Raw genomic sequence first — 62060 nt, forward strand, 5'->3', positions numbered from 1 at the left:
TTTAGTTCGTTTTTGGAATTGGCGGTGGTGAAGGCGTCAGGTTGTGAATCCATTATTCACTACCTGGACGATTTTCTGTGTATGGGCCCTCCGGAGTCACGGGTTTGTGCACTGTGGTTGCATACCTTGGGTATGTTGTTTGAGTCGTTTGGGGTTCCATTGGCGACAGAAAATACAATGGGGTCGGCCACGGAATTGAGTTTCTTGGGGATAGTGCTTGATATGATTAGGATGGAATGTAGATTGCCTAGGGACAAGTTGGAAGACTTGAAGAAGGAAGTAGCAAGGGCATAGCCGTTAAAGAAGATACAATTGTGTGAACTTCAATCACTGTTAGGTAGACTCAATTTTGCATGCCGGATTATGCCCATGGGGAGGGTTTTTAGCAGGAGATTAGCAGGAGTGACGGCGGGCGCAGTTGTACCACACCACTACATACGTTTGGGTAAGAAATTGCAGGTGGACTTGAAAGTTTGGAGCTCCTTTTTGGAGATGTATAACGATCGCTCGTTATTCATGGGGGAGGTGGTGGACTGTTTTGAGTTTTTTTGCGGGGGCCAATGGTGTTCTGGAAGTTGGCCAGCTAGTTGGGTCGAAAAGTGCTGGGTGAAGAATTTGGCATTGTTGGAACTCTTTCCTATAGTAGTGGCGGTTATGTTGTGGGGGGAGGTTTTTCGGGATAGGAAGGTTCGCTTCCACTGTGATAATTTGGTGGTAGTTCAGGCAATAAACGGATTGTCGGCCTCGTCGCCATTAGTGGTACAGCTGCTACAGCGGCTGGTATTAGAGTGTTTGTCGCTCAATACCTGGGTGGTGGCAGTGCATGCGCAGGGGGGCGATAATTGTATTGCCGATGCTCTCTCTCGTTTGCAGTGGGCGCGTTTTCGGCAGCTGGCCCCGGAGGCGGAGGAGTTTGGGCGGAGGACTTTATTAAGCATAGTGTGATACAATACATGAACAGAATATATAAACATCCCCTAATGGGTTGGCGGTCTATGCCTAGGGTGCCTCCCCCTCTCCCATTATGAGTTGACCCATATGTCCTGCAAAGATGTCATCACCAACATGTAATGCTGACAAAACAAAAACCAATGTTAAACATATAATTCACTTACTCAGGGCTGAAGGAGATCGTACAGAGGCTTACTGGAGGGCGATGTATGGCCGCACTAGTCGGCGTCTCCCCTCCACGTGCATCAACGTGGTAGGAGTTTCCGGCAACAGCGGTAGAGTGGCTTCCGGCCAAAGCGCTGGAAGACTTCCGGTCACATGACCCGCAAAGCATTCTGTTGCTACCCAACCACACTACTCACATATGCAATAATGTATTGGCGAACTGGAGATAATGTAGCAACTGGACTGAAGTCACAATTTCACTTGTGCATTCCATGGTACTAACACCCCACTTATAGATATATGTAAAATGTAATATAGGACTCACTCATTAATATCAAAATGATTGATACAACAAGGGAATAAGGCATACCACTGTATGAAGTAAAAACAGTATTATAAGAGGGACATATGGAATAACAATTAGCGTGACTGTACGTGGGTAGGTCAGGAGACTGCTGAGGGGCAATGGATATACCGTGGCAAATAGTTAAAGTAGCAACTAGCCCAACCATTCATACTAAGGGACCGTACATATAAGCCCCATCATCCAGTGACCTCCGTCCAGGATGGTGGGGCTATCAGTCGATATATTACCATTCACTCTAGGGTAGTGTGGGTCGGGATAGCCTCCATCCCCATCCCTGGAGAGAGGTCCATCCCCATCCCTGGAGAGAGGTCCATCCCAATCCATGGAGAGAGGTCCATCCCCATTCACACACCTGTTTATAATAGGTCCATATTTCGGCCCTTAGTTGGTTCATGGGTGTTACCAAATATATCTAGATATACCACGTCAGATGGGTCTTTAAAATATATCTCAGCTTAATCCAACACCGAACCCTACTAGGCCAAAACATGGCCATTAATCTAAAGAGTATCAAAATACCAGTTCCAGCCCTTTATATTGGTAGCTAGAAAACAATTATATCCAACCTTATGTTGTATTCATACAGTTGTCAAACAATGAAAAAGGATCTAAAATTTGATCATTGGTGTGGGTATCCAAATCTTGGGGATAACAACATGGTTAAAATCACAAGAATTGTCTGGCAACTACATCTTAGGTTACAATATGTCAAAACATATCCTGTATGGGGCAAAGATAATCAGAAGAGAGAACCCACTTTAAATGCTCGAGTCAGTCCCTTGGGTTCCAAAGTGTCCAGCTCAAAAATCCATCTGAGTTCCAATCTCTTTAAGACCCGCTCCCGATTGCCACTTCTCTTCAAAGGGGGGACACCATCTATGACCCTAAACTTTGAGTTGGACACTTTGGAACCCAAGGGACTGAATCGAGCATTTAAAGTGGGTTCTCTCTTCTGATTATCTTTGCCCCATACAGGATATGTTTTGAAACTTTGTAACCTAAGATGTAGTTGCCCGACAATTGTTGTGATTTTAACCATGTTTTTATCATAATTTTTTCACAGTTCACGCAAAAGGGAGCACACGGGCTGAGGGAGATACATACAAGGACCTTCTTTTTTTTGTTTTACTGCCCCCAGCTTTAATAATACCCCCTATTTTGGCCCCAGCTAAAATAATGTTTTCCAAGGTGTAAATAACTTTTTTATAGTGCCCCCAGCTTTAATAATGTACCCATGTAGGCCCCCTGGTAAAATAATGTCCCCCATAGTGTATGATTTTTTTTCACCCCATAGACTTTCATTGGTACTAAAAATGGACGTGTGACGGCCGTTACTTAGACGCCATCATACGGCCATTATTCACTGTCATGTGCATGAGGCTTAACTCCCAGACATTGGGACTTGTGGAGAAATAAAAAGGCCTGCTCCGAAGCTGTCTTCACTAGATTTCTGGTGCCAACTGTCAGGGTTAGACTGGGGTTCGTTGGGCCCACCAGAGGGAATTGTTCTGGGGCCCAACTCAATAATCAATCATGTCTAATAAGTTTTGATTTAAAGAAATAGACCCTAGATACAAGTTATTGGCTTTATAGGCAGCTCCAAATACATTGTATTTCTGGACCTTTGGTGCCTACTATGGTTTCAGACCCTAGGCCCACCGAAGGATCCTCTGGAACTCTAGTGGGCCAGTCTAACCCTGAAACTGTCAATTTGTGCAAAGCTGTGCTCACATCTGAGACTGTAGTCAATGACACGTCTCAAAGTTGATTTGTCCCCAAGCAAACATCACTGCTGGATCACGTGTCACTTGTTTTTCCCTCCCCACCTTCAAAAGATTGAAGTTTTCTGTTGACATCTGAGGATTTGCTTTTTGCAGGACAAGTTGTACTTTAAAATGGAGCCATTTAATGGTTTATATAATGTCTTGAGAAACTGTAAAAAGTATGGGGGTCATTTATTAAGACCCGCGATTTATACGCAGGTCTTAATCCCCATGCTCTGGCGCGGGATGTGCCAAAGTTATGTAGAAGCACAGGCCGTAACCATCACCTCCATAAATCCTACACCAATCCTCATGCCCTTAGCCTTCTCTTACTTATCTACAGTGGAAGGAACTTCCAAATACAAAGTTTTGTTGAGGTAACAATAAAAATAACTTTATTTAACAAAATCCAACATCCCCGTAATTCTTCTTGATGTCCATTCCTTGAGCTATGTTATCTTCTCTTCCATTGATCTAAGATATCTTTGACCCGGGGCAGGTTCTTTTTCCACGCCTGATGCCCAATACACATTTTCACTTCTTTTTCATTTGGTCTGTCGTCCTGAAGCAATCCTATTGAATATAGATCATAGAGTGTATTAATATGTCGCCATGATATACACATGAAAAACCCTTAAATAAACATGTGAAGAGCTTACCGATGATGTAGTCCACTCTCATCTTGTTCTGTAGTTTTCTGCACCGATCATATAAATATCGTCCATGGACTGTGGACTCTGCAAAGCATGCCTTTATTTGTGGTGGATTGGAGTCCACAGCGAGGGGATATTTCTCTGTTAACATTTGAAATTCCTCCTCTTTGGACCTTATCACGGGAGGAGTAGACTTGTTTTCTTTTTCTTTCTTTAGCTCTTCTTCCTTTTCCATTGAAGCTCTATAGAAAAAACTGATATTTTATTAAGATGATTGATGGAAAGTAGGAAATAGAAAAAGACATTTGGAAGTATTCAAGACCTTTACAACACATGTCGAACTAATACAAACCTGGGAACCAAGGGATTATTATAGATTCCACGATCTCTAAGGAACCCAAGGATGTTGTCCAAGCATCTTCCATGAGAGACCAGCTCTGCAATCTGATGGTACTCAATAGCAATTCCGTGTGAAGCGAGGTTGTCCAGCCTCTTCCTGGCTGTGGCGACTGCAGCTTTGATATCATCGTCGCTTCTGTCTCTCATACAAATTCTTCGCAAATGTTTCTCCAGGAGGCTGTCTGTCTGGAAACAGATGGGGCAGGTCAATGGCAAATCGCTGGGCCTGTGTGGGAAAGAAATATCGATTCCAGTTAGATTTATTGCAGTGGAAGAGGATTTCTGCCGGACATTATGACTACGAAGTAAAAAAATCACAACGCAAAAGCTCTCTGCAAACACAAATCACGCACAATAATGCCATAGTTATAGAAAATATTCTGATGCTAATGCTGCACTTATTTTGTAAATTTGAGATTCTTAGGAAATACATTTTGTACAAAATTATTTGGGCCCGTCTTCCAAACGTCAATCTGTATAAGACGGGAACCTAACACTAAACACTACCTGTTATGTGCCATAATGGCCACCGTAAAATTGAGGGAGTGCAGGTTCCACATGCATGCTGGGTCCACTCTGCCTTTTACCATTTTTGGTGCCATAACGGCCTCCATGTAATCCAGGGAATGCATGTACCAACATGTACCTTTATACTTCTCCTGGCGCCAGACTGCTTCCAATGAATGCAATGAGAGCAGCTACAGCTTTATACTTATTACTAATTACAATCAGCCTATGGGGCAGACAGGCTGGTCAGGGGTGCAAGACCAAGCGGAGTCAGCCACACCTCCAGCTCAGTACAACTGCAAAAAAAGGGGGTCGGTCAGCACATCCCAATCTGGCATGCCGCCATGGCTAAAAACACGAAGAAAAAAACACAATGCAACAGCACTCTGCAAACACAAATGGCACATAACAGGTAGTATTTAGTGTCAGGTTCCCGTCTTACAGAGATTCGCCTTGACGCCGACAGACGGGCCCAAAAAATGTTGTACAAAATGTATTTACCAAGAATCTCTAATTTACAAAATAAGCTCAGCATTAGCACCAGGATATTTTCTATAACTATTGCATTATTGTACATTATTTGTGTTTTCAGAGTGCTGTTGCATTTTTTGCACCTGCGCACTGGGATGTGCTAACTGACCCCCGTCTTATTTGCAGACATTATGACCGGTGACAAACTACAAATAGGAAGAATGAAGATACTTACCCGTCAGGTTCCATATTTATCTTTAAGAAGAAGACCAGAAAAAATAATATGGAAACTTTTAAAACAAGAGTCAACAAGTGACAGAATGGAAAAAGTTTTCAAAAAGTCTGTAACTGAAAAAGTAGAATTCAAAATGGGAGCAAATCGGAGTCCTGTAGATGAGTTCTCTGGATGACTTCTGTAGGTGATTCCTATAGATGAGTCCTGTAGGTGATTCCTGTAGATGAGTCCTCTGGATGACTTCTGTAGGTGATTCCTATAGATGAGTCCTGTAAGTGAGTCCTGTGGATGAGTCCTCTGGATGACTTCTGTAGGTGATTCCTATAGATGAGCCATGTAAGTGATTCCTGTAGATGAGTTCTCTAGATTACTTCTGTAGGCGATTCCTATAGATGAGTCATGTAAGTGATTCCTGTAGATAAGTCCTCTGGATGACTTCTGTAGGTGATTCCTATAGATGAGCCATGTAAGTGATTCCTGTAGATGAGTTCTCTAGATGACTTCTGTAGGTGATTCCTATAGATGAGCCATGTAAGTGAGTCCTGCAAATCAGTTCTGTAAAAAGACTGGTTTCCAGTAGATGTGGAAAGAAAGTGGTCTGAGGAACTTGACCCAGAACTGCCACTTTATACAGAAATATTGGTAACAATTGGACCACTCCTTTAATTAGACTTTTGTGCCCCAGCTGTCCAATAAGACAGTGTATAAGAAATCCTTTTGTTATAACTCCAGGTTAAAATTAGCATTTTTAGAAGGTGTGAAGATTAGGTTCCATAGATGTGGCTGATACCCAGAGAGAAACCAGTGAACATGATCAAAGGCTCCTCACAACCTGTGAATGGTATTTCAGAGACATTACTGAAAGGATATATATATACAGTATACACCATTAATATCATAAGCTGCTGATTTTGGGAAGGTGTCGTTGTTTTGGAGACACCACTATTGGATTAAGTTTATTAGGCAGAGGTCTCGTATAACTCGACCCTAATGATAACCAGGTCTTCACCCTTATATTTTTGGGGATCGTATTTTTCCACTCAGAAACTTTTTGAATATATGGATAAGTTTGCAGAAGAATAAAATGATGGAGAACGTTGCAGTCATATTTCACAATATGCCGGGTTGTTCATATGAGCAGAACCTTAAAGGATATGCACACCTTTGGGGGGAATATTTTTTTTTTGCAAGTGCATTTTACTCATTTTGGGCTAAAACTCATTTTTTCAATTGGTCTTTATTAACAATATTCAGCAGCTTTGTCATGGAGAGTTAACTTTTGCCTAGCTGTTAGTATCGTACATTCACTGGGAGCTGGTCATCTAATAAACCTCATCTCTAATTTACTACTAGCTCAAAGTCAGTTAGGCTGGGTCATATCTGCGCTGTGAACGCCGGCAGTCTGTTCATCCACCGACTGCCGGAGTTCACCGTATCTGGCATAGCCGTCAACCGCTGGATCCCCATTCACAGTAATGGGATCTGGTGGTAATCTGGCCGCTTTCCGGAGTAGACTAACTTTTGTAAACTGGATACAGTGAGCGAATTACAGTCCCGGAGTTCACAACGCAGATGTGAACCCGGCCTTATTTAAGCCACATTCTTATCCATAAAAAAATAAAAAATATGTAATGAGTGTTTATAAGATCGGAGATAAGGAGCCATCAGCTGAACTGCTTGACGGCAAACACAAAGCATGCTACTAGAGAACCTCGAACGATAAATGGGCTCAACATTTTTAATAAATACAAATTGAAGAAATAATTTTTAGTTCAAAATGAGTACAATACAATAATAAAAAGAACTTGCCCCCAAAGGTGTCCAAACCCTTAAAGATCATAAAAATGTCCAGTGGTGTATTCTGATTTAAGCTGATGGAGCTTTAACCCCTTAATGATGCAGCAATGCTCTGTTTGTTCATTTCTGTTTTTTACTTTTCCCGGAGCCATCATTTTTTACTTTTCTATCCACAGCCATATGAAGGCCTGTTTTTTGCAAAACACCTTGTACTTTCTAATTCTGCTATAGTTTTATGGGTTTTGTCTTGAATCTGTATGAGGGCTCATTATTTTGCCAGGCGATGTCATGTTTATTAATACCATTTTGGGGTGTGTGTGGCTTTATCATCACTTTAAAAAAAAAAATTGGTGTGGAAGTGAATAGGGATGAGCAAAGCGACTTTGGATGAAACATCCGAAGTCGATTTGCAGGAGCTCCGTACAGTATTAGTATGTATTGTCTCTGATGAGCCAAAGTTATTGCTTCGTGAAGTTTCGCGAGACTTTGCACAATAACTTCATAAATTAATTTGTACTGTAAAAAAACATTTCCTGAACTCGGGTTCAGTCCAAGGATTTGATTGATTATATTTTCGAAGACTTTTTTTTTCATTTATTTCCTATCCTCCTGGGGAACATACGATCATCTCATCACTTCTTCCTGCATTAATTTACCATGCGATCTACGGGGGAAACTGTGTCATAGGCAGGAGTTGATGGGAACTTCGATCTGACAGGCCTCAGAGTCTTCAGAAGGCCTGAAGCTGCCATCGCAATCAAACAGCTCCCGCAATCTTGTTGTGAGGGAGCCATTTGGTCACCAGATGCGCAGAGCTCCTAGTAATTGGCTGTTCAGGTCCTGTGGTCACAATAGAGCATGGCATCTGGGGGTTCAAAGTCTGTGATCGGAGTTATCGCTGATCATAGACTTTTCCACCGACTGTCTGCTGTGTAAAGCAGGTGCCATCTTTGAAGGCTCGACATACATGTACGGGAGATATTGGGAAGCGATTTTTGCTGTTTAAAAAGAATATTTTGCCACAATCAGAAGCCACCGGCAGCTCTGAGATGTTTTCACTGAAGCCAGAGACCCGAATAATAAATCATCTAATGTTACTGTAGTGTTTATAGGAATAACCCCCTGCAGAAATAGATAAAACCTTGGACTGGAGAATCAAGAGTGCATTTCGGGCACTTTCTTGGATTTCTAAAGACGAAAACCTGTAATAGCGATACATCCCCTCTCATGCAGGTCGCCCCAAGCAATGGGTGCTGCTCCAGTCCCCTTGTAGGATGCTCATCTCAGCATCAGCTCCCCAACGCTCTCTGTCTTCCAGACTCTATCCAGGAACTCTCTCTCTTTGGGGTCTCTCGCTCCAGTCTTTTAACCTCGTTTTCCATTTCTGTGATCCGTCAAAAGAACATAAAAAACGGATCCTTTATTTTGAGCATCCGCTGGGGATGGGAGCTCAACCAGGTACGAAGACTACATTATGAGAAAACCTCCAATTTATAGAAGGCAAATAACAGATCTTCCGCTACTGTATGTCCACGAGCCAGGATTTACCATCAGTAGTTCTGTGTAGTCCATGAGAGGACCGAAGGTACAGAAGAAATTATCAGGTATAGTCTGTAGTCCTGTAAATATCAGTTCTGGAGTTTTCCAAGTTTTCAAAATGTTAACGTTCAGAAGGCGTCATTGTTTTGGAGGCGCCATTGTTGGCTGAATCCAGACCAAGGTATCCAGTCTGGGTCACATTATGGAGATTACACTCTTCTATTGTCAGGAAGGTGTCGGGGTTTGGTCGGTGCCGTGTTTGGGTGACTGTAAAGCTAGGTGTCAAGGCTGGGCCACGTTATGGGATTAATACATTAAGGTTGTTCTATTGTCCGATCCTTCAATGGCTGCCGTTCTGGGGTCATAAATCCGGGTGACACGTAATTGTTCAGTGATGAAATCTCTTGAGAAATTTCCTTAGACGACCTCTTTGGATTTGTCTGGTAAAGGCTATACTGTTTAAACCTTTGCCCCTCTAATTTAAAACTCTGTCCTCTTGTAGCAGTTTTTATTCTTTTAAATATTCTCTCCTCTTTTAGGCTCCATTCACACGTCCGCAACGTGTTTTGAGGCTCCACGGATCCGCAAAACACGGACAGCGGCGGTGTGTTCTGCATTTTGCGGATCGCACATTGCCGACACCAATAGAATATGCCTGTTCTTGTCCGCAATTGCAGACAAGAATAGGACATGTTCTATTTTTTTGGGAAACGGAATTGCGGACCCGGAAGTGCGGGTCCGCAATTCCGTGTCCGGGCAGCATGATGTGCTGCCTCATAGAAGTGAATTGCGGAACGAAATTGCGGACGTATGAATGGACCCTTACCTTGTTAATTCCCTTTATGTATTTAGCAGTCTCTCTCATCTCCGCTCTGTCTCGTCTTTCTTCCAAGCTCTACATGTTAAGGTCCTTTAATCTTTCCTGGTAAGTTTTATCCTGCAATCCATGTACTAGTTTAGTAGCTCTTCTCTGAACTCTCTCCAAAGTATCAGTATCCTTCTGGAGATATGGTCTCCAGTACTGAGCACAATACTCCAGATGAGGTCTCACTAGTTCTCTGTAGAGCGGCATGAGCGCCCCCCTCTGTCTACTGGTAATGCCTCTCCCTATACACCCCAGCATTCTGCTAGCATTTCCTGCTGCTCTATGACATTGTCTGCCTACCTTTAAGTCTTCTGAAATAATGACCCCTAAATCCCTTTCCTCAGATACTGGTTTGGTAGGGTTGATCCTGCTGACCTATGCTCTTTTGGTCAGCTAGGTACCAGTGTAGTCTCGTCTACTTCTTCAGCCTCCACAGGAACCTATGCTATCTTCACTTCTTCTTCAGGCTTCACAGGGACTAGTGCGATCTCCTCTTCTTCTCCAGGCTCCACAGGGACCAGTGTGATCTCTTCTTCAGGCTTCACAAGGACCAGTGCGATCTCCTCTTTTTCAGGCTTCACAGTGAGCAGTGTGATCTCCACTTCTTCTTCAGGCTCTACAGGGACAGTGTAGTCTCCTCTTCTTCTTCAGGTTCCACAGGGACAAGTGTGATCTCCTCTTCTTCAGGCTCTACAGGCGGCAGTGTAGTCTCATCTTCGTCTTTGGGTTCCACAGGGACCAGTGTGATCTGCATTTCTTCTTCAGGCTCCACAGGGACCAGCATGATCTCCTTTTCTTCTCCATGCTCCACAGGGACCAGTGTGATCTCCTCTTCTTCTTTACGCTCTACAAAGGCCAGTGTAGTCTCCTCTTCTTCTTCAGGGTCCACAGGGACCAGCGTGATCTCCTTTTCTTCTCCAGGCTCCACAAGGACCAGTGTAATCTCCCCTTCTTTGGGCTTCAGAGGGACCAGTGTGATCTTCTCTTTTTCAGGCTTCACAGGGACCAGTGTGATCTCCCCTTCTTCAGGCTTCACAGGGACCAGTGTGATCTCCCTTCTTCAGGCTCCACAGGGACCAGTGTAGTCTCCTGTTTTCTTCAGGCTCCACAGGGACAAGTGTGATCTCCACTTCTTCTTCAGGCTCTACAGGGGCCAGTGTAGTCTCCTCTTCTTCTTCAGGTTCCACAGGGACCAGTGTTATCTGCACTTCTCCAGGCTCCACAGGGACCAGTGTGATCTCCTCTTCTTCTTTACGCTCTACAAAGGCCAGTGTAGTCTCCTCTTCTTCTTCAGGGTCCACAGGGACCAGCGTGATCTCCTTTTCTTCTCCAGGCTCCACAAGGACCAGTGTGATCTCCCCTTCTTCAGGCTTCACAGGGACCAGTGTGATCTCCCCTTCTTCAGGCTTCACAGGGACCAGTGTAGTCTCCTGTTTTCTTCAGGCTCCACAGGGACAAGTGTGATCTCCACTTCTTCTTCAGGCTCTACAGGGGCCAGTGTAGTCTCCTCTTCTTCTTCAGGTTCCACAGGGACCAGTGTTATCTGCACTTCTCCAGGCTGCTCTGGGACTGCTATGTCCACAATATTTTCTTCAAGCCACTTTGCTTAAGCAACTGCTTATATCACATGCTACACCTTGTATCACACATTACATGTTTTATGCTTATAGCATGTACTACAGTTTATACCACACAATACACCTTTCCTCACACTACACAGTAAATCACACACTATATAATACACCTGACACTACACAGTAAATCACACACTATATAATACACCTCTCACTACACAATACACCACACAATAAACCACACACTACACGTCATCTTACACTTCCTTATGCGTTACCCTTATAAACACCCTATTTGCCTGCAGTAATATATGACTGCTCGTCTTCCCCCTCAGGATGTCTGTGGTTTCACTGAAGATGATTTTAGATGTCTCTTGCCCACACATCACATAAATGTCCCGTAAATGCACAATCTGCATAATTATTCTGTTTAGAAGTTTCCCATGTGTTTTCTTTAACCTCATTGATTATACCATTTGTGAATTCTGTTGGAGAAGCACCATACAACATAGACCCCAAGCAGTTGTTAGCTTCTATACACCTTCAAAAATTGTTGGTACAATTCTGAGGGCAACAGCTATCCTTCATGATTGTCCCAAAGGCATGTATGCTTAGTTTTTCAATCTGTGTTCTCAAGGGAGAGGGGAGAATATGCCACTGCCAGACTCTTCTTTTTCTCCAGAAACCTCTGTCCTCTCCAGTCCCTCTCTTCTCTTAAGACTCCTCTACCACTTCTCAGAAGGATATAGACTCCTCTGGCCTCTCCACACTCCATTGTTTCCCCCAGAATGTCTGTCTCCTCCAGACATCTCTGTCTCCTCCACACCCCACTGTTCTCCTTCAGACACATATGCCCCACTAGATCCCTTTGTCTTCTCTAGAATACTCTGTCCCATAAACATCTTTCTGTCCTCATCTAGACTGCTCTGCCCTCCTCTAGACCCTGTTGTCCTCTTAAGTCACCCCCTGTCCCTTCCAGACTTCTCTGTCCTCTCATTTGGCCCAATCCAGATTTTTCTGTTCTTTCCAGGCCACTCTGGAAACGTGGGGGATAACGAGTTTAGACACCTGTCAGTATATACCAAGTCTTTGCGAGGTGGGGGAGAACAAGTAAAGACACCCATCATCGAGGGCTGAATAGGCAAACCTGAAAGCCTGCATTACGTAGTGGACATCTACAGTCATAGGAGCCAGCTTATAGCCGTAGTAAGGAAGAATCAGGAGAGAGAGACTAATTCAGCTAACATATTTCTGAGTGGCATCTAACCAGCCACCATACCTCATAATCTGGTGACAGAGACTGCACCTTGTACTTAATACTGCTGGATGTGCCACAAGTTACCATTTGCCCATAGAAAAGAAAGCTGATCTCTTACATCTGCCTGATCCCATCAACCCACCATTTCACTGCACCAAACTCCAGGGAGTGACAGCCTGAGGGAGCAAACCATGACACAACATCTGATCAGGGCCACTACCACTCCCATCCTCTGCACCAGCTCCTCAGGGGCTCACTGCATCTTCTCTTGACAACTCTATCATCTCTATATCTTTCTGTCCCTTCCAGTCTCCTGTGTCATGGTTTCTGTCTCCCTTAAGATCACTCGGTCCTCTCCATACTTCTATGCCACACTCCAAACTCCCCAATGACCCTTCTCTACCCCCTTTCAGATTATTCTGTCTCCTTCAGACCCATATATCCCCTTTAGACAAGTTTGTTACCTCCAGACAGCTTTGTCCATTCCAGACCCTACTGCCCCTTTTTAGACTCCTCTCTCCAACCATAGACCTTTCTGTCCTATCTAGTCCCATATGTCTGCTCCAGACTCCACTGTCCCGTCCACATGTTTCTCACTATCTCCCTCATATAACTCAGTCCTCTCCAGACTTCCCTGTCCCACTCCAAACCTTCTATGACACTTTCAGGCCTCTCTGTCCCCTTCCAAAGCTGTGTGTTACATTCAGATCCATCGGTCTATCTTCAGAAAACTTTGTCAACGTCAGACTCTTTTGTCCCCTCCAGACCCCTCTGCCCCTCATACTTTTCTGTCTCACACTAGACCCCCCCCCCCTCAAATTCATCTGCCACTTTTCCAGAACTCTCTGTCCCTCTCCAGACTCCTTTGTCCTTCTTCACACCCTTCTGTCACCTCCACAGTATTATTTTGTTTCCAAATCCTTCTGCTTCCAGACTCCTTCGTCATCTCTATACCGTTCTGTCTCCTCCAGACCTCCCTGTCCTACCTAGATGTCTGTGTCTCCCTGCAGAAACCACTGTTTCCTCCAGACTTGTCTGTACTATCCAGATGTGTATGTCTCTTCTTTACTTTTCAGTCATTTCTATACCCTTCTGTCCCTTTCATCCTCATGTGTCACCTCCAGAATGCTGTCTATTGCAGACTTCTCTGTCTCCTTCAGACCCTTTCTCTTTCCTCAGACAACTTTGCCCCCTACAGTCTCCTCTATCCCTTCCATACTCCTCTGTCTCCCTCCAGAATACTCACCTCCTCCAGATGTCCCCCTGCAATTCCCTCTTTCCCCTCCACATTGTTCAATTTCCCCCAGACTTTGCTGTTCTCTCTATACCCTTCTGTCTCTTTGAAACTCCTCTGTCCCTTTCAGACTACTCAGCTTCCCTTCAGACCTTTCTGTCATTCTTTCGATTCCTCAGTCCCATCCAAACTTCTCTGTCTCCTGTAAACCATTATGTCTTCACTAGAGTTGAGCGGACACCTGGATGTTCGGGTTCGACGAGTTCGGCCGAACTTTAAAAAAAAGTTCGGGTTCGGGACCCGAACTTGACCCGAACTTGACCCCGAACCCCATTGAAGTCAATGGGGACCCAAACTTTTGGGCACTAAAATGGCTCTAAAATAGTCCTGGAAAGGGCTAGAGGGCTGCAAAAGGCATCAAAATGTGCTAAAGAGCACGGCAACTGTTCTGCAAACAAATGTGGATAGGGAAATGACTTAAAATAACCTAAGATACAGAAAAATTAAAAATAACAATCTGGATCTAGGAGGTTGAGGAGGCGGTGGATGGGTGGACGTGGCAGTGTAGGTTGACGTGGCGGTGGAGGTGGAAGCGGCGGTGAAGGAGGAATAGGTAGCCAACACTGATTTGTGTTATTTTTTATTTTTAAATTGGGGTATCCCCCAAAATATTGGGACATATAACAAAATAAAACAAAGAATAAGTGCACTTGAGTACAAGACTGGATGGTTGAGGTATAAATGTCTATTCTGCACAAGGTACGGACAAGTCCTGTGGGATCCATGTCTGGTTCATTATAATAAACGTAAGCTTGTCCACATTGGCTGTGGCCTGTGATAATGCTCTCTGCCGGCTAAACACACGTTCACACTATACACTGGCTGCAGGGCAGGGCAGCACCTCCAAGGCTGACAGAGCTTTTCCACATTTTGGCCATGCTAACCCTGCCTTCTCAGGTGCTGGCGGTGCCCCAGCTGCGTTGGCGACCTCTTCCTCCTCCTCTGCCTTCGCCTTGTGCTTCCACTGTGGGAATGCCATCAGCAGCGCGCTCTTGTAGTCGCGCATCTTCCCATCAGTAACAGATGTTTTCACTAAATTTAGTTCCCTGTCAGAGCAGGGGTTCATTCACTGCAAAAGGGGGTTCATGTCACCCAGCAATAGAACAGAGGATTTTGAGAGATTTACGCTGGGTTCACACCTGAGCGTTCTGAAAGGAGCGCTCTGTATGCACGATTGTACCGGCGTTTACAATCGCGCATACAGAGACAAGCGAACGCCCATTGTCGCGCGTTCCCAAAAGTCTATGTACGGGAACGCGCGACAAAACGCCCCAAAGAAGCTCAAGAACTTTTTTGAGCGTAGGGCGTTTTACAGCGCGTTCAAACGCGCTGTAAAACGCTTAAGTGTGAACCAGGGCCATAGGGAAGCATTGGTTTTCATGTGTTGAGCGTTTTACAGCGCCTTTGAACACGCTGTAAAACGCTCAGGTGTGAACCCAGCGTAAGGCCCCTGTCACCCAGGCACAGCAGGGGTTTGTATACACCAAAAATGGTAGCATGTCACCCGACAATTGAAAATAAGATTTTTTTTCAATTTAGGGCACTAAAATTGGCACTTTTTTTGCATTAAAATGGTCCTAAAATAGTCCTTGAAAAGGCTAGAGAGATGTAAAAGGCAGTAAAATGTGCTTAAGAGCCTGGCAACTACTCTGCAAACAAATGTGGACAGGGAAATGACTTAAAATGAAATAAAATAACTAAAAATTACAAATTATTAAGGAGGTGTGTCTGTGAAGGTTCTCATTTATCCAGGTCATGGTATATTTCTGTAAAGAATAAATCAAGGCAACTGGACGTACTGTAGATTTCTTGAAAACGTTTCACTCGTTCTTCCAACGAGCTTTCTCAATTCTGAGTGATTGTACAAGAATTCTGGGAATAAATGTGTAACTGAATCCACATCTGGTAATTATACCCAGCATTGGGTCAAAGGTGTTGATTCCATTATCCTAATTGGAGTCAGTAGGTGATAAAGACTTCCCAGAAAAAGGTGTCAAGACAGCATTGTATGTGGCAGACAATAGATGTCTAACCCCCCCACCTCTATTCAAGCTTGGCTTCTCCATTTTTAAGTAGATGGCCTCCTTCACACCTCGTTTGTACCAATCGGCCTCCTTATCCAAAACACGTACTTGACTGTCTTCAAAGGTGTGACCTGTTCCTTTTAGATGTAAGTACACGGCTGAATCTTGACCAGAGGTTTTGGCTCTTCTATGCTGAGCCATACACTGATGTAGTTGTTGCTTTGTTTCGCCGATATACAGTTCTGAGCATTCCTCATTGCACTGGACTGCGGACACAATGTTGTCCATCTTGTATTTAGGCGTTGGGTCTTTGGGGTGAACCAGTTGTTGCCTCAGTGTGTTGCTGGGATTAAAGCAGACAGGGATGTGATGTTTATTAAAAATCCTTTTGAGTTTCTCAGACACCCCAGCTACATACGGGATAACCATATTCTTGCGTCTGTCATGCTTCTCGCCCTCACTGGTAGTCTTGGTGGTCTTTCTTCTCCTTCCTTCTGTTTTGACAAAGGCCCAAACTGGATACCCACAAGTTTTAAGTGCCCCTCTGAGGTGTTTGAGTTTCTTCGCCTTGGCCTCTGTGCTGGTGGGGATTTTCTCTGCCCGGTGGTGTAGAGTCTGGATGACTCCCAGTTTGTGGTCTAGAGGATGGTGGGAATCAAATAGCAGGTACTGGTCTGTGTGTGTTGGTTTTCGATAGACCTCTATTCCCAGCTTCCTTCCCTCTTCCACTGTTATAAGACAGTCCAGAAACGCCAGTTTGTTGTTCTGCATATCTTCCCGCGTGAAATTGATGTTATGATCCACTGAGTTGATGTGGTCGGTGAAAGCCTGTAACTCTTGTTTATGAATTTTAACCCAAGTGTCATCCCCATATCTGAACCAATGACTCGGTGTAATTCCCTTGAAAAGGATTTTTAATAAACATCACATTCCTGTTTGCTTTAAACCCAGCAACACACTGAGGCAACAACTGGTTCACCCCAAAGACCCAACACCTAAACACAAGATAGACAACATTGCGTACGCTGTCCAGTGCAATGAGGAATGCTCAACTGTATATCGGCGAAACAAAACAACAACTACATCAGCGTATGGCCCAGCATAGAAGAGCCAAAACCTCTGGTCAAGATTCAGCCGTGTACTTACATCTAAAAGGAACAGGTCACACCTTTGAGGACAGTCAAGTACGTGTTTTGGATAAGGAGGCCGATTGGTACAAACGTGGAGGCCATCTACGTAAAAATGGAGAAGCCAAGCTTGAATAGAGGTGGGGGGGGGTTAGACATCTATTGTCTGCCACATACAATGCTGTCTTGACACCTTTTTCTAGGAAGTCTTTATCACCTACTGACTCCAATTAGGATAATGGAATCAACACCTTTGACCCAATGCTGGGTATAATTACCAGATGTGGATTCAGTTACATATTTATTCCCAGAATTTTTGTACAATCAATCAGAATTGAGAAAGCTCGTTGGAAGAACGAGTGAAACGTTTTCAAGAAATCTGCAGTACGTCCAGTTGCCTTGAATTATTCTTTACAGATATATTAAGGAGATGGATATGGAGTCGGAGGTTGAGGAGGCTGTGAATGTGGTGTTGTAGGTGGAGGCAGCAATTGAGGAGGAGCAGGTAGCCAACAATGTTTTTCTTTATTTTTTATTGGGTAGGTAGCCCCCAAAATATTGGGACAAATAAAAAAAAAGAAAACAAAGAATCATTGCACTTGACTTGAGTACAAGAATGTATGTTTGATGGTGGTATAAATGTATATTCTGCGCAAGGTACAGACAAGTCTTGTGGGATCCAAGCCTGGTTCATTTTAATGAACGTGAGCTTGTCCACGTTGGCTGTGGACAGGCGGCTGCGTCTGTCTGTAATGACGCCTCCTGCCGTGCTAAATACACGTTCAGAGAGTACACTGGCCGCCGGGCAGGCCAGCACCTCCAAGACATACAGGGCAAGCTCTGGCCATGTGGACAATTTGGAGACCCAGAAGTTGAATGGGGCAGAAGCATCAGTCAGTACGTGGAGGGGTGTGCACACGAACTGTTCCACCATGTTGTTCAAATGCTGCCTCCTGCTAACACGCTCCATATCAGCAGTTGGGGCCGGTTGTTGCGGCGAGGTGACAAAGCTTTTCCACATGTCGGCCATGCTAACCCTGCCTTCTGAGGTGCTGGCGCTGACACAGCTGCGTTGGCGACCTCTTCCTCCTCCCCTGCCTTCGCCGTGTGCTTCCACTTGTCCCCTGGCGTCAGTCAGGAATGCTCTCAGGGGCGCGTCTACCAGTGTGCGCCTGTAGTCGCGCATCTTCCGATCACGCTCCAGTGAGGGAATTAAGGACGGCACATTGTCTTTGTAACGGGGATACAGCATGGTGGCCACCAAGTAGTCAGCACACGTTAAAATGTGGGCAACTCTGCAGTCGTTGCGCAGGCACTGCAGCATGTAGTCGCTCATGTGTGCCAGGCTGCCCAGAGGTAAGGACAAGCTGTCCTCTGTGGGAGGCGTATCGTCTACGTCCTCCGTATCCCCCCAGCCACGCACCAGTGATGGACCCGAGCTGCGTTGGATGCCACCCCGCTGTGAACATGCTTCATCCCCATCCTCCTCCTCGTCCTCCAGTAGTGGGCCCTGACTGGCCAAATTTGTACCTGGCCTCTGCTGTTGAAAAAATCCTCTTTCTGAGCCTCTTCTAAAAGACTGGCCTGAAAGTGTTAGCGATGACCCCTCTACCTCCTCCTCGTCCTGGGCCACATCCTCTTCCATCATTGCTCTAAGTGTTTTCTCAAGGAGACATAGAAGTGGTATTGTAACGCTGATAACGGCATCATCGCCACTGGCCATGTTGGTGGAGTACTCGAAACAGCGCAACAGGGCACACAGGTCTCGCATGGAGGCCCAGTCATTGGTGGTGAAGTGGTGCTGTTCCGCAGTGCGACTGACCCGTGCGTGCTGCAGCTGAAACTCCACTATGGCCTGCTGCTGCTCGCACAGTCTGTCCAGCATGTGCAAGGTGGAGTTCCACCTGGTGGGCACGTCGCATATGAGGCGGTGAGCGGGAAGGCCGAAGTTACGCTGTAGAGCAGACAGACGTTTACCCCTGGCTGTGCTAAAGTTGGTGGTGAAGGTCTGACGCTGACCGGATGAGGAGGTGGAAGAAGAGGAGGAGGAAGCCGAGTAGGAAGAGGAGGCAACAGGAGGCAAAGAATGATGCCCTGTGATCCTTGGCGGTGGAAGGACGTGCGCCAAACAGTTCTCCGCCTGGGGCCCAGCCGCCACTACATTTACGCAGTGCGCAGTTAGGGAGATATAGCGTCCCTGGCCGTGCTTACTGGTCCACGTATCTGTGGTTAGGTGGATTTTGCCACAGATGGCGTTGCGCGGTGCACACTGATGGTCATGCAGGTTGTGCTAAGGTTCAGAACGTTAATGCCTCGCTTCAGGCTCTGATGGCACAGCGTGCAAACCACTCGGGCCTTGTCGTCAGCACATTGTTTGAAGAAGTGCCATGCCAGGGAACTCCTTGAAGCTGCCTTTGGGGTGCTCGGTCCCTGGTGACGGTGGCTATTAGCAGGCGAACTGTTTTGGCGATGGCTGCTCTGCTTTTGCCCCCTGCTCCCTCTTTTGCTACGCTGTTGGCTCGGTCTCACCACTGCCTCTTCCTCCGAACTGTGAAAGTCAGTGGCACGACCTTCATTCCATGTGGGGTCTAGGACCTCATCGTCCCCTGCATCGTCTTCCACCCAGTCTTGATCCCTGACCTCCTGTTCAGTCTGCACACTGCAGAAAGACGCAGCAGTTGGCACCTGTGTTTCGTCATCATCAGAGACATACTGAGGTGGTATTCCCATGTCCTCATCATCAGGAAACATAAGTGGTTGTGCGTCAGTGCATTCTATGTCTTCCACCGCTGGGGAAGGGCTAGGTGGATGCCCTTGGGAAACCCTGCCAGCGGAGTCTTCAAACAGCATAAGAGACTGCTGCATAACTTGAGGCTGAGACAGTTTCCCTGGTATGCATGGGGGTGATGTGACAGACTGATGGGCTTGGTTTTCAGGCGCCATCTGTGCGCTTTCTGCAGAAGACTGGGTGGGAGATAATGTGAACGTGCTGGATCCACTGTCGGCCACCCAATTGACTAATGCCTGTACTTGCTCAGGCGTTACCATCCTTAGAACGGCATTGGGCCCCACCATATATCGCTGTAAATTCTGGCGGCTACTGGGACCTGAGGTAGTTGGTACACTAGGACGTGTGGCTGTGGCAGAACGGCCACGTCCTCTCCCTGCACCAGAGGCTCCACCAACACCACCACCACGACCATGACCGCGTCCCTTATTAGATGTTTGCCTCATAGTTAGCGTTTACAAAGCAAAGTAAAAAGTGGTTAAGTCTGTTAAAAATAATTAACCGCCAATATAAACCCTGATGTAGGGTATTGCACTCTATTATTATTTTTTTAACTCTATATGACAGCGGTATTTGTGGCCTAAATGTGACAGTCACTTATGCACGTCTAATCCCTAGTTGTCTCAGGGCAGGCTTAAAAAAATTGTGAACTGCACCCACAAAACACTTTTTCTTTAAATCGCTGAGTACATAAACCAGTTCTTGATAAGATTTCTCCCTGATCTCTCCCTCACAGCAGCTGCAGCCTCTCCCTACACTAATCAGAGCAGAGTGACGGGCGGCGCTATGTGACTCCAGCTTATATAGAGGCTGGGTCACATGCTGCAGTTGGCCAATCACAGCCATGCCAATAGTAGGCATGGCTGTGATTTCCTTTTGGGGCAAGTAGTATGACGCTTGTTAATTGGCTGCTTTGCAGCCTTTCAAAAAGCGCCATAAAAATCGCCGAACCCAAACTTTTACGTAAATGTTCGGGTTTGGGTCCGGGTGCCGAAAACCCTAAAGTTCGGTACGAACCCGAACTTTACAGTTTAACTCTAGTCTTCCCCTGACTACCCTATAAATGTCTCCCCACACTCCTCTGTCCTCTCCACATTTCTCTGGCCACTTTCAGACACTTCTGTTACCTACAGACTCTGTCCTATTCATATTCCCCTGTCTGCCTTCCAGACTTCTCTGTCACCTCCAGACTCCTCTGCCCCCCTTCCTACTCCTCTGTACCATCCAGACCCTTCTTTCCTCATCAGACACTTCTGTCCCCTCGAGGCTTCTTTGTTTCCCCAAACTCCTCTGTAACCTCCAGACCCCTTTTCCTCTCCATACTACTATGTTTCCTACAGAGAATACTTTCTCTAGCCATCTTGAAATCCAATAGGTCTAATGCTTCTTTCGACAAACAACTGAAGTCAGTTGGGTTTTGTTGATCTTTACTGATCACACCACGATTCAGCATAGGTGGAGTGTCCACAGAATCACAGGATAACCCACAGTAACAAGATAATTGTAAAGGATATGATTTCTTTGTGAGAAGGACCTGTGCAGAAGGTTATGTTACCATTATGTTACCCCAGGTCCTTCAACCTTTCCAGGTCCTTCAACCTATAGTGCAGTAATAATGCAGGGCTGACATTCATCAGTACAGGTTCTTCTAGTTTAGGGTCCCTGCTTTGTGCTGATACCCGTCACCGACCCATGCCTCACCTGCCAATGAGCCACACCTTGCACTTTGAGAACCATGAACTTATAGTACAGTCCTGTGCATATATAGGACATAGTGGTCACTATGCACCCTTCAACTTCAGGGAAAACACTTTGTGGTGTCAAAGACTTGCAAATACTGGCAAAATACGCTGGATAGCTCCTTTCGTGCACAGAACATTCCCCACTACAAGGGGGATGTGGAACTGAGACCCCCTCTGTTTCACTCACATGTTTTATTATTAGAGAGTGACTGGTGATTGGTTGAGGGGCTGTTTGGGGCTGTGACTCTGAGTCTACATTGTGGTTTTATAGAGTTACATAAGAGCTGGTCTTGAGCAGAAGCTAAAACGATCTCGCTGAATAAAACCGAAACTAGAGAGGGGTTGGAGTCTCCAGTGTCTGGTATTGCAGATTGTACCCTGAAGACCGCTGCATCTGTAAGTACCATGCCCATGTACACGTACTGTATATAGATACACTCTTATATATTCACATCATCTGTTCTGCAGTTCAATACCTAAAGGATAGTTTTTCGTTTCAATGTAGAACTTGTATCATCTCAGGTTCTTCTTGGTCTCATTTTGGGTCCAGCCCTAGTCTTTTTTTTTTGCTCTAGATGATCTCCAACCGATCTGTACTGGGAGATCATGCTAGGAGTTGTAGTACTCCACCAACTAGAGTGTCATTGTTTGTGCTCTACTGTGGGATAGCCAGCAGATGATTTAGTAAATGAAAGATGTGCATTGCAAAAGTGGCCCCGGTGATCTAATTCTGCACCACGGATGGCAGATTTCAAAGAAGAGGCATCAGAGAGGCGAGGCGGGCCATGACGGGTGAAAACTGCAGATTACATTGACACAAATGGATCATCTTTGTCATCGATGGTCAATGTGGTCATCAGTAAAAAAAAATCACCATTATTATTTGTCACAGGTCGGTTGTACATCTTTATTGTCTGGTTGTACATCTGTGATATAATGCAGCACCAGCCAAGTGGACGACATCTTAACGAATCTCATCGAAGACTTTCCATGTGTAAACTGACACGCGGCACAGATTTTACAATCCGCAGCATGTCAATTTACATTACGAATTTTCATTGTGGATTTTACTTCTTTCCATGTGAGGGGAGAAATCCACCACAAATTCACCCCAAAATTTGTAAGGAATACATGTGGGTTTTAATGTGGATTCTCCACATCACTGTGAAACCTGCAGTGGAAATATCCTAGGGACGTTGTAAGACGCTGTCATTTTAGGTCCAAAATCCTGTGCAGATTAATTCCAATCATTTTAACGTCACATCTCCATCACATGATATTGATGTCTGCGCTGGAACTTCCAACCCAAATTCCACCAAAATGTCAGAAAATAAATAGCTGGGAAAATGCCGGAAACCTGACGGATCCATTACAGTCAGGTGACGGCGCTGCCATTATTTCCATTATATCATTCCTGTAATGGAACATAAAAAAGGAAGGAAGATGTGTGAACATGGCCGCAGACCCTGGTTTATCAATATATTTGCCCCTTTTCTAGTGCATTTTACTCCAGAATTGCTGTTGGATTCATTTATTAACCATTGGTTCCCAACATTAGAGCCATTTTGTCAGTTTGTAAAAGTGGAGTGAAAGGTGGACGTGTCTCGCTGCTTGACCAGGTTTTAAACATCTTTATGAAGAACGCGACTTTTGAAATGTCCCAAAACATTTGCACAATATCACTTCAGCAGGTGGAGAAAAAAAACATTTCTAGAATCTAGACAAGTGTAAAGATGCAAGAAATGTATCAATATATTGCAATATTATTGATAAGTTGTTACAAACAATGACAACCAAGCCTTCTTCAAAACTGGCGTAAAAATACTACGCAAGGTAAATTCCCTGCATAGAGCTACAAGAAAAAATGATATCTTCCTAGCGCCACTATAGGGAGTTCAGAAGCTGAATACATACTGTACAGACCAAAAGTTTGGACGCACCTTCTCATTCAAAGAGTTTTCTTTATTTTCATGACTATGACAATTGTAGATTCACACTGAAGGCATCAAAACTATGAATTAACACATGTGGAATTATATACATAACAAACAAGTGTGAAACAACTGAAAATATGTCATATTCTAGGTTCTTCAAAGTAGCCACCTTTTGCTTTGCTTACTGCTTTGCACACTCTTGGCATTCTCTTGATGAGCTTCAAGAGGTAGTCGCCTGAAATGGTCTTCACTTCACAGGTGTGCCCTGTCAGGTTTAATAAGTGGGATTTCTTGCCTTATAAATGGGGTTCGGACCTTCAGTTGCCTTGTGGAGAAGTCAGGTGGATACACAGCTGATAGTCCTACTGAATAGACTGTTAGAATTTGTATTATGGCAAGAAAAAAGCAGCTAAGTAAAGAAAAACCAGTGGCCATCATTACTTTAAGAAATGAAGGTCAATCAGTCCAAAAAATTGGGAAAACTTTGAAAGTGTCCCCAAGTGCAGTCACAAAAACCATTAAGAAACTGGCTCACATGCGGACCGCCCCAGGAAAGGAAGCCCAAGAGTCACCTCTGCTGCGGAGGATAAGTTCATCCGAGTCACCAGCCTCAGAAATCGCAGGTTAACAGCAGCTCAGATTAGAGACCAGGTCAATGCCACACAGAGTTCTAGCAGCAGACACATCTCTAGAACAACTGTTAGGAGGAGACTGTGTGAATCAGGCCTTCATGGTAGAAGATCTGCTAGGAAACCACTACTAAGGACAGGCAACAAGAAGAAGAGACTTGTTTGGGCTAAAGAACACAAGGAATGGACATTAGAGCAGTGGAAATCTGTGCTTTGGTCTGATGAGTCCAAATTTGAGATCTTTGGTTCCAACCACCGTGTCTTTGTGCGACGCAGAAAAGGTGAACGGATGGACTCTACATGCCTGGTTCCCACCGTGAAGCATGGAGGAGACGGTGTGATGGTGTGGGGGTGCTTTGCTGGTGACACTGTTGGGGATTTATTCAAAATTGAAGGCATACTGAACCAGCATGGTTACCACAGCATCTTGCAGCGGCATGCTATTCCATCCGGTTTGTGTTTAGTTGGACCATCATTTATTTTTCAACAGGACAATGACCCCAAACACACCTCCAGGCTGTGTAAGGGCTATTTGACCATGAAGGAGAGTGATGGGGTGCTGCGCCAGATGACCTGGCCTCCACAGTCACCGGACCTGAACCCAATCGAGATGGTTTGGGGTGAGCTGGACCGCAGAGTGAAGGCAAAAGGGCCAACAAGTGCTAAGCATCTCTGGGAACTCCTTCTGTTGGAAGACCATTTCAGGTGACTACCTCTTGGAGCTCATCAAGAGAATGCCAAGAGCGTGCAAAGCAGTAATCAAAGCAAAAGGTGGCAACTTTGAAGAACCTAGATTATGACATATTTTCAGTGGTTTCACACTTGTTATGTATATAAATTCCACATGTGTTAATTCATAGTTTTGATGCCTTCAGTGTGAATCTACAATTTTCATAGTCATGGAAATAAAGAAAACTCTTTGAATGAGAAGGTGTGTCCAAACTTTTAGTCTGTACTGTACATATGCAGCTACTACTAGAGGGAGCTCAGGAGATTACTACATACAGATATATACAGCCATCACTAGAGGGAGCTCAGGAGCTGAATATATACAGATATATACAGCCACCACTAGGGGGAGCTCAGGAGATTACGACATACAGATATATACAGCCACCACTAGAGGGAGCTCAGGAGATTACTGCATACAGATATATACAGACACCACTAGAGGGAGCTCAGGAGCTGAATATATACAGATATATACAGCCACCACCAGAGGGAGCTCAGGAGATTACTACATACAGATATTTACAGACACCACTAGAGGGAGCTCAGGAGATTACTACATACAGATATATACAGCCACCACTAGAGGGAGCTCAGGAGATTACTACATACAGATATATACAGGCACCACTAGAGGGAGCTCAGGAGATTATTACATACAGATATATAAAGCCACCACTAGAGGGAGCTCAGGAGATTACTACATACAGATATATACAGCCACCACTAGAGAGAGCTCAGGAGATTACTACATACAGATATATACAGACACCACTAGAGGGAGCTCAGGAGATTACTGCATACAGATATATACAGCCACCACTAGAGGCAGGTCAGGAGATTACTGCATACAGATATATACAGCCACCACTAGAGGGAGCTCAGGAGATTACTACATACAGATATATACAGCCACCACTAGAGGGAGCTCGGGAGATTACTACATACAGATATATACAGCCACCACTAGAGGGAGCTCAGGACATTACTGCATACAGATATACACTCAACTAAAGAATTATTAGGAACACCTGTTCTATTTCCCATTAATGCGATTATCTAGTCAACCAATCACATGGCAGTTGCTTCAATGCATATAGGGTTGTGGTCCTGGTCAAGACAATCTCCTGAACTCCAAACTGAATGTCAGAATGGGAAAGAAAGGTGGGCTACAACAGCAGAAGACCCCACCGGGTACCACTCATCTCCACTACAAATTGGAAAAAGAGGCTACAATTTGCACGAGCTCCACCAAAATTGGACTGTTGAAGACTGGAAAAATGTTGCCTGGTCTGATGAGTCTCGATTTCTGTTGAGACATTCAAATGGTAGAGTCCGAATTTGGCGTAAACAGAATGAGAACATGTATCCATCATGCCTTGTTACCACTGTGCAGGCTGGTGGTGGTGGTGTAATGGTGTGGGGGATGTTTTCTGGGCACACTTTAGGCCCCTTATTGCCAATTGGCCATCGTTTAAATGCCACGGGCTACCTGAGCATTGTTTCTGACCATGTCCATCCCTTCATGACCACCATGTACCCATCCTCTGATGGCTACTTCCAGCAGGATAATGCACCATGTCATAAAGCTCAAATCATTTCAAATTGGTTTCTTGAACATGACAATGAGTTCACTGTACTAAAATGGCCCCACAGTCACCAGATCTCAACCCAATAGAGCATCTTTGGGATGTGGTGGAACGGGAGCTTCGTGCCCTGGATGTGCATCCCTCAAATCTCCATCAACTGCAAGATGCTATCCTATCAATATGGGCCAACATTTCTAAAGAATGCGATCAGCACCTTGTGGAATCAATGCCACGTAGAATTAAGGCGGCTCTGAAGGCAAAAGGGTGTCCAACACCATATTAGTATGGTGGTCCTAATAATTCTTTAGGTGAGTGTATATAGCCGCTACTAGATGGAGCTCAGGAGATAACTGGAACCAGATATATATACAGCCACCACTAGGAGGAACTCAGGAGTTTTCTACATACAAATATATACAGTCACCACTAGAGGGAGATCACTACATACAGATTTACACAGCTACCACTAGAGGGAGCTCAGGCGCTTGGCACAAATAGATATATACAGCCTCCACTAGAAAGAGCTCAGGGAAATTCTGCATACAGATATATACAGCCACCACTAGAGGGAGCTCAGGAGCTTACGGCATACAGATCAATTCATCCACCACTAGAGGGAGCTCTGGAGATTACTACATATAGATATATACAGACACCACCAGGGGGAGATCAGGTGATTACTACATACAGATATATACAGCCACCACTAGAGGGAGCTCAGGAGATTACTACATACAGATATATGCAGACACCACTAGTGGTAGCTCAGGAGCTAAATACATACAGATATATACAGCCTCTACTAGAAGGAGTTCAGGAGCTGAACACATTCAGATATATACAGCCACCACCAAAGGGGGGGCTCAGGAGATTACTACATGCAGATATATACAGCCACCACTAGAGGGAGCTTAGGCGGTTACTGCATACAGATATATACAGCCACTACTAGAGGGAGCTCAGGAGATTACTGCATACAGATATATACAGACATCACTAGAGGATCTCAGGAGATTACTACATGCATATATATATACAGCCACCACTAGAGGGAGCTCAGGAGATTACTGCATACTGATATATACAGCCACCACTAGAGGGAGCTCTAGAGATTGCTACATACAGATATATACATCGACCACTAGAGGGAGCTCAGGAGCTTGATAGGTACAGATCTATACACCCACCACTAAGGGGAACCCAATAGCTCAATAAATACAATAAATACAGATATAAGCTCAGGATCTTACTACATACAAATATGTACAGCCACCTCTAGAGGGATCTTGTAAGCTTACTCCCTACAGCCACCAGTATGGGAATCTTTGGAGCTCTCTTCATACGAAATATGATTCAGTGGCAGATAAGTCTGTCGTGTTTTTTTTGGCATAGATGGTGGTGTCTCCATGAGGTGGATAAAGTCTAATGTCTATGGGCAGATTGACCAGCTTCTGGATTGTCCACTCAGCACATGCCTTGCAGGCCTCTGTGCATGATCCTGAGGAAATCCGCTGTAAAAAGAGGAAGTTCTACAACCCGTGCTGATTCATTTTAGGCTCTGATGCATCTGAGTGATTCTGAAAGGGGAAGTTCTCATTTAGACATCTTTATTTAAAGACACAGTCAATAACTAAGTGTTTATTGATCAAGTCTAGCCCGTACTGATGACCCTACAAACCAACGGTAGCCATGACAACTTTTGGTATAAAAGATCTTCCACTTTTTAGTTTTAAGTGAATTAAGGAAAATGTTCTCTGTAGTGCCCCCTATAGGTGACTATCCTGGAAGTCAATGCCCCACCCTTTAAAGAGCCTCCAGAGGATAGAAAAAAATTGCAGCTTGGATTGTGACTAATGAAGTCCTAAGAAATTGACGAAAAGGAGTTCTTCGAGACGGGAACCCCTGTTGAGATGGCTGGCCAAGGTGCAGAAGTCTCACCTGTCACAGGCATTTCAGGTCCACTGCTGAGCTCCCTTCAACTCTGCCTCCAATCCTTGCTGGATCGGTAGTGTGCTGTCCACATGCGCTCAATGCAGGGCCTCAGCAGTGAGGCGTTCAGGCATGGCATGTGACCGCTGCCACCACTAAGGCCACCGATTGTTTAGTCTATGGTAATGTACATGTAGACAGCATGTCACACTTCCAATGGAGGCAGAGGAGAAGTGAGCTCGGCATTGGACCCCGAGCACATGTGAAAGGTGAGACCTTTTTTTAAATATTTTTTTAAAACTTTTGCACCCTGTCACCCAAACACTTCAACATGGGTTCCTGGTCTTGGACAACCTCTGTATTGGCATGCTCTAACACAGGCGAAAAAGACAGTCCAAAGAAAGTAATGAAACCTTCAGGTAGAGGTCTAGCCCTGGATGCCACCATCTTCATGGAGTGGAAGAGGTCACTTTTGGGTGGTGCTGTGATCACATCCATACGTGTTAATGTCAGAGGACAACCAGAGAATGTCTTTCAGTTATTTAGTGCCCGAGCCGGACGCAACTGAAGACCGTTTGGCTGTCCGGCATCTGAGTCAGATAGCCTCATTCCTCTGTACTGTGGTATATAAATATGTGACTCCTCCGACACCGTCTTCAGAGATGCCTGAGGAAGAGGCCCAAGGAGCCTCGAAAGCTTGCAATCCTGCCGCAGCGTGCAGCGGTATTTCCCCGGCCGCCTCTTGGCATGTTTGATCTCCGTCCTGTCCCCATTATAGTACATGGGGCCGGGGTGGACTTGTGGCAGCACACGTGTGCGAGCGGTAGTATGGATCCGGCAGGCCGTTCCCCTGCTGGAAAAGCTTAACGCCAGGGTGAAACTGGCCTTACAGATCCGTCTGGAAGACGTCCAGGATCTGCTCGTGACCGCTCGTGTTTCTCAATCGTTGTTCCTGACCCCTTTATAATTCTTTTTAACAAACTTTCACACTCGCGTTTGGTGCGGATCCGTCATGGATCTGCACAGACGGATCCATTCAGATAATACAAACGTCTGCATCTGATCACAATTGATCCGTTTGTATTATCTTTAACATAGCCAAGACACCATTGAATGTCAATGGAGGACGGATACGCTTTCTATTGTGCCAGATTGCGTCATAGAAAACGGATCCGTCCCCACTGACTTACATTGTGTGTCAGGACGGATCCGTCCCCACTGACTTACATTGTGTGTCAGGACGGATCCGTCCCCACTGACTTACATTGTGTGTCATAGAAAACGGATCCGTCCCCACTGACTTACATTGTGTGTCATAGAAAACGGATCCGTCCCCACTGACTTACATTGTGTGTCAGAACGGATCCGTCCCCACTGACTTACATTGTGTGTCAGAACGGATCCGTCCCCACTGACTTACATTGTGTGTCAGAACGGATCCGTCCCCACTGACTTACATTGTGTGTCAGAACGGATCCGTCCCCACTGACTTACATTGTGTGTCAGAACGGATCCGTCCCCACTGACTTACATTGTGTGTCAGGACGGATCCGTCCCCACTGACTTACATTGTGTGTCAGGACGGATCCGTCCCCACTGACTTACATTGTGTGTCAGAACGGATCCGTCCCCACTGACTTACATTGTGTGTCAGAACGGATCCGTCCCCACTGACTTACATTGTGTGTCAGGACGGATCCGTCCCCACTGACTTACATTGTGTGTCAGGACGGATCCGTCCCCACTGACTTACATTGTGTGTCAGAACGGATCCGTCCCCACTGACTTACATTGTGTGTCAGGACGGATCCGTCCCCACTGACTTACATTGTGTGTCAGAACGGATCCGTCCCCACTGACTTACATTGTGTGTCAGAACGGATCCGTCCCCACTGACTTACATTGTGTGTCAGGACGGATCCGTCCCCACTGACTTACATTGTGTGTCAGAACGGATCCGTCCCCACTGACTTACATTGTGTGTCAGAACGGATCCGTCCCCACTGACTTACATTGTGTGTCAGGACGGATCCGTCCCCACTGACTTACATTGTGTGTCAGGACGGATCCGTCCCCACTGACTTACATTGTGTGTCAGAACGGATCCGTCCCCACTGACTTACATTGTGTGTCAGGACGGATCCGTCCCCACTGACTTACATTGTGTGTCAGGACGGATCCGTCCCCACTGACTTACATTGTGTGTCAGGACGGATCCGTCCCCACTGACTTACATTGTGTGTCAGGACGGATCCGTCCCCACTGACTTACATTGTGTGTCAGAACGGATCCGTCCCCACTGACTTACATTGTGTGTCAGGACGGATCCGTCCCCACTGACTTACATTGTGTGTCAGGACGGATCCGTCCCCACTGACTTACATTGTGTGTCAGGACGGATCCGTCCCCACTGACTTACATTGTGTGTCAGGACGGATCCGTCCCCACTGACTTACATTGTGTGTCAGGACGGATCCGTCCCCACTGACTTACATTGTGTGTCAGAACGGATCCGTCCCCACTGACTTACATTGTGTGTCAGTACGGATACGTTTGGCTCAGTTTCGTCAGACGGACACCAAAACGCGGCAAGCGGCCTCCAGAGCGGAATGGAGACGGAACTGATGCATTCTGAGCGGATCCTTCTCCATACAGAATGCAAACTGAGCCCCGAACGGATCTCACAAATGGAAAGTGAAAACGGGAAATAACAAAATATTGTGTAAATCTGAAATTATTTGTTGCCTTTATTAACCCCTTATTCACCACAGCAAATCAACAAAGACCCAATTATAAACACATGGTACATTATCAGTCCCTAATGTGTATAATTGAACTTGAGGGTTAGTATTATAGTAGTTATATTACTGTACATAGGAGCAGTATTATAGTAGTTATATTCCTGTACATAGGAGCAGTATTATAGTAGTTATATTCCTGTACATAGGAGCAGTATTATAGTAGTTATATTCTTGTACATAGGAGCAGTATTATAGTAGTTATATTCCTGTACATAGGAGCAGTATTATAGTAGTTATATTCTTGTACATAGGAGCAGTATTATAGTAGTTATATTCTTGTACATAAGAGCAGTATTATAGTAGTTATATTCTTGTACGTAGGAGCAGTATTATAGTAGTTATATTCTTGTACATAGGAGCAGTATTATAGTAGTTATATTCTTGTACATAGGGGCAGTATTATAGTAGTTATATTCTTGTACATAGGAGCAGTATTATAGTAGTTATATTCTTAACCATATTTCTTTTTATTGAGGTAAAAAGCAAGGCCAAATGCCCACACATGACATCAATGCAATGACATTTAAGAGTCAAAATAGTCATCCAGTGCACATACCATGTGTAAACAATACAAGCGATTGTCAACATCATCAGAGATACACATCAAAAGGAAAAGAAGGATATGGGGGGTAACAGTCGGGGGGGTAGGGGTGGAAAACCAGGAAAGGGAGGATTCCTGCTCTATCATGTAAAGTTCCTATGTAACTTCCACGGGGACCATAGCTTTAGGAAGCAGTGGCGTGAGTTTGTCTCCCAGTGCGCCAGTTCCTCAAAGCGGTAGATTTGATCTACCTTGTCCGTCCACATAATGAGAGAGGGAGGTGATATAGTAGTTATATTCTTGTACATAGGAGCAGTATTATAGTAGTTATATTCTTGTACATAGGGGCAGTATTATAGTAGTTATATTCTTGTACATAGGGGCAGTATTATAGTAGTTATATTCTTGTACATAGGAGCAGTATTATAGTAGTTATATTCTTGTACATAGGAGGCAGTATTATAGTAGTAATATTCTTGTACATAGGGGGCAGTATTATAGTAGTTATATTCTTTTACATAGGAGCAGTATTATAGTAGTTATATTCTTGTATATAGGGGGCAGTATTATAGTAGTAATATTCCTGTACATAGGGGGCAGTATTATAGCAGTTATATTCCTGTACATAGGAGCAGTATTATAGTAGTTATATTCTTGTACATAGGAGGCAGTATTATAGTAGTTATATTCTTGTACATAGGAGCAGTATTATAGTAGTTATATTCTTGTACATAGGAGCAGTATTATAGTAGTTATATTCTTGTACATAGGAGCAGTATTATAGTAGTTATATTCTTGTACATAGGAGCAGTATTATAGTAGTTATATTCTTGTATATAGGAGGCAGTATTATAGTAGTTATATTCTTGTACATAGGGGCAGTATTATAGTAGTTATATTCTTGTACATAGGAAGCAGTATTATAGTAGTTATATTCTTGTACATAGGAGCAGTATTATAGTAGTTATAGTCTTGTACATAGGAGCAGTATTATTGTAGTTATATTCTTGTACATAGGAGGCAGTATTATAGTAGTTATATTCCTGTACATAGGAGCAGTATTATAGTAGTTATATTCCTGTACATAGGAGCAGTATTATAGTAGTTATATTCCTGTACATAGGAGCAGTATTATAGTAGTTATATTCCTGTACATAGGAGGCAGTATTATAGTAGTTATATTCCTGTACATAGGAGGCAGTATTATAGTAGTTATATTCTTGTACATAGGAGCAGTATTATAGTAGTTATATTCCTGTACATAGGAGCAGTATTATAGTAGTTATATTCCTGTACATAGGAGCAGTATTATAGTAGTTATATTCTTGTACATAGGAGGCAGTATTATAGTAGTTATATTCTTGTACATAGGAGGCAGTATTATAGAAGTTATCTTCTTGTACATAGGAGCAGTATTATAGTAGTTATATTCCTGTACATAGGAGCAGTATTATAGTAGTTATATTCTTGTACATAGGAGCAGTTTTTTAGTAGTTATATTCTTGTACATAGGAGGCAGTATTATAGTAGTTATATTCCTGTACACAGGAGGCAGTATTATAGTAGTTATATTCCTGTACATAGGAGCAGTATTATAGTAGTTATATTCTTGTACATAGGAGGCAGTATTATAGTAGTCATATTCTTGTACATAGGAGCAGTATTATAGTAGTTATATTCTTGTACATAGGAGCAGTATTATAGTAGTTATATTCTTGTACATAGGAGCAGTATTATAGTAGTTATATTCTTGTACATAGGAGCAGTATTATAGTAGTTATATTCTTGTATATAGGAGCAGTATTATAGTAGTTATATTCTTGTACATAGGGGCAGTATTATAGTAGTTATATTCTTGTACATAGGAAGCAGTATTATAGTAGTTATATTCTTGTACATAGGAGCAGTATTATAGTAGTTATAGTCTTGTACATAGGAGCAGTATTATAGTAGTTATATTCTTGTACATAGGAGGCAGTATTATAGTAGTTATATTCCTGTACATAGGAGCAGTATTATAGCAGTTATATTCCTGTACATAGGAGGCAGTATTATAGTAGTTATATTCTTGTACATAGGAGCAGTATTATAGTAGTTATATTCTTGTACATAGGAGCAGTATTATAGTAGTTATATTCTTGTACATAGGAGGCAGTATTATAGTAGTTATATTCTTGTACATAGGAGGCAGTATTATAGTAGTTATATTCCTGCACATAGGAGCAGTATTATAGTAGTTATATTCCTGTACATAGGAGCAGTATTATAGTAGTTATATTCCTGTACATAGGAGCAGTATTATAGTAGTTATATTCCTGTACATAGGAGGCAGTATTATAGTAGTTATATTCCTGTACATAGGAGCAGTATTATAGTAGTTATATTCTTGTACATAGGAGGCAGTATTATAGTAGTTATATTCCTGCACATAGGAGCAGTATTATAGTAGTTATATTCCTGTACATAGGAGCAGTATTATAGTAGTTATATTCCTGTACATAGGAGCAGTATTATAGTAGTTATATTCCTGTACATAGGAGCAGTATTATAGTAGTTATATTCCTGTACATAGGAGGCAGTATTATAGTAGTTATATTCCTGTACATAGGAGCAGTATTATAGTAGTTATATTCTTGTACATAGGAGGCAGTATTATAGTAGTTATATTCCTGCACATAGGAGCAGTATTATAGTAGTTTTATGCTGCTGTGACCACATATGGAGGTGACTGCTCCACATATTCACAGCTCTTACAGTAAATAATTCCTGTATAAACTCACCTCCTGTTTCTACTGTGACCATGTCCTGAGGAGTCTATTCCACAGATTCACAGTTCTTACAGTAAAGAATCTTTGACACTTCCAGAGACTGAACTTTTTCTTCTCCAGTCGGAGGCAGTGCCCCCTTGTTTTTTGCGGGCATTATTCATGATACAGTTTTTCACCATATTTTTAGTCGCTCTCCTCTGTACTCTCTCCAGCTGCAGGGCATCCTTTCTATGCACTGGTACCCAGAACTGAACTGCATATTCCAGATGAGGCCTCACCAAATCTTTGTAAAGTGGTTGATGTCACGACTGTGGCAGAAGCAGCAAATTATTTCATTCATGAATCTACTACCAGTGTGGCTTGGTATATGAGCCGTACACCTGTATCCATGTGTCCAAAAATGTTTCACTTTCTGACTTATTATAAAATCATTCCAGAAATCTTTTTTTTTTACAAATGTCTGATGCTTCTTTTGACTAACAATGATTTTTACCTTTATACTACTTCATGTTCTCTAGAATAGAATATATTTTGAGGAAGACTTTGCCAGTGATGTTACTAATTCATTTTTGATGATAATTATCTTTTTATGTAATCAGGTCTGTGATGACTGCTGCAATAAGGATGAGCCATTGGATGAGAAGAGCCATCGTCCTCTTTGGCTTCGTCATGATGGTGACCTCTCAGGTAGGTTCTTCAGTGTTAGACTCTACGGAGTAAAAAATAAAAAAATAAAAATTATGGTGCTCATCATATTTGTTCCATCATATGTGACTTTTTCTGCTCCTCTATTTCAAGAGAAAAAGCGGCTCGGCTTAGCAGGAGAGGCGTAGGAGGGGGTCTCCGATTTACTATAACTTGCGTCATAAACTAGCTCTACGTTAGCTACTGACCTGAGTAGACTTGAGTTTGTCTCTTAAAAAATTCGGCACATTTTACTCCAGTGCACAGGGATCCAGACTGGTGTATGGGAATGTCAGTCTTCATAAATGTATGTGTTATGTGAAGAGCAACATGGCTGGACATTGCTTAAAAGGTTTCCAGGCCTAAATTATCTGCAAAAATGCGGTCTGATAGAAAACAAACATTCGTGTTTGGTGACATAAGGAAGCTAATGTAAAGCTGCCATCTGCTCTACACCCCCGTCCTCCATCTCCATATTTTTGGGGAACACCACAAAACATTCTTCAAACTTTGTATTGCAACATGAAAACTTATGAGTGTCTTATTGTTTGTCTCCAGGATGGAAAATTTATTTAGAAATAACAAAAACCACCATTTCCTATTTCCTGCCACTGGATTCGTACGGGTCCTTGTATCAGCAGTATTTCGGGTGCCATAACTTCTTCTTTCCTTGCTCTTCTTGAACTCTACACACATTGGTTAAGTCAGCTTTATTCTGAAGGAATATTTTCTGGTGAATTTATCCTCAATCTGAGGGTGAATGTATCATCCATGTGGCTGCATAGAATAAATGTTAATTAAGATTTGTCACATCCCACTTTCCCATGGATGGTGTAGACCAACATAGAGGTTGTCTACTCCATTGGCCACCACATTTAAACGAAAGTCCAATGTATAAAGAAGATGTAAAAGTCCAAAGGATAAAGTTGAATATACACTTTCGAATGATTGCTCGGCTGACAGGTATTCTTCCTGATCGGCTGACCCAAATTTGCATTTGTTTTCAATGGTGAAATAAGCTGCTTCTATACACTTCTAGACACCTTTGTCCCATCAGGATACCTCTGGAGGTGGCTTATCTCTTCTGATAACAAAAGAATAAGGAATGCTGAAATCCAGCATGTTCAGCCCTTCTTTCCCCATCATCTGCCATCCGGAGAGAGTCAGAAGAACTTCATACAAATTAGATGGTTGACTGATCCTACCTTAATCTGTGTATGACCAGCCTTGAGCTTTCTTGTAGTCATAGACGTGGAAGGAGTTGCTGGAGGAAGGAGGAGCTGAAAACAATGAATCGTTTAATTCTGCATGGTCCATTCCAAACTGTTGCTGAATGATGTGGAAAGCATTTACAGAACCTTTTAGTTGATTTGTGGGCAGGAGAGTCATCGTTACGCAATAGACCTCTTATTTTCCTCTGTCTGTAGACCCAGACCTACTTAACCCATCAGCTCTTGCTATCACCCTTGACAGTAGGGTCGGATAGTACTTCACCATCACTTTTCCATTTCCTGTTGAAGACCAGGGTGGCATGACCTCAAGCTGATTTCTTCCTCCAATATGTGATATTGTCCAGGCATTTAAAAAAGGGTTAAGCTCCATGGTTCACTCCATCCATGATCAATCTATATAGGTGAATCCGGCCTTTTGTTGACCCCTTGAACCTTATAGAAGCTGAAGCTGTAGTAGTGGTCTCCAATCTATGGTCATCTAGCTGTTGCGAAACAACAATTCTACACGTCCTCTGAACACCATATGTTGTTAACCACAGAGCTACGTCTCTGTGTCCTTGGACTTCCAAGTCAAATAAGGAAAAACTATTTTCTTTATGCATGATCATTATTGTGTTTGTTCCTCAGTCCAACTCTGTCTTCTTCTTGCTATGTGACAATGTTTGGCTATAGATGTGTTCTTGATTGTACAGATTCATAGAGCTATAGTTATTTTTCTTACTGATGATCCATTTTGTGTTTTAGGAAGGCAAGGTTAAAACCTTGGACCTTGCAGAGCAAGCATTCGATGACCAATACTTGGGGTGCAGAAGGGACACGGCCCGAAAACTGGAAGAAAATAATGTTCTTAACATTGAAAAAGAGAACAATAAGAACCTGAGGAGAGCCTGGAAAGAAGCCAATACCTTGTGGATGCGTAAGAAGGATGACTTAAAGGACATACTTCCTCAAGGGTTTGAAGATGATCATGGCATCGCTCTACTGACCTACACGAGTTTCATTAGAAAAGACTTCAGCAACGCAGTGAAATCAGCAGGAAAGTCCTACAGCAGCTACATGGATGACTTTGGCTACAAATGGCTTCACTTTTATGTCACCACAGCACTTGGCCTCCTGTCGCGGAGTAAGATGCGCAGTAATTACACAGTCTACAGCAGAATCAATGACCACATCCAGGTGCCACCAAATGGAAGCATCTATGTCAAGTTTGGCCACTTCTTATATACATCGTTAGATGAAGATGAAGCTGCGCTAATGGGCAACAACTCATTACTAATCATAGACAAATATCCAGGAGTCAGCATTGAACATTTCTCTCAATACCCCTCTGAACGAGAGGTTCTGGTCCCGGGATACGAGGTGTTCAATCTCTCCTTGGTGGAAGAGGAGGATACTTTCATGCTCAGGACGACACAGATGTTCTGCAGCAATTTTAACTGTGCTTACATTAAAGGTAGGTTCTGGCTTCTCAACCAGCCATCACCAGAGGCTTTTAGGGTTCAAAGGAATCTCTATTTTAACAATCCTTAATATTTCTGTGGACACCAACTACAGTCATTTGTTTTACTTGTACATAGCTCTATCTAATATGAGCCAGTGACACTAGTCCACCCGAGTCTAATAAGGCTGCGGTATGGCGTCACTCACAGCGGGGGTGCAGACTTCAACCTCAGTCTCTGGTTTTGGTAATGCAACTCCAGCCTTGGACTAATTCCAATCTCCTTGGCAGAGAAGACTTTCTAAGGGCATTTGAACACTTGGAAACAATACCAGTCATTTGCCCACGAGAAGCTTCTTTCTTTTGTTTTCTTTTCTTTTTTCTTTCTCTCTCTCTTTCTTTCTTTCTCGCTCTCTTTCTTTTTCTCTCTCTCTTTTTCATTTTTTTCTTCCTTTCTCTCTTTTTCTTTCTTGTTCTCTATTTCTCTCTCTCTCTCTTTCTGTCTCTATCTCTTTCTCTCTTTTTTTCCTTCCTTTCTTTCTTTTTTTTTCTCTCTCTGTCTCTCTTTTTCTTTCTAACTTTCTTATTATTTCTTTCTTTCTTTTTCTCTCTGTCTCTCTTTTTCTTTTTCTTTCTCTTTCTCTCTCTTTTTCTTTTTTTTTCTTCCCTTCTCTCTCTTTATTACTTTATCTTTCTCTCTCTCTTTCTCTCTCTTTCTTCCTTTCTCTCTTTCTTTCTTTCTTTCTTTCTTTCTCTCTCTCTATCTCTTCCTTCCTTTCCTCTTCCACACTCTCCCAGTACATATAACTTCTCTACACACATACATCTGTCTCTCCTGGGATCAGAGTATTCGTCACACAGATAAGATATACCATTGTCCTCAGAAATGTACCCGCTTCCTCCACCAATTTTCGGGATCTGTACAATGACACTTCAAATGCCAAACCTAGTTTTCATATATATTGTGTCTTAGTAACGTCCCCTTGTTTATTCCATAAGGTGAGAAGTCCAAGACGTCTGTCCACGAATGTATGAAAACTGCAGGTAAGTGTCTGGCCACCAACCTCCTCCATGTTCACAAATGTAAAGAACATATAAGTATGACATGAACAAGAGTGAATCAATAATGGAAGCTATGGGGTACAGAGCAGCACAGATTAGTTAAGGAAAGTAGTATGTCTATCTCGTGGAATGTCCACATCACTGAAATCAGCTGATAATCCCATAATTCAATCTGTTCCACTATTTTAGTGCTGTTCCATATTACAGAGCTATGTACTTTGCTCCTGTAATGCACTACAAAGAAGAATTCTAACAACAGACCCTGAACAAGCAGGGAAACCAGTGAGATAGGAAGTGCTGCGTCCTGAGAGCCGGTAGAAAAATGGCGGAATTCTGAATACAGCTCTGGAAGTGACGTTTTACACATGATTTCATGCCTGACCAGTTTGGGATAGACTAAATACAATTTAGATATAGTAATATTTAGCCTATTCTCATACGGTTTTCGATGTGAGGACACCTGTGTCTAATCATTTGCATACTTTTTCTTTCAGCAGCTTCTGCAGCTTCCCCAGGCAGGATGCTCGCCCCGGGCTGCTCTGGTCTAGTTCTGGCTCTTCTTGTGGCTGCTCTCCTGTGATACATTGTTTACTGCAAAGTTCTTCCTTTATACACATGAATGGCGACACGGTTTATATTTACATAACAGTCACAATTTACAAGCTTAACGATGTCTGGAAGAGACGAGCATCGGGCTCCGAGGGCCAAATAATACCATCAATGAAGGATCCTACCTGACAGTATCTGCAAAACTAACCTAAAACCAATCTGTAAAATATAAAGACACAAATTTCAGACGGCACTAATTTTTTGCACTGAAGTCGGTTATCTTTATTTAGTTAATACAGCCGAGTTTTAAAGTACAGACGTGTAACAGCAACGATTCAGGCTAACATAAGAATCGCCCCTTATCAAGCTTCTTGCTGGAACTTGTACTGTATTTTGCTGAACTACACTCCAGGTGCCAACAAGATGCTTAATAAAGGGCGATTCTTATGTTAGACTGAAACTTTCGCCATTCTGGTTATTTTGCATTTACATAGTAACATAGTAACATAGTATATAAGGCCGAAAAAAGCCCTCTGTCCATCCAGTTCGGCCTGTCATCCTGCAAGTTGATCCAGAGGAAGGCAAAAAAAAACCTGTGAGGTAGAAGCCAATTTTCCCCACTTTAGGGGAATAAAAAATTCCTTCCCGACTCCAATCAGTCATCAGAAAAACTCCCTGGATCCCCGACCCCTCTCTAGTAGCTATAACCTGTAATATTATTACACTCCAGAAATACATCCAGGCTCCACCTGAATTCCTTTATTGTACTCACCATCACCACCTCCTCAGGCAGAGAGTTCCATAGTCTCACTGCTCTTACCGTAAAGAGTCCATAGTCTCACTGCTCTTACAGTAAAGAGTCCATAGTCTCACTGCTCTTACAGTAAAGAGTCCATAGTCTCACTGCTCTTACCGTACAGAGTCCATAGTCTCACTGCTCTTACAGTAAAGAGTCCATAGTCTCACTGCTCTTACAGTACAGAGTCCATAGTCTCACTGCTCTTACAGTACAGAGTCCATAGTCTCACTGCTCTTACAGTATAGAGTCCATAGTCTCACTGCTCTTACAGTATAGAGTCCATAGTCTCACTGCTCTTACAGTATAGAGTCCATAGTCTCACTGCTCTTACCGTAAAGAGTCCATAGTCTCACTGCTCTTACAGTATAGAGTCCATAGTCTCACTGCTCTTACCGTATAGAGTCCATAGTCTCACCGCTCTTACAGTACAGAGTCCATAGTCTCACTGCTCTTACAGTAAAGAGTCCATAGTCTCACTGCTCTTACAGTAAAGAGTCCATAGTCTCACTGCTCTTACAGTATAGAGTCCATAGTCTCACTGCTCTTACAGTAAAGAGTCCATAGTCTCACCGCTCTTACCGTAAAGAGTCCATAGTCTCACCGCTCTTACAGTATAGAGTCCATAGTCTCACCGCTCTTACAGTACAGAGTCCATAGTCTCACTGCTCTTACAGTAAAGAGTCCATAGTCTCACTGCTCTTACAGTAAAGAGTCCATAGTCTCACTGCTCTTACAGTATAGAGTCCATAGTCTCACTGCTCTTACAGTAAAGAGTCCACAGTCTCACTGCTCTTACAGTATAGAGTCCATAGTCTCACTGCTCTTACCGTAAAGAGTCCATAGTCTCACTGCTCTTACCGTAAAGAGTCCATAGTCTCACTGCTCTTACAGTAAAGAGTCCATAGTCTCACTGCTCTTACAGTAAAGAGTCCATAGTCTCACTGTTCTTACAGTAAAGAGTCCATAGTCTCACTCTTCTTACAGTATAGAGTCCATAGTCTCGCTGCTCTTACAGTATAGAGTCCATAGTCTCACTGCTCTTACAGTATAGAGTCCATAGTCTCACTGCTCTTACAGTAAAGAGTCCATAGTCTCACTGCTCTTACAGTAAAGAGTCCATAGTCTCACTGCTCTTACAGTATAGAGTCCATAGTCTCACCGCTCTTACAGTACAGAGTCCATAGTCTCACTGCTCTTACAGTAAAGAGTCCATAGTCTCACTGCTCTTACAGTAAAGAGTCCATAGTCTCACTGCTCTTACAGTATAGAGTCCATAGTCTCACTGCTCTTACAGTAAAGAGTCCACAGTCTCACTGCTCTTACAGTATAGAGTCCATAGTCTCACTGCTCTTACCGTAAAGAGTCCATAGTCTCACTGCTCTTACCGTAAAGAGTCCATAGTCTCACTGCTCTTACAGTAAAGAGTCCATAGTCTCACTGCTCTTACAGTAAAGAGTCCATAGTCTCACTGTTCTTACAGTAAAGAGTCCATAGTCTCACTCTTCTTACAGTATAGAGTCCATAGTCTCGCTGCTCTTACAGTATAGAGTCCATAGTCTCACTGCTCTTACAGTATAGAGTCCATAGTCTCACTGCTCTTACAGTAACGAGTCCATAGTCTCACTGCTCTTACAGTAAAGAGTCCATAGTCTCACTGCTCTTACAGTATAGAGTCCATAGTCTCACTGCTCTTACAGTACAGAGTCCATAGTCTCACTGCTCTTACAGTATAGAGTCCATAGTCTCACTGCTCTTACAGTAACGAGTCCATAGTCTCACTGCTCTTACAGTAAAGAGTCCATAGTCTCACTGCTCTTACAGTATAGAGTCCATAGTCTCACTGCTCTTACAGTATAGAGTCCATAGTCTCACTGCTCTTACAGTATAGAGTCCATAGTCTCACTGCTCTTACAGTATAGAGTCCATAGTCTCACTGCTCTTACAGTATAGAGTCCATAGTCTCACTGCTCTTACCGTAAAGAGTCCATAGTCTCACTGCTCTTACAGTAAAGAGTCCATAGTCTCACTGTTCTTACAGTAAAGAGTCCATAGTCTCACTGCTCTTACAGTATAGAGTCCATAGTCTCACTGCTCTTACAGTATAGAGTCCATAGTCTCACTGCTCTTACAGTAAAGAGTCCATAGTCTCACTGCTCTTACAGTAAAGAGTCCACAGTCTCACTGCTCTTACAGTAAAGAGTCCATAGTCTCACTGCTCTTACAGTAAAGAGTCCATAGTCTCACTGCTCTTACAGTACAGAGTCCATAGTCTCACTGCTCTTACAGTACAGAGTCCATAGTCTCACTGCTCTTACAGTACAGAGTCCATAGTCTCACTGCTCTTACAGTATAGAGTCCATAGTCTCACTGCTCTTACAGTATAGAGTCCATAGTCTCACTGCTCTTATAGTAAAGAGTCCATAGTCTCACTGCTCTTACAGTAGAGTCCATAGTCTCACTGCTCTTACAGTATAGAGTCCATAGTCTCACTGCTCTTACAGTATAGAGTCCATAGTCTCACTGCTCTTACAGTATAGAGTCCATAGTCTCACTGCTCTTACAGTATAGAGTCCATAGTCTAACTGCTCTTACAGTAAAGAGTCCACAGTCTCACTGCTCTTACAGTACAGAGTCCATAGTCTCACTGCTCTTACAGTATAGAGTCCATAGTCTCACTGCTCTTACAGTAAAGAGTCCATAGTCTCACTGCTCTTATAGTAAAGAGTCCATAGTCTCACTCTTCTTACAGTAAAGAGTCCATAGTCTCACTGCTCTTACCGTAAAGAGTCCATAGTCTCACTGCTCTTACCGTAAAGAGTCCATAGTCTCACTGCTCTTACAGTAAAGAGTCCATAGTCTCACTGCTCTTACAGTAAAGAGTCCATAGTCTCACTGCTCTTACCGTAAAGAGTCCATAGTCTCACTGCTCTTACAGTAAAGAGTCCATAGTCTCACCGCTCTTACAGTATAGAGTCCATAGTCTCACTGCTCTTACAGTAAAGAGTCCATAGTCTCACTGCTCTTACAGTACAGAGTCCATAGTCTCACTGCTCTTACAGTATAGAGTCCATAGTCTCACTGCTCTTACAGTAAAGAGTCCATAGTCTCACTGCTCTTACAGTATAGAGTCCATAGTCTCACTGCTCTTACAGTACAGAGACCATAGTCTCACTGCTCTTACAGTAACGAGTCCATAGTCTCACTGCTCTTACAGTATAGAGTCCATAGTCTCACTGCTCTTACAGTACAGAGTCCATAGTCTCACTGCTCTTACAGTAAAGAGTCCATAGTCTCACCGCTCTTACAGTAAAGAGTCCATAGTCTCACTGCTCTTACAGTACAGAGTCCATAGTCTCACTGCTCTTACAGTAACGAGTCCATAGTCTCGCTGCTCTTACAGTATAGAGTCCATAGTCTCACTGCTCTTACAGTATAGAGTCCATAGTCTCACTGCTCTTACAGTATAGAGTCCATAGTCTCACTGCTCTTACAGTATACGAGTCCATAGTCTCACTGCTCTTACAGTAAAGAGTCCATAGTCTCACTGCTCTTACAGTAAAGAGTCCATAGTCTCACTGCTCTTACAGTACAGAGTCCATAGTCTCACTGCTCTTACAGTAAAGAGTCCATAGTCTCACTGCTCTTACAGTACAGAGTCCATAGTCTCACTGCTCTTACAGTAAAGAGTCCATAGTCTCACCGCTCTTACAGTATAGAGTCCATAGTCTCACTGCTCTTACAGTAAAGAGTCCATAGTCTCACTGCTCTTACAGTAAAGAGTCCATAGTCTCACTGCTCTTACAGTAAAGAGTCCACAGTCTCACTGCTCTTACAGTAACGAGTCCATAGTCTCACTGCTCTTACAGTATAGAGTCCATAGTCTCACTGCTCTTACCGTAAAGAATCCTCTTCTATGTTTGTGTACAAACCTTCTTTCCTCCAGACGCAGAGGATGTCCCCTCGTCACAGTCACAGTCCTGGGGATAAACAGATGATGGGACTGATCTCTGTACTGACCCCTGATATATTTATACATAGTTATTAGATCTCCCCTCAGTCGTCTTTTTTCTAAAGTGAATAACCCTAATGTTGATAATCTTTCAGGGTACTCTAGTTGCCCCATTCCAGTTATTACTTTAGTTGCCCTCCTCTGGACCTTCTCCAGCTCTGCTATGTCTGCCTTGTTTACAGGAGCCCAGAACTGTACACAGTCCTCCATGTGTGGTCTGACTAGTGATGTGTAAAGTGGTAGGACTATGTTCTCATCACCGGCATCTATGCCCCTTCTGATGCAACCCATTATCTTATTGGCCTTGGCAGCAGCTGCCTGACACTGTTTTTTGCTGTTTATTAAATTTTCTAGATCCTTTTCCATGTCAGTGTTACCGAGTGTTTTACCATTTAATAAGTACGGGTGACTTGCATTATTCCTTCCCATGTGCATAACTTTACATTTGTCAGTGTTAAACCTCATCTGCCACTTATCTGCCCAAGCCTCCAATCTATCCAGATCCCTCTGTAGTAGTATACTGTCCTCTGTAGTATATACAGTCATGTGAAAAAATTAGGACACCCTTTGAAAGCATGTGGTTTTTTGTAACATTTTTAATAAAAGGTTATTTCATCTCCGTTTCAACAATACAGAGAGATTAAAGTAATCCAACTAAACAAAGAAAACTGAAGAAAAGTCTTTTCAAGATCTTCTGTAAATGTCATTCTACAAAAATGCCTATTCTAACTGAGGAAAAAGATAGGACACCCTCACATGTATTCCCTCTTAAATTGGCTCAGATCTCACACAGGTATATCACACCAGGTGCACATAATTAGTAGATCGTTACTCTGCATGTTGAATGAGGCTTGCCCTATTTAAACCTCAGACATTTAGTTTGGTGTGCTCCTGACTGTTGAAGTGAGAGTGAGCACCATGGTGAGAGCAAAAGAGCTGTCAGAGGACTTCAGAAAAAAGATTGTAGCAGCCTATGAGTCTGGGAAGGGATTTAAAAAGATCTCAAAAGATTTTGAAATCAGCATTCCACTGTCCGGAAGATAGTCTACAAGTGGAGGGCTTTCAAAACAACTGCCAACATGCCCAGGACTGGTCGCCCCAGCAAGTTCACCCCAAGAGCAGACCGCAAGATGCTAAAAGAGGTCTCCAAAAACCCTAAAGTGTCATCTCGAGAACTACAGCAGGCTCTGGCTACTGTTGATGTAGAAGTACATGCCTCTACAATCAGAAAGAGACTGTACAAGTTTAACTTGCATGGGAGGTGTGCAAGCAGGAAACCTTTGCTTTCCAAGAGAAACATCGAGGCCAGACTGACATTTGCCAGAGATAAAGTTGACAAAGACCAGGACTTCTGGAATAATGTTCTTTGGACAGATGAGTCCAAAATTGAATTATTTGGACACAACAGCAGAGGACATGTTTGGCGTAAACCAAACACAGCATTCCAAGAAAAGAACCTCATACCAACTGTGAAGCATGGAGGTGGAAGTGTCATGGTTTGGGGCTGCTTTGCTGCAGCAGGACCTGGTCAGCTCACCATCATAGAATCCACGATGAATTCTACTGTGTATCAGAAGGTGCTTGAAGAACATGTGAGACCATCAGTTAGAAAATTAAAGCTGAAGCGGAACTGGACCATGCAACATGACAATGACCCAAAACATACTAGTAAATCAACCAAAGATTGGCTGAAAAAGAAGAAATGGAGAGTCCTGGAATGGCCAAGTCAAAGTCCAGATTTGAATCCCATTGAGATGCTGTGGGGTGACTTGAAAAGGGCTGTACGTGCAAGAAACCCCTCAAACATCTCACAGCTGAAAAAGTTCTGCATTGAGGAGTGGGGTAAAATTTCCTCAGACCGATGTCGAAGACTGGTAGATGGCTACAAGAACCGTCTCACTGCAGTTATTTCAGCCAAAGGAGGTAACACTCGCTATTAGGGGCAAGGGTGTCCTATCTTTTTCCTCAGTTAGAATAGGCATTTTTGTAGAATGACATTTACAGAAGATCTTGAAAAGACTTTTCTTCAGTTTTCTTTGTTTAGTCGGATTACTTTAATCTCTCTGTATTGTTGAAACGGAGATGAAATAACCTTTTATTAAAAATGTTACAAAAAACCACATGCTTTCAAAGGGTGTCCTAATTTTTTCACATGACTGTATACAGTATACTGTCCTCTGTAGTATATATACAGTATACTGTCCTCTGTAGTATATATACAGTATACTGTCCTCTGTAGTGTATACACAGTATACTGTCCTCTGTATTAAATATACAGTATACTGTCCTCTGTAGTGTATATATACAGTATACTGTCCTCTGTAGTAAATATACAGTATACTGTCCTCTGTAGTATATATACAGTATACTGTCCTCTGTAGTGTGTATATATACAGTATACTGTCCTCTGTAGTATATATACAGTATACTGTCCTCTGTAGTATATATATAGTATACTGTCCTCTGTAGTATATATACAGTATACTGTCCTCTGTAGTATATATACAGTATACTGTCCTCTGTAGTGTATACACAGTATACTGTCCTCTGTATTAAATATACAGTATACTGTCCTCTGTAGTGTATATATACAGTATACTGTCCTCTGTAGTAAATATACAGTATACTGTCCTCTGTAGTATATATACAGTATACTGTCCTCTGTAGTGTATATATACAGTATACTGTCCTCTGTAGTAAATATACAGTATACTGTCCTCTGTAGTATATATACAGTATACTGTCCTCTGTAGTGTATATATACAGTATACTGTCCTCTGTAGTATATATACAGTATACTGTCCTCTGTAGTATATATATAGTATACTGTCCTCTGTAGTATATATACAGTATACTGTCCTCTGTAGTATATATACAGTATACAGTCCTCTTCAGTGTTAATTACTTTACACAGTTTAGTGTCATCTGCGAAAATTGATATTTTACTATTCAAGCCTTCTACAAGATCATTAATAAATATATTGAAGAGAATAGGGCCCAATACTGACCCCTGAGGTACCCCACTAGTGACAGTGACCCCTCCAGTACTGACCCCTGAGGCAGGGCCGGACTGACCATAGGGAACTCCGGGCATTTGCCCGGTGGGCCAGGCCGCCTCAGGGCTCGAGTCGAGGGGGAACGGGTGGGAAAGGCGTTCCTGCACTGCTCTTTTTTCATGGCAGGAGCGCCGTTCCCAAAGTTTCAGGGCAAAAGGACCAGGAAGCGGTGATTGGTGAATGCTTTGTACTCACCGGCGCCTCCTGGTCCTCGGCTGTCTGCTCTGCAGGCTGCGCACAGTGAGTCGCTCTGTGACGTCACGCTGTTCGGTGCGCAGCCTTCACAGCACAGCAGGAGTCAGGAGAAGAGGAGCGTCTGCGTCCAGGAGCAGGAGAGGTAAGTGTGTTTTTTTTTTTTCCATATATTATGGGCAGTGGGCTGATGAGAGGCACTGGGGGGCTGATGAGAGGCACTGGGGGGCTGATGAGAGGCACAGGGGGCTGATGAGAGGCACAGGGGGGCTGATGAGAGGCACAGGGGGGCTGATGAGAGGCACTGACTGGGGGGCTGATGAGAGGCACTGACTGGGGGGCTGATAAGAGGCACTGACTGGGGGGCTGATGAGAGGCACTGACTGGGGGGCTGATGAGAGGCACAGGGGGGCTGATGAGAGGCACAGGGGGGCTGATGAGAGGCACAGGGGGGCTGATGAGAGGCACTGACTGGGGGCTGATGAGAGGCACTGACTGGGGCTGATGGGAGGCACTGACTGGGGGCTGATGAGAGGCACTGACTGGGGGCTGATGGGAGGCACTGACTGGGGGCTGATGAGAGGCACTGGGGGGCTGATGAGAGGCACTGGGGGCTGATGAGAGGCACTGAGGGGCTGATGAGATGCACAGGGGGGCTGATGAGAGGCACTGGGGGGCTATCAGGCTACTGGGGGCTGCTATGAGGCATGGGGCTATTATCTGAGGTCTGATTGGGGGTCATTCATATTGGGGTCTGATCTGGGGTCCTATTAACATTGAGGATCTTATTGGGGTTGTTAGCTGAGGTCTGATTAACATTGGGGGTCTGATTGGTTGTCTGACCTGAGGTGTAATGAAAAATATTTTTTTCTTATTGTCCCCCTCCAAAACCTAGGTGCATCTTATGGGCTAGTGCGTCTAATAGGGCAAAAATACAGTACTTGCTTGCTCCAGCCGACCTCCCCTGCCCTTTGCGAATGCCACGCGCTGTGACATCACGCGGAGGCACTTGGGTGAGTTCCCACACTTTTTTTTCCCAGGACTTGACCCCTGGTTAGCCTGATTGTGTTCGGCCGGGCACGGCCGCTATTCTATTTCCCGGGCATGGGACACAGCTTGTGTGTTGGCTGAAGCCTTCCTATCTTACTGGTGGCTGGCCCTGCCCCTCAACTGTGCTTCCGGTTTTGGCTCCGCCCCTAGACTGCAAGGGGGTGGGGCCTGTTGGGGGTCATGTGATTGGGCTGCTCAGTCAAAAATGCCTGGGCCTATTTTTTGTCCCAGTCCGGCCCTGCCCTGAGGTACCCCACTAGTGACAGAACTCTTCTTAGCAATGTAAGATGAAGACACACAGTCACTGTGTACATACATTACTTATCCTGTACTGATCCTAAGTAACATCCTGCATTATACTCCAGAGCTGCACTCACTATTCTGCTGGTTCAGTCACTGTGTACATACATTACTTATCCTGTACTGATCCTGAGTTACATTCTGTATTATACTCCAGAGCTGCACTCACTATTCTGCTGGTGCAGTCACTGTGTACATACATTACTTATCCTGTACTGATCCTGAGTTACATCCTGTATTATACTCCAGAGCTGCACTCACTATTCTGCTGGTGCAGTCACTGTGTACATACATTACTTATCCTGTACTGATCCTGAGTTACATTCTGTATTATACTCCAGAGCTGCACTCACTATTCTGCTGGTGCAGTCACTGTGTACATTACATTACTTATCCTGTACTGATCCTGAGTTACATCCTGTATTATACTCCAGAGCTGCACTCACTATTCTGCTGGTGCAGTCACTGTGTACATACATTACTTATCCTGTACTGATCCTGAGTTACATCCTGTATTATACTCCAGAGCTGCACTCACTATTCTGCTGGTGCAGTCACTGTATACATACATTACTTATCCTGTACTGATCCTGAGTTACATCCTGTATTATACTCCAGAGCTGCACTCACTATTCTGCTGGTGCAGTCACTGTGTACATACATTACTTATCCTGTACTGATCCTGAGTTACATCCTGTATTATACTCCAGAGCTGCACTCACTATTCTGCTGGTGCAGTCACTGTGTACATTACATTACTTATCCTGTACTGATCCTGAGTTACATCCTGTATTATACTCCAGAGCTGCACTCACTATTCTGCTGGTGCAGTCACTGTGCACATACATTACTTATCCTGTACTGATCCTGAGTTACATCCTGTATTATACTCCAGAGCTGCACTCACTATTCTGCTGGTGGAGTCACTGTGTACATACATTGCTTATCCTGTACTGATCCTGAGTTACATCCTGCATTATACTCCAGAGCTGCACTCACTATTCTGCTGGTGCAGTCACTGTGAACATACATTACTTATCCTGTACTGATCCTAAGTAACATCCTGCATTATACTCCAGAGCTGCACTCACTATTCTGCTGGTGCAGTCACTGTGTACATACATTACTTATCCTGTACTGATCCTGAGTTACATTCTGTATTATACTCCAGAGCTGCACTCACTATTCTGCTGGTGCAGTCACTGTGTACATTACATTACTTATCCTGTACTGATCCTGAGTTACATCCTGTATTATACTCCAGAGCTGCACTCACTATTCTGCTGGTGCAGTCACTGTGTACATACATTACTTATCCTGTACTGATCCTGAGTTACATCCTGTATTATACTCCAGAGCTGCACTCACTATTCTGCTGGTGGAGTCACTGTGTACATACATTGCTTATCCTGTACTGATCCTGAGTTACATCCTGCATTATACTCCAGAGCTGCACTCACTATTCTGCTGGTGCAGTCACTGTGTACATACATTACTTATCCTGTACTGATCCTGAGTTACATCCTGTATTATACTCCAGAGCTGCACTCACTATTCTGCTGGTGCAGTCACTGTGTACATACATTACTTATCCTGTACTGATCCTGAGTTACATCCTGTATTATACTCCAGAGCTGCACTCACTATTCTGCTGGTGCAGTCACTGTGTACATACATTACTTATCCTGTACTGATCCTGAGTTACATCCTGTATTATACTCCGGAGCTGCACTCACTATTCTGCTGGTGCAGTCACTGTGTTCATACATTACTTATCCTGTACTGATCCTGAGTTACATCCTGTATTATAATCCGGAGCTGCACTCACTATTCTGCTGGTGCAGTCACTGTGTACATACATTACTTATCCTGTACTGATCCTGAGTTACATCCTGTATTATACTCCAGAGCTGCACTCACTATTCTGCTGGTGTAATCACTGTGTACATACATTACTTATCCTGTACTGATCCTGAGTTACATCCTGTATTATACTCCGGAGCTGCACTCACTATTCTGCTGGTGCAGTCACTGTGTTCATACATTACTTATCCTGTACTGATCCTGAGTTACATCCTGTATTATAATCCGGAGCTGCACTCACTATTCTGCTGGTGCAGTCACTGTGTACATACATTACTAATCCTGTACTGATTCTGAGTTACATCCTGTATTATACTCCAGAGCTGCACTCACTATTCTGCTGGTGCAGTCACTGTGTACATACATTACTTATCCTGTACTGATCCTGAGTTACATCCTGTATTATACTCCAGAGCTGCACTCACTATTCTGCTGGTGCAGTCACTGTGTACATACATTACTTATCCTGTACTGATCTCTGTACATTTAGTGCCAGAGGCACAGTGGTGGACATTATTTTATATATTGTGGGTATTAATCAGGGGCTTAGTTTGGGGCTTTATTTTATTCCGGGTGTTATTTTTTATTCACATTTCTTATTCAGAGCTGCAGTTTGTGTCTCTGTCCTATTTAGAGAGCACTTTGTACAGACTTGCAACACAATCAAAGAGCAGAAGAAATCTAGATGGCAAACTGCAGGGAACAGTGAGGCTAATAGAAGTCATCATGGTGGTCTGAACCAGATGGAGAAGAAAAGGAAGAGAACGAATCCGGTCTAGAAGATGCTGTGTATTTTTCAGTGAATGTAAATGGTTATTCTGCCACTGACTGGGGGTGATCAGCGCTCCAGTCACTTGTGTGGTATACATCACCGTCATGTTATACTGGGAGTACAGTTTGGTGGGAGATTTCTTCTTATAACAGTTTTTAGTGCAGCTCCACCTCCTAACCACTAGGAATCCTCCCTCTCACTGGTCACCGACTATGTTTAATGTTGTAAACTGCCTCCATTATTTAAATGTGCATCCGCCATACAATGAAACACCGGTCATATGTGTGGACAGTTCGTTAACTCTTTCCCACATGAGTCCTTCCTGGAAAGGAACAAAGGTACATTTCAAATACACAACAGCTCAAGTCAACTTTGTCAACTCCAGTGTGAACAGTGTCCATAACGTGTGAGGAGAAACATAACACCAAAATATAACACCAAAAAAGCCGCGTGCATTCAGCATTTTATAGAACGTCTGGCCCATAATAGAGCATTCCTAGCCTTTTTTTGGGGGGGGGGGGGTAAGTTGACCAAAAAATGGCGAATCGCACGGTTTTTATTTTTTTATGTTACGCCGTTCACCGCATAGGAGATTTTATTTATATTTTAATGGTTTGCACTTTTTCGGGCATGGCGTTTTCTAATATGTTCATTTTTTTATTGTTTATATAATGTCTATTTAAAATTTAGATAGGGCGGTGATTTATACTTAATATTTTTTATTTTTTTTTAAACTTTTTATTTAATAATTATTTCCCCCCTTAGGGGCCAGAACCTGGGATATTTTAATCCCTTGTCCTATTCACCCTAAGGGCTCATTCACACGACCGTGGTTTGGTCTGCATCGGAGCCACATTTTTGCGGCTCGGTTGTGGACCCATTAGCTTCAATGGTCCGCATCCGTTGCTCCATTCCATGGCCCCGCAAAAATGATGAGTCATGTCCTATTCTTGTCCGTTTTGCAGACAAGAATAGGCATTTCTATAATGTGCCTCCTGTTCTGTTCCGCAAATTGCGGAAGGCACACGGGCGGCATCCGTGTTTTGTGAACCGCAAAACACGGCACGGTTGTGTGAATAAGCTGATTAGGACTTCACACTCTCCCTGTTGCCCTGTGCTTTGTGCACACAGCAGCAGGGAGCAGACTATGGCAGTCAGGGCTTTAGTAGCATCCTGGCTGCCATGGTAACCGATCGGAGCCCCGTGATTACACTGCTGGGGCTCCGATCGGAACTGCCACCAGTGAGGAGTAGGGGAGGGGACCCTCTGGCCACTGCCATCAATGATTATAATAGTTATAATACTGGGGTGGTCGGGGGGGGGGGGCGCACTGCGCCACCAATGAATATAATTAACACATTAATTTAAGTGTAGGCAGCGGGTGTCGGCGGCGGTATCACATATGTTAATAGATGTATTTCAAGAAGGCTCACCTCTTTTACTGGTATGGAATAGGTGCACTATCGGTATGATTCACCCAATCATCTTGCGTTAATAATAAGTTTGTTTCCAAAGATAGGCACTCAACATCTGGGATCACTCTGAACCGACATTTTATTTATAAAACCACATTATTCATATCCCTTAAAAATCTATAATTAAAAATCAATTAATACACCATAAACAATATAATACAATACACTATATTATGCGGTCTGTTGGAAAAACTCTGCTTGGTGATATATAAGACCTGAAGGAGGATCAATATTTTCAGGACTCCTCTGAGTCGTTGTGAGTCGGGACCTCAATCAGCTAAAATATCTGGCTATGGATATAAATCCACCACAACTCAAAGGGTGAAAATCCTGTAGAGCCTTGGGGCACCTCTCTTATAGAAAACATCAGGTAGGGTAGCAGGTAGGCCCAATCACGGACATTCTTCTTCTCTATTACCTTTTTCACTTATGCTTCAGGGTCTTGTTAAACCTCTTGACCAACCCATCTCTCTGAGGGTGATACACAGAGGTACATAGATGTGACATTTTAAGCAACTTGCACAATTCTTTTATCTTCTTTGACAAAAATGTTGTACCCTGATCCGTGAGTATTTCTTTCAGGATCATAGTGCCGGAGAGCACATAAGATAACTTGCTTTAGAGTAATGGGTGGCATAATCCAACAGAAATAGTATGTATTGGTGTCCTCTGGCTGACATGACAATGGGACCCACTAATTCCATGGCATTCCTTTCCAGCAGCACTTAACTGATGGGAAGTGGTACCAAGGGGCCATAGAAATGTGTCAGACATAATAATAATTCTTTACTTCTTGATATATCCCAGGCCATTCGTATGGTTTTGGTGCCAGAAGATGCTCGTAATTTCACTGTTGATTTTGGTAACCCTATTCACGAGATCACTGTTCATCGCAAAATGTGGATATTGTTTGTCAGCTTCAGCTTCCTGTGGTCCACCATTTATTATTGTCACACACGTTTACCAGAGTCTCTCAATTGTGTAGTGCCAAAATTATCTTTAGACACTTCTACATCAGGCACCTTTACACCAGCAGGAGGTGCTTCTTCTTCTCCAGCTCAGACCTGCAAAGGAAAAGTGTTGACATCAACATGCATTTCACTTACCCCACATTTTTATGATTTAATGGGGGAGATGTGGGTTAGGCAGGAGTTTCTTCACTCACTGCAAAGAAAGTTTCAGAAGAATGGGAAATCACAGTCCAAGATAACATCATGCATTCGTTTTATTTCACCACCTCTACTTCATATGTGACTCATTTTTAAAGGGATTCTGTCACCTCTCATAACACAAATTCAGATTATAAACCAGTCATGCTCCACAGATTACCTTGAATCGGCTTTGCTGTTCTATACTGTAATCTGTCCAGTAGTTTTGATGAAAAACGACTTTTAAAATTATGCTAATTAACCCTGAAGGTGCCCAGAGGGGCGTGCCCAAAACGCCTTCCTCCTGAATCCCTAACAGCCCACAGCGTCTCATCCCTCTCCTCCCTCTCCTCCCCCTCCCTGACGGCCGAGCGAAGTCTCGCGCAGACACAGTACTGTCACGGCTGTTTGTGAGCAACAAGAGCAAACACAGTAAAAAGAGCTACTGACCGGACCCAAACTAGGGAAGATAAAGGGTGACCCCTGTCAGACCCTCAAAGCTCTCCCTATGCTGCTAAAGCACATGCCCGGATCCAAATGGTGGAACGAGGCATGCCCGCGTACCTAAGACTGATGACCACTGTAACCCCTACAATAGTGGAAGGGGCACGGCCACCAGTGCCCTGCTCAGTATATGGAGGGAACCGTGGCCACCTCAGATCCAGTCAGAAAATAACCAGGTACACAACAATGTCTGCACACTTAGCTGAAGGAACTGCAGCCACAGAGAAGACGGATCCAAGGACAGCTGGCAATATCCGGAGAGCTTGCTGCAGCAGAACACAGGTCCAGTACACTGATAGTTTACAAGTGAAGATACTCAAGCAAGAGCTACAACTGAAATGAGAAATATAATCCACGCCCTACAATAGGAGGAGGGGTGATTTAAAGGCAGGGAAATCAAACGCAGGAGGAACAGCTGGGAGTAAAGACCTCATCACAGGGGCGGAGAAACAGAGCAGTGAGAACTCCTCCAAGCTCTAAGTGACATCATCACAGGGGTGGAGCCACAGAGCTGTGAGAACGTCTCAAAGCTCTGGTAGTGACAAGTACCCACTGAGGGCTGCGCCAGTGCAATTTGCTGGAGACTGAGGGAATAGCGAGCATCGGACGTCACTGGGCTCGGCGCATGCCCAGTGACGACGATAAAGCTCCTGCCCTCAGTCTCCAGCAAATCGCACTGGCGCAGCCCTCAGTGGGTACTGCGTCTGCGCAAGACTTCACTCGGCCGTCAGGGAGGGGGAGGAGAGGGATGAGACGCTGTTGGCTGTTAGGGATTCAGGAGGAAGGCGTTTTGGGCACTGCAGAGGGGCGTTACTGGGCACACAAAGTGGAACATAACGCCCCTCTGGGCACCTTCAGGATTAATTAGCATAATTTTAAAAGTCGTTTTTCATCAAAACTACTGGACGGATTACAGTATAGAACAGCAAAGCCGATTCAAGGTAATCTGTGGAGCATGACTGGTTTATAATCTGAATTTGTGATATGAGAGGTGACAGAATCCCTTTAAAGTCTCAATTTTAGTGCAGGCCACAGGGTACAACTTGGTATCCCCATGGATGCAAAGCACACTCAAATGTTTGTCTGGAAAATAGTCCCCAACTACAACGATGGCATGTACAAGGGGCTAAGCTACTTGAGTCCAGTAAGGACTTGACAGGACAGTCATTCATTATTAAGTCATATATTTGAGACTCAGTCCCCGGTCCTGGCGGTGCAACACAGGCAGTCTCTTCTGGCCAGCGTCACAGTCCAGAGGCTCAGAGGTAAATGGGCAATGGTCAGCCACATGTCCCCACTCATAGCATATGCCGCACTGGTGTAGCCCTGGTCTCCTTGGTGGGATTCCTAGGGCTAGCTTGGAACTTGAGACCACAGCCATTCTTATTCCCAAACCCAAACTTCAAAGCCTTGTTCCCTCTACTGCCCTCCTCCACACCTCCCCAACAGCTGAAACTCTCTTACCAGATGCTTTTGTCGGTCTGGGGATCCTCGGAGGTGATGGTGTCATAGAGACATTATGGAGGTATTCTTCTGTTGCCAGGAACCATTCAACCAAGTTGACCAGCTGGTTGGCATCCATTGGGTCCCTATGCCAGACCCAACATTGAAGGTGAGCAGTCCACAATCTGTGCTGGTGTGTATGAGTCTAGATACCTCCATTTCCTTATGAGATGGATGAGAATGTACACCTGGGGCTTGGCAGGCTTGTCCATGCTGTAACTTCAGTTGTGGACCCTCTGGCACATATGGCCAATGTAAACCCAAGGCAAGCAAGAATCTCCATCTTTAATTTGGTATAGTCCCAGCCATTCTGCTCACTGAGTGTCATGGAACCATGAACCAGACGTGCAACAGAGATAAGTGGAAATAAGAAGGCTTTATTGAAAAGCAAGCTGTAAGCAAAAGTCCAAACGGATGGCTAAACCGAAGCAGGGTCTTGCGTAGACAGAGGTCAGGAACCAGAAGGGTAGTCAGACGAAGCCTGGATCAGGAACCAGCAGGGTAGTCAGACGAAGCCAGGATCAGGAACCAGCAGGGTAGTCAGACGAAGCCAGGATCAGGAACCAACGGGGTAGTCAGACGAGGCCAGGATCAGGAACCAGAAGCAGCAGCAGTCTTAGAAGCATGTGAACACAGGAGGACCAAGCAAGGAACTGAAGCCACAGACCTCCTATATATATGAGCTAGGCATCCAGCTCCTCCCAGTGGGAAGGAGAAGCCGCAGGGTGGGAGGCTACAAGAAACCCAGAAACCAAGATGGCCGCCAGCACATGTCAAACGAAGGAGAACAGTGAGAAGGTAAGACCATGACAGTACCTCCCCCTCAAGGGCCCCTCCTCCGCGGAGTAAGGAACGGTTTCTGAGGGAAGCGTGCGTGGAAGGCTCGGAGCAAAGCAGGAGCATGGACATCTGCGGAGGGAACCCAGGAACGCTCCTCTGGACCATAACCACGCCAATGGACCAAAAACTGCAACCGACCGCGGACCAGGCGTGAGTCCAGGATATTGCTCACTTCATATTCCTCACGATTGCCCACTTGGACCGGACGGGGCCGAGGAACCGAGGAAGTGAAACGATTACACACCAATGGCTTCAACAGGGAGACATGAAACACGTTGGAGATCCGCATGCCAGGAGGAAGCGCAAGGGCATAGGCTACCGGGTTTACCCTGCGAAGCACTCGGAAGGGACCAACAAAGCGAGGCGCCAGCTTGGGAGTGGGCACTCGAAGGTTGAGGTTGCGGGTGGACAACCATACACGGTCTCCGACCTGGTAGGAAGGAGCGGGCGCTCGTCTGCGATCAGCCTGGAGTCTCTGGCGCTGCGCAGAGACCTCAAGGGACCTCTGGATCTGTACCCAAGAAGCACGTAGGACGGAAAGGTGATCCTCCACAGCCGGAATATCCTGGGGAGAGAATACCTCCGGTAACACGGCAGGTTGGAACCCATAATTGGCCATGAAGGGAGACGTCCCAGAGGAAGAGTTCACCGCCGTGTTCCTGGCAAACTCAGCCCAAGGCAGGAGGTCAACCCAATTGTCTTGGTGATCGGAGACATAGCAACGAAGGAATTGCTCCAAGGCCTGATTGGATCGTTCTGCGGCCCCATTGGACTGAGGGTGGTAGGCCGAGGAGAAAGAGAGATGAATCCCCAACTGGGAGCAAAAGGCGCGCCAGAACCTGGACACAAACTGACTCCCCCGATCCGACACAATCTCCTTGAGCAAACCGTGCAACCGGAAGACCTCCCTGGCGAAAATCGTGGCCAACTCTTGTGCAGAGGGTAACTTCTTGAGAGGAACACAGTGGCACATTTTGGAAAACCGATCCACAATCATGAGAATGACCGTATGGCCTCGGGATGCAGGGAGGTCCACAATGAAATCCATCCCCAGGTATGACCATGGGTGCTCCCCGGTGGCTATGGGTTGCAAAAGGCCCAACGGAAGGTGCCGAGGGGACTTACTCTGGGCACAAACGGAGCATGCCGCTACATATGCGGCAATGTCGGAACGTAGAGAAGGCCACCAGAACAGACGTGAAACAGCCCAGGACAGCTGATTCTTTCCAGGATGCCCCGCGGCCTTGGAGTTATGGTAGGTTCGCAACAACCGAGTGCGCAACTCCTCAGGCACAAAACACCTGCCGTTGGGTCTCCCAGAGGGAGCACCAGATTGAGCCGCCAAAATCTGCTCACCCAGGGGAGAGGTCAGGCTGGTGCGAATGGCGGCCAGGATCTGATTCGGAGGTATGACCGAAGTCGGAATCGACTCCTCCCCGGACAGCTCGGAGTACTGCCGTGATAAGGCATCCGCTCTGATGTTCTTGGAACCGGGTAGGTAGGAGACCACGTAATTAAAACGTGACAAGAACAGAGCCCATCTGGCCTGACGTGGTGTCAATCTCTTGGCCTCAGAAAGGTAGGTCAGATTCTTGTGGTCCGTCAGGATGAGAACCGGAACCACCGAACCCTCGAGCAAGTGCCTCCATTCTTTAAGGGCCTGCACGATGGCCAATAACTCCCTGTCACCAATCTGATAGTTGCACTCCGCGGAAGACAGTTTCCGGGAGTAAAACCCACAGGGAAGCAGAGGACCCTCGGGTGTTCTACGCTGAGACAGGAGGGCGCCTACTCCCGTCTCAGACGCGTCCACCTCGAGGAGAAAGGGCAACCCAGGGTTGGGATGCGACAGAATCGGAGCCGACACAAAGGCGGACTTTAGAGCCTCAAAAGCTCGGATGGCCTCGAGCGGCCAGACCTGGAAATTACTGCCCTTCCTGGTCAGATCCGTGAGAGGCTTGGCTAGCATAGAAAAGTCCCTGATGAACTTCCGATAATAATTGGCGAAGCCCAAAAAGCGCTGCAGGGCACGGAGACCACTGGGCTGGGGCCACTGTAAGACAGCCGAAACCTTCTCAGGATCCATGGAGAACCCCTCAGCGGAAATGATGTAACCTAAGAAGGTTACCTGGGATCGGTGAAACTCGCATTTCTCAAGCTTACCGAACAGCCTGTTCTCTCGTAACCGTTGCAACACTCGTCTGACATCCATAATGTGGGCCTCCATGGATTCAGAATATACCAAGATGTCATCCAAATAGACCACCACACACTGCTGCAACAGGTCACGGAAAACATCGTTGATGAATTCCTGGAAGACTGCGGGCGCATTGCACAACCCAAAGGGCATAACCAAGGATTCATAATGACCGGTCCTGGTGTTAAACGCGGTCTTCCACTCATCGCCCGCCTTGATCCTTACCAGGTTATATGCCGCCCTCAGGTCGAGTTTGGTAAAGACCGTGGCCCCTTTGAGGCGATCGAACAGCTCGGAAATCAAGGGTATCGGGTAAGCGTTCTTGATCGTGATGCGATTGAGACCCCTGTAATCGATACAAGGCCTCAACTCACCGCCCTTCTTTTTCACAAAGAAAAATCCAGCCCCTGCCGGGGACGAGGATTTGCGAATGTGTCCGCGTGAAAGCGCCTCCCTCACGTACTCCTCCATGGCCTCATTCTCCGCTACCGACAGTGGGTAGACTTTGCCACGAGGAGGAACGGCACCAGATTGTAACTCTATGGCACAATCGTATGGGCGGTGCGGAGGTAGGGCAACCGCGCGCACCTTATCGAATACATCCCGGTACTCTTCGTATTCAGGAGGCAACAGAGAGTCCGAGGAAGTACACAGCAACTTGACAGGCCCATGGATGCAACTAGCCCCACACTGCGGTGACCACGAGAGGATCTCGGCCGATCTCCAATCGAAAGTCGGATTATGCTTCTGGAGCCAGGGGTACCCCAAGACCACCGAGTAGTGTGGAGACGAAATCACCTGGAGACAGACCGACTCTCTGTGAACGGCACCAATGGCTATCCCCACTGGAAGGGTCTCATGAGTCACGTGTGGCAGCAGAAGGGGTCTGCCGTCTATCGCCTCAAGAGCCAGTGGGGAACCTCGAGGCTGCAGAGGAATGGAATTGGCGGCAGCGAACACACTATCAATGAACAAACCACCAGCACCAGAGTCCACCAACGCCTGGGTCGTCACCGAGCCCCCGACCCAGGAGAGGACAACAGTGATCAGTGGTTTGTCAACACGGGAAACCGGGGACGAGGAGACTCCACCCAAGATCTGCCCCCGACAGGATCTCAGGTGCGAGCGTTTCCCGGACGGTTCGGACATGCCAACCGAAAATGCCCACCGAGACCACAGTACATGCATCGGCCCTCGCGTCTCCGGAGTACCCTCTCCCCCTCGGACAGGCGAGCAAACCCCAGCTGCATGGGTTCACCCCCAGACAAGTCATCCCCAGGAGGCGTGGGAGGAGAGGGAGGCACGGGTGGGACAGCAAACGTAGGCGCCAATCTGTTAGAAGGCCTCCGCAGGCTCTCCTTAAAGGAAGGTCTCTCCCTGAGTCTGGTGTCAATCAAAATCAGGAAAGAAATAAGAGACTCGAGCTCCACTGGTAGGTCCTTAGCTGCAACCTCATCCTTCAAGGCATCCGAGAGACCATGAGAGAAAGCAGCGACCAGAGCCTCATTATTCCAGCCCACCTCTGCTGCCAGGGTACGAAACTCAATGGCGTATTCAGCTACGGATCGTGAACCCTGTCTGATGGACATAAGGAGCTTCGCAGCAGAGGCAGCACGAGCCGGCACATCGAATACCTTCCGAAGAGAAGCAACAAAACCGGAAAACTCGGCAACCACCGGATTGTTGTTCTCCCATAAAGGGCTGGCCCAGGCCAAGGCCTTGTCCGAGAGCAGCGAGATCAAGAAGCCCACCTTTGATCTCTCAGTAGGAAAGGCATGTGGCAGCAACTCGAAATAAATGCCCACCTGGTTAAGGAAACCTCGGCACTGAGTTGGCTCTCCCCCAAAGCGCTGTGGAAGGGGGGCAGAACCGGTCATACCCCGAGACACCGCAGGCGCAGCAACAGGTGTCAGGGTAGACTCTGGCGCAACAACCGGAGCGGCAGTAGGAGCGGGCCCAGGAGCGACAACCGACCTATCGGCAACGGAAGCGAAATGAGCCGTGCGTTCAAGCAGGGTTTGCAACGCCACAGCGAACCGACCCAACAGGTGATCCTGCTGATCAAGTCTGGCAACCAGCGTAGGTAGCGAGGATGGCCCTGTACCGTCAAAATTCATGGCTTGGTCCTAATGTTATGGAACCATGAACCAGACGTGCAACAGAGATAAGTGGAAATAAGAAGGCTTTATTGAAAAGCAAGCTGTAAGCAAAAGTCCAAACGGATGGCTAAACCGAAGCAGGGTCTTGCGTAGACAGAGGTCAGGAACCAGAAGGGTAGTCAGACGAAGCCTGGATCAGGAACCAGCAGGGTAGTCAGACGAAGCCAGGATCAGGAACCAGCAGGGTAGTCAGACGAAGCCAGGATCAGGAACCAACGGGGTAGTCAGACGAGGCCAGGATCAGGAACCAGAAGCAGCAGCAGTCTTAGAAGCATGTGAACACAGGAGGACCAAGCAAGGAACTGAAGCCACAGACCTCCTATATATATGAGCTAGGCATCCAGCTCCTCCCAGTGGGAAGGAGAAGCCGCAGGGTGGGAGGCTACAAGAAACCCAGAAACCAAGATGGCCGCCAGCACATGTCAAACGAAGGAGAACAGTGAGAAGGTAAGACCATGACACTGAGTTCATAATAGTCCATTTAGGGTTCTGAGTAAAGATGAGCGAACTCGTACCGAATTGGGTTCGGTTCGAATTTTGGTATTTTGCAAAGGCAAAAAAAAAAAAACATTTCAAGTTGATTTAGGATGAATCCATTAAAATGGCACATAGTGCCATTTTAGTGTACATGTTGGCAGGAAATAAGCACTAAGGCAGAAGAAAAAGGGTGCTGACATGACCCTGAGAGGAAGTGGGGAGGGGGGTTGCCCTGATAGGTTCCCAGGCCGACAGACAGCCTGGGTGAGCCAATCAGTGCTGCAGCAGGCAGGGAGGTGACCTAGCAGAACG

At 44.9% G+C, this 62060-nt stretch overlaps 2 protein-coding genes across 3 annotated transcripts; one reads left to right on the top strand and one right to left on the bottom strand.

Annotated features, from left to right (window-relative positions):
• Window positions 1-10328: 10328 nt before the first annotated feature.
• LOC122926578 (110 kDa antigen-like) lies at window positions 10329-13941 on the bottom strand. The gene is made up of 3 exons (XM_044277993.1): window positions 13873-13941; window positions 10843-11118; window positions 10329-10742 (listed from the first exon to the last, which is right to left on the bottom strand). Exons 1-3 carry the CDS (start codon window positions 13939-13941, stop codon window positions 10329-10331), a joined length of 759 nt encoding a protein of 252 aa, XP_044133928.1.
• A 7840-nt stretch (window positions 13942-21781) lies between these two features.
• On the top strand, window positions 21782-39657 carry LOC122926585 (ecto-ADP-ribosyltransferase 5-like). 2 transcript variants are annotated; one of them, XM_044278005.1, is made up of 5 exons: window positions 21782-21915; window positions 35039-35126; window positions 37100-37808; window positions 38793-38837; window positions 39350-39657. In XM_044278005.1, exons 2-5 carry the CDS (start codon window positions 35046-35048, stop codon window positions 39433-39435), a joined length of 921 nt encoding a protein of 306 aa, XP_044133940.1. In that variant the 5' UTR covers window positions 21782-21915; window positions 35039-35045; the 3' UTR covers window positions 39436-39657. The 2 variants fall into 2 exon arrangements, with proteins under 2 accessions (XP_044133940.1, XP_044133949.1); XM_044278014.1 differs by having other exon boundaries at window positions 39353-39657.
• Window positions 39658-62060: the final 22403 nt, after the last annotated feature.

The sequence above is a fragment of the Bufo gargarizans genome, chromosome 1 (genome assembly GCF_014858855.1).
Source record: "Bufo gargarizans isolate SCDJY-AF-19 chromosome 1, ASM1485885v1, whole genome shotgun sequence".
Taxonomy (NCBI): Eukaryota; Metazoa; Chordata; class Amphibia; order Anura; family Bufonidae; genus Bufo; species Bufo gargarizans.

Excerpts from the sequence above, each read along its gene's own strand:
- LOC122926578 (XM_044277993.1), bottom strand. The coding sequence starts at position 13,941 with ATGACAGAAAGGTCTGAAGGGAAGCTGAGTAGTCTGAAAGGGACAGAG. Across the intron at positions 11,119-13,872 it reads AGTTTCAAAGAGACAGAAGG|CCTGAAGAAGGGGAGATCAC; the intron begins GTATAGAGAGAA and ends GTCCCTGTGAAG. Across the intron at positions 10,743-10,842 it reads CTGTAGAGCCTGAAGAAGAA|CCTGAAGAAGGGGAGATCAC; the intron begins GTGGAGATCACA and ends GTCCCTGTGAAG.
- LOC122926585 (XM_044278005.1), top strand. The coding sequence starts at position 35,046 with ATGACTGCTGCAATAAGGATGAGCCATTGGATGAGAAGAGCCATCGTC. Across the intron at positions 35,127-37,099 it reads TCATGATGGTGACCTCTCAG|GAAGGCAAGGTTAAAACCTT; the intron begins GTAGGTTCTTCA and ends TTTGTGTTTTAG. Across the intron at positions 37,809-38,792 it reads TAACTGTGCTTACATTAAAG|GTGAGAAGTCCAAGACGTCT; the intron begins GTAGGTTCTGGC and ends TTATTCCATAAG.